At 37.5% G+C, this 72,089-nt stretch overlaps 3 protein-coding genes and 1 long non-coding RNA gene across 6 annotated transcripts; 3 read left to right on the top strand and 1 right to left on the bottom strand.

The window, feature by feature from the left end:
• The first annotated feature begins 33,757 nt into the window (after positions 1–33,757).
• LOC107780649 (uncharacterized) lies at positions 33,758–43,735 on the top strand. 2 transcript variants are annotated; one of them, XM_016601210.2, is made up of 3 exons: positions 33,758–34,798; positions 43,127–43,215; positions 43,316–43,735. In XM_016601210.2, the coding sequence occupies exons 1-3, from the start codon at positions 34,016–34,018 to the stop codon at positions 43,437–43,439; spliced, it is 996 nt and encodes a 331-aa protein (XP_016456696.1). In that variant the 5' UTR covers positions 33,758–34,015; the 3' UTR covers positions 43,440–43,735. The 2 variants fall into 2 exon arrangements, with proteins under 2 accessions (XP_016456696.1, XP_016456697.1); XM_016601211.2 differs by having other exon boundaries at positions 33,765–34,798; positions 43,130–43,215.
• A 693-nt stretch (positions 43,736–44,428) lies between these two features.
• LOC107780648 (transcription termination factor MTERF8, chloroplastic) lies at positions 44,429–46,761 on the top strand. The gene is made up of 2 exons (XM_016601208.2): positions 44,429–44,825; positions 44,923–46,761. Exons 1-2 carry the CDS (start codon positions 44,570–44,572, stop codon positions 46,230–46,232), a joined length of 1,566 nt encoding a protein of 521 aa, XP_016456694.1. The 5' UTR covers positions 44,429–44,569; the 3' UTR covers positions 46,233–46,761.
• A 17,514-nt stretch (positions 46,762–64,275) lies between these two features.
• LOC107780646 (two-component response regulator-like APRR5) lies at positions 64,276–69,484 on the top strand. Of its 2 annotated transcripts, XR_012708708.1 has the most exons (9): positions 64,369–64,757; positions 65,827–65,988; positions 66,080–66,210; positions 66,325–66,480; positions 66,669–66,837; positions 66,955–67,276; positions 67,762–68,099; positions 68,209–68,512; positions 68,878–69,484. XR_012708708.1 is itself a non-coding variant. In XM_016601205.2 (8 exons), the coding sequence occupies exons 1-8, from the start codon at positions 64,514–64,516 to the stop codon at positions 68,977–68,979; spliced, it is 2,037 nt and encodes a 678-aa protein (XP_016456691.1). In that variant the 5' UTR covers positions 64,276–64,513; the 3' UTR covers positions 68,980–69,484. The 2 variants fall into 2 exon arrangements, 1 of the variants encoding a protein (XP_016456691.1); XM_016601205.2 differs by having other exon boundaries at positions 64,276–64,757; positions 67,762–68,512.
• Positions 69,485–69,884: 400 nt separating this feature from the next.
• LOC107780647 (uncharacterized) lies at positions 69,885–70,490 on the bottom strand. The gene is made up of 3 exons (XR_012708709.1): positions 70,376–70,490; positions 70,173–70,297; positions 69,885–70,070 (listed from the first exon to the last, which is right to left on the bottom strand). It is a non-coding gene; the product is annotated as an uncharacterized LOC107780647 (long non-coding RNA).
• Between the last annotated feature and the right edge of the window lie 1,599 nt (positions 70,491–72,089).

Here is a 72,089-nt window from a genome sequence, read left to right as displayed (position 1 = left end):
AGAAAATTGGAGAGGTGGCTTATGAACTTGCCTTGCCACCCAGTCTATCAGGTGTTCATCCAGTATTCCATGTATCCATGCTCCGAAAATATGTCGGGGATCCTTCTCATATTCTGGATTTCATTACAGTGTAGCTGGACGGTAATTTGACTTATGATGTGGAGTCGATGGCTATTTTAGACCAGCAGGTTCGAAAGCTAAGGTCAAAGAGCATAACATCAGTGAAGGTGAAGTGGAGAGGCTAGCCAGTCGGAGAAGCTACTTGGGAGATTGAGCAGGAGATGCGGAGCAAATATCCACACTTATTTAAGACTCCAGGTATTATTCTAAACCCGTTCGAGGACGAACGTTTGTTTAAGAGGGGGGAGAATATAACGACCCGACAGGTTGTTTTGAGTATTATAACCCCGTTCCCCCATTTACTGCTCAATTTATACTTTATAGTTGTTTTATGTCTTACCAGGTTAGTTGCTTTGGGTCCGGAAGGAATTCGGAGTGAAATGAGTTACTTAGTCTTATAATTAAAAATTTTAAGTTACAAAAGTGACAGGATGTGGACTTATGTGTAAACGACCTCGGATTTAAATTTTGATGATTTCAATAGATCCGTATGGTGATTTTGGACTTAGGAGCGTGTCGAGAAAATTATTTGGAGGTCTGTGGTGGAATTAGGCTTGAAATGCCGAAAGTTAAAATTTTGGGAAGTTTGACCAGGGGGTTGACTTTTTGATATCGAGGTCGAAGTCCGATTCTGAAAATTGGAATACCTCTGTTATATCATTTATGACTTGTGTGCAAAGTTTGAGATCAATCAGACGAAATTTGATAGGTTCCGGAGTCGTTTTTAGAAACTTAAAATTTCAAAGTTCATTAGGCTTGAATTGGGGTGTAATTCATGGTTTTAACGTTGTTTGAGGTGATTTGAGGGTTCGATTAAGTTTGTATGATGTTGTAGGACTTGTTGGTATATTTGGTTGAGGTCCTGTGGGGCTCGAGTGATTTTTGGATTATTAACGGATCAAAAATTTGGACTTGAATAGCTGCTGGAATTTTCTGATATCTGATGTTGTTTTCCTTCTACGCGATCACGTGAATGTGTCTGTTATCGCGTAGGAATAGCTGGTCAGTGGAGGTTTTTGTTCTACGCGATCTCGTGGGGATATATGCAATCACGTAGGGTTAATTTGAGGCAGTGATACTTTGTGCTTCGCGATCGCGTGAAGCGTGACGCGATCGTGTAGCTATGTGAGTTTGTTATTTGCGAACGAGTGAAGAAGGTCACGTTCGCATAGAGGAAATGGGGCAGAAATGGAAATCACGCGTTTGTGTTTCGCGGTCGCGTGGTTAGGTCTGCGATCGCGTAGGTCTGTGATGTTGTGCATCGCGATCGCATAGAGTTAAATCTGGGTGATGGAAAATTATTCTTCGCGATCGCGTGGGAATGTTCGCGATCGCGTAGAGCAAATGTCTGGGCACGGAGTTTAAGTTCTGAAAATGGGACTTCGTCCCATTTTTCAGTTTTTGACGGATTGGAGCTTGGGAAGAGTCGGTTTTCGGGAGTTTTTCAAGGGAAAAGACGGGATAAGTGTTCTTAACTTAATATTGGTTAAATTACCCGAACCCACGGTTGTTTTTATCATTTAATTGGTGAATTAAGTTGGAAAAGTTTGAAAACCTTCTTGGTTTAAATTGAAGATCTGAGGGTCGAGTTGGGGTCGGATTTTAGTAATTTTGGTATGGTTAGGCTTGTGGTGGAATGGGGGTTCATATTTTGTAACTTTTGTCGAGTTCCAGGATGTGGGCTCCACGGGCGATTTTTGGAGTTAAAATTCGGATTTTTATGGAAAAATTATATTTTCATATGGAATTAATTCTAAAAAATTTTATTGACTGAAACGAATTATTTGTGACTAGATTCGAGGCATTCGGAGACCGATTTGCGAGGCAAAGGCATAGCAGAGTAAAGAATTTCACGTTTTGAGGTAAGTAACAGCTTTAAATCTGGTCCTAAGGGTATGAAACCCCGGATTTTGTGTCATGTGATTATTTTGGAGGTGACACACATCCTAGGTGATGGGCGTGTGGGCGTGCACCGAGGGCATTGCGACTTGGTCCGTCCCGTGAAAACTGTAAAGCTGAATAACTTGTTGATAGTTATGTGCTCTCAATGTGTTGTGGAAACTTGACTATAAGTCATGCTAGAAACCATGTTTAGGCTATATGTTGGTATTGTTGGGACCCACAGAGGTCGTGTACATGTTGAATTATCTGCTTAAATTGTTGTTTTGTACTCAGTCACAGCTTACTTGATTATTTTATCTCAGTCTCCATTGTTCATTATTGATGTATCATATAATTGTTGTTTGGGCTGATTTTATGATTGTTGAGAGCTTGAGAGACTGGAGAGCTTTATGACTGAGTGAGGCCGAGGTCCTGATTATGAGATATTATACCATAGCACGTGAGTTGTCCGTGCAGCACGTGAGTTATCCGTGCGGATCCTTATATTATACTATAGCACGTGAGTTGTCCGTGTAACACGTGAGTTGTCCGTGCGGATCCTTATATTATACTATAGCACGTAAGCTGGCCGTGCGGATCCAGATATTTATATTATGGCACGTGAGTTGTCCATTCAGCACGTGAGTTGTCCGTGCAGATTATAGCGCTTGGACTGTAGGAGCCCCTCCGGAGTCTGTACACCCCCAGTGAGCACGGGTACCTATTGAGTGTGAGTGTTGAGGGCTGGGAGCCCAGTGAGTAATTGTTGTCCTAAGAGGTTGTACCTGCTTTTCATTTGTTATTGCACTTAGTTGCTATCTGTCATTGTTGTGAATCTTTCTGAAGGATTTTATATCCGGAATACATGAACTTGAACTGTATAGAATTGTTTTGACTTAAACTACTGGATTTGAAAGCATGTCTATTCGTTGCTAGAATTACTGAAAATGAACTAGAACTGTGTAGCTCGTCACTATCTTTAGTTCCTTATTTATTATTGTTACTTGCTGAGTTGGTTGTACTCATACCACACTATGCACTTCGTGTGCAGATCCAGGTGTTCCCGGACATTGCAGGTGTTGATTCTCTCGCACAGTTGATTTTTTCGGAGATTCAGAGGTAGTTGTCGTGTTCCGCAAATCTTATCTCTCCTTCCCTATCTCCTTGATTACTATGTTTGGTCTTAGACTATTATAGACCGTATTTTCTGGACTTGTATTCATATTAGATGCTCAAGTACTCAGTGACACCAGGTTTTGGGGAGTGTTCATATCAGTATTTGTGGGATTTTGTATTGTATTTAAATATTATATTTTCAAACTTAAAAGAAATTGTGGTTTATTGAGATTATCGGCTTGCCTAGTATCGAGATAGGCGCCATCACGACAGGTTGGGATTTTGGGTCGTGACATATCTGGAGGGCATTATTCTACAAATCATACTCAAAAATGGTTATACTTTTTCCTACAAAATAATATGGAATCCTTGTGGCATGTAATGCTGAAGATAGGTAAGTTTACCTTTTATGAGAAGCCGATCTGAATTAAGTTGCAAGGTATTTCATGAAATTAAGTAATGTTTTAAACAGTTTTAACACGTTTAGGCAAAGAGCTTAAAAGCACAATATAAAAGCACAACTTATCTACAACTTTCATACATTATTTCTACATAGTTAAATACAACTACAATATCATACAACTAAAATATAATTTTTATACAAATTTTATACAATATGTCTTTTGTATATTTTATATCTAATTTATACATAGTAAAAATAAATTTATACAACTAATTATATATTATACAACTTATCTACAACTGTCATACGTTATTTCTACCCAGTTATATACAACTACAATATCATACAACTTAAATACAATTGTTATACAATATTGTTCAACTTTCATACAATATATATATATATATATATATATATATATATATATATATATAACAGAATACAATTTTTCTATAATTTTACTACAACTTTACTACAATTTCGTAAGTATAATGTATGCCATGTCTTCTTCTTCTTCTTCTTCTTCTTCTTCTTCGAGTTTCAATCTGAAATTCAGCCAAAATCAAGTCTAATCTTCACCAAAACACCCTAAAAAATGAGATATAAACTCCAAATAATATTCTCAATTGTTTGCAACAACACCCAATCCAAACAAATAATAGTTTTTGAAAACCCAAATTCGAATTCAAAGCTTCAAAGCTTTTTAATGGCTATCAATTGTGAAATTACTGCTCTCTTACTGGAATTAGGGCTGGTCTTCGAAAGTGTTTTCTTCTTCATTGAAAGTTAAGCAAGCAACAGATGTCAATGGAGGTGTGTGGTAGAGTATTTAGAGCTTGAATCTATAAAAATGGAGAGGGGATTTTGAAGAAGAGTAAAAAAATATAGACTGATTTTTGAAGAAGAGTGGAAATAGGTGTTAATGGAGGGATACTGAACTTTGTGGAGAGAGAAACGTGGGTAAGTGCAAGATACGTGGGGGGGGGGAGGGGGGGTTATGGAGAGAGAAATGTAGGGGGGAGTGGAAGATACGTTAGAGTAATTTTAGGACACTAATTATTATCATTAAATGCCTAAAACTGTACATAATCGGTAATTGGGTATATAATATGTAATAATATTAAAACTTGAGAAGGGAGAGTAGTAAAGATTGAAATAGTGTATAGAAATGTAAAATTGGACCAAACAAATCTGCCGTAAAATGAGCAGCCCGATTACAATTTACCCGGTCTAAAGTGTAAATGACAACGCATTAATGTCGAATAATAGTCTTGAACTGCAAACTATATTTATGTTTTTTAATTTCTTAGCCGCGACTGTAATGTACTTCTTTAATTAATTAGTTAGTTAGGAGTACTTATATTAGTTTCTTCCTAGATCCACGTTCCCCTAATTAAGACTTTCCATATGTGCTTTTACTATTTTATGACTTGCGGGGATGTTTGGTTTAGGTTTGGAAGGGTTCAGGTTGAAATTGGAACACTTAGTTCCTTAATAGTGGCTTATGATGGCCAAGTTTGACTTAAGTCAACGTTTTGAGTAAACGACCTCGGAACCAGAATTTAATGGTTCCAATAGGTTCGTATGATGATTTTGGACTTGGACGTGTGTTCGAATCGAGTTTCGGGTGATCCGGGAGCATTTCGGCGCTTAATGTTGAAAGTTGGTTCATTGAAGGCTTTCTAGTTCTTTAAATTTGGTTTGGAGTAGACTTTGGTGTTATCGAGGTCTGTTTGGGATTCCAAACCTGAGAATAGGTCCGTATGGTGATTTATGACTTGTACGCAAAATTTGGGATGATTCCGAGTAGCCTAAGTATGATTCGGCGCGTTCGGAGCTAGTTAAGAAGTTTGAAGTTCATAAGTTGATTCAATTTAGTTTTGGGGTGTGATTCTTAGTTTCGATGTTGTTTTATGTGTTTTGAAGTTTCGAGCAGGTCCATATTATTTCTATGGACTTGTTGGTGCATTTGGACTCGATTCCGGGGGGCTCGGGTGCGTTTCGGACCACCTAGAGCTAAGTATGAAAATGTTGGTGTACTAGTTCTGGTTTCCTTCTTCGCGAACGCGTAAGGACCCTTGCGTTCGCGTTGAAGGATTTGGGGACTTTTAATTGTTATTTTGATAAATGGTCAATTAATAATTGCCTCTTATTCCATCCTTGATGTTGTATTTCATGCCTATTAAATAATCTAGTACATTATGTATATTGCCCACTAGTAAGTGTCGAAGTCGACCTCTCGTCACTACTTAATCAAGGTTAGACTAGATACTTACTGGATACATATTGTTTATGTACTCACGCTACACTTCTGCACATATTGTGCAGGTTCTGAGGTAGGTGCATCTGGAGTTCGTCCGGGCGCGTACCCACATTATCCGGAGGCTTAGCGGTAAGATGGTTTCCCATGCTCCGTTCTGCAGCACCCGGAACCTTCTCTTGTTATGATTTATCGTTTCTGTCTATTTTGTTTCAGACAGTAGTTCCTAGAGAGTTTTGTATATTCTACTAGATGCTCGTTCACTTGTGACACCGGGTTTTGAATATTCTAGTAGACACTCATGGGTTTGATTATTTAATTCACTATCTTTCTTTCCCGTTAGTTTATGCTTTGTACTACTACGCTCACTTACTATTTGTTTTCGCATTAAATAAAAATCAAACACTTTAAAAGTATTAAAATGAGAAATTAAATGAGTAGTTCACTGTTGGCTTGCCTAGCGGCGACGTTGGGCGCCATCGTGACATATAGTGGAAATTGGGTCGTGGCAACTTGGTATCAGAGCTCTAGGTTCACATAGGTTTCACAAGTCATGAGCGGTCCTAATAGAGTCTTGCGGATCGGTGCGAAGACGTCCGTACTTATATTCGAGAGGCTATAGGGTGTTGGGAAACTTCTCTTTCTTCATCTCCTATTGTGCAATTAATGTTATGCTAAGTATCTTTCTCTTATTGTCTCATAGATGGTGAGAACGTGTGCGATAGATGTACCCGGCGGGTGGGGGAGCTGCTCCCCCTGTTGCTAGAGGCCGAGGCAGAGGCCAGGGGAGAGCTTCAGCTCCTACTAGAGGACGAGGGTGTCCTAGAGTTGCTCTCGTCGTGCCACCAACGGATCCAGTAGAGGATCCTGTAATTGTGGAGCAGGGTGAGATGCCTGCAACTGAGCCGGCCCTGACAAATTTCACGTCCGCGCCGGGATTTTAGGAGGTCATGGGCCTTATGCTCCGGTTCATGGATTCAATGATGCATGCTGGTTTATTTCCAGCGAACTCAGGAACATCTCAAGCGGGAAGGGGAGTACAGACCCATACCGCTCAGGCTCCAGGGCACGCTGCTGCCGTATATCAGACCCCAGTTGCATTACCTGTGGGTGGAGCCTAGCCAATTAGAGCGGTTGTACCAGAGCCCAGACCAGATGTGGCCGTCGAGCCGCATAAGGTGTTGGATAGATGGAACAGACTTCATCCTCCTGCCTTTGGCGGTGAGCGACATAAAGACCCCTAGGATTTTATTGACCGTTGCAGAGACAGGCTGGACAACATGAGAGTATTGGAGTCCAACGGGGTAGACTTCATGACATTTTAAATAGAGGGCAGGGCCCATAGATGGTGGCAGTCCTATCTTCTTAGTAGGCCAACGAGTTCTCCTCCCTTGACTTGGGATCAGTTCACACGTCTCTTTTCGGAGAGATATATTCCACCCTCTCATAGGGAAGAGCTACGGGGTTAGTTCAAGCAGCTCCAGTAGGGTCAGATGTCTGTGATCGATTATGAGGCTAGATTCTCTAAGTTGTCCTGCCATGCACTTATGATACTCCTCGCCGATGCAGAGAGAGTGCGGAGATTTATTGCGGTCTTGCATTATGGTATTCAGGTTATTATGGCCTGAAAGGTGGAGATGTGGACTCCTTACGAGTAGGTTGTGGAGATAGCTCGGCGAATTGAGGGTATCCTTACCAAGGGCCGATTGTATATGACGGGGAAGAAGAGGCCTCAACATTATGGAGGATTCAGCGGCACCCCGTCTGGGGGCAGAGGTCAGTTTGTAAGGGGTCAGTTCAGTAGACCTACTTATTCAGTACCACCGCCTTCTCGGGGTGCACCAGTGCAGCCCTATTTCAGTGTCATTCCAACCTTTCAACGGGTATTCAGGTCCCCAGGGTCAAACTCAGGGTCAGTCATCTTCTGCACCGAGAGGTTTCTATGAGTGCAGGGAGCTTGGTCACATGAGGAGATCTTGCCCCAAGTTTCGGGGCAAGGCGGTGCAGTAGGGCCACTAGGGCCATCAACCCATGATACCGCACCAGCTGCCGCACCGGCTGTCCGGCCTGCTAGAGGCGGAGGGCAGGTGGGTAGGGGTCGCCCTAGAGGTAGAGGCCAGGCAGGTGGCGCTCTAGCTAGGTTATATGTTTTTTCAGCCAGGCCAGATGCAGTAGCCTCAGATACCGTGATCACGTGTATTATTTCTATCTGCGGTAGGGATGCTTCAGTACTATTTGATCCAAGGTCTACATATTCATTTGTTTCTTCTCTATTTTCTCATTATCTGGATGTCCCTCGTGAGTTTTTGACCGCTCATGTATATGTGTCCACGCTTGTGGGCGATTCTGTTGTTGTGGATTAGGTCTACTAGTCCTTTATTGTGACTTTCTATGGTTTTGAAACTAGAGCGGATCTTCTGTTGCTAGACATGACCGACTTTGAGGTCATCCTGGGCATGGACTGGTTATCTTCGTATCATGCCATTCTTGATTGCCATGCCAAGATTGTTACCTTGGCGATGCCAGAGTAGCCTAGATTGGAGTGGATGGGTTCATCTATCAGTGCAGCTAGTCGGGTTATCTCTTTTCTGAAGGCTCGACACATGGTCGAGAAGGGTTGTTTGGCTTATTTAGCTTATGTTCGGGATACTACTGCAGAGACTCCCACGATTGATTCAGTGTTCGTGGTGCGGGAGTTCTCCGATGTGTTTCCTTCTGATCTACCAGGCATGCCACCAGATCGTGATATCAATTTCAGTATTGATTTGGCACCAGGTACCCAGCCTATCTATATTCCACCATACCGCATAGCTCCGAAAGACTTGAAAGAGTTGAAAGAGAAGCTTGAGGAGTTGCTAGCAAAGGGGTTCGTCAGGCCGAGTGTGTCGCCTTAGGGTGCATTAGTGTTATTTGTGAAGAAGAAGAATGGGAGGATGCAGATGTGCATTGATTATCGCCAGTTGAACAAAGTTACCATTAAGAACAAATGTTCTTATCGCCGGTTTGTGGAGGGCTTCTCATCTATTGCAACATCTTTGACTAGATTGACCCAGAAAGATATTCCGTTCTGATGGTCCGATGATTGCGAGGCGAGCTTCCAAAAGCTCAAGACAACTTTGACTATATCACCGATTTTAGTGTTACCTTTCGGTTCGGGGATGTATACTGTGTATTATGATGCTTCACGCATTGTCCCGGGTTGTGTATTGATGAAGGAAGGGTGAGTTATTGCATATGCCTCAGCTGAAGTCCACGAGAAGAATTACCCCGTACATGATTTGGAGTTGGCCACGATAGTTCGTGTTCTCAATATCTGGATGCATTATCTTTATGGGGTGTCCTGCGAAGTTTACACCGAACATCGTAGCTTGCAACATTTGTTTAAGCAGAGGGATCTTAATTTGAGGCAGTGCATGTGGCTTGAGTTACTGAAGGATTATGATATTACCATCCTTTACCATCCGGGCAAGGCGAATGTGGTTCATATGCCTTGAGCAGAATGACCGAGAATATGGGTACTTTAGAATTTATTTCAGCAGAGGAAAGGCCATTGACTTTGGATATTCAGTCCTTAGCTAACAAACTTGTGAGGTTGGATATTTTAGATACCAGTCGAGTTCTTGCATGTGTTGTGGCTCAGTCTTCATTATTTGAGAGGATCAAGGCTTATTAGTTCGATGATCCGCACCTTCTGGTTCTTAGAGAGACGGTCCTACGGGGTAGTGCCAAGAAGGTTAATATCAGCAAAGATGGTGTTCTACGACTCCAGGGTTACTTATGTATTTCTTATGTTGATGGATTAAGGGAGAAGATTCTAGGGGAGGCACACAGTTCTCGGTATTCTATTTACCCTGGTGCTATGAAGATGTATCGTGAACTGAGGCAGCATTATTGGTAGCGGCAGATGAATAAAGACATAGTTGAGTATGTAGCGAGGTGTATAAATTGCTAGCAAGTTAAGTATGAGCATCAGAGGCCAGGTGGCCTATTCCAGCAGATGGCTATACCAGAGTGAAAATGGAAGCGAATCACTATGGACTTTGTAGTTGGGTTGTCGCGGACGTTGAGGAAGTTTGATGTCGTTTGGGTCATTATCGATAGGCTGAACAAGTCGGCACACTTTATTCTAGTTGTGACTACGTACTCTTCAGAGAGATTGGCCCAGATTTAAATTCAGGAGATTGTCCGAATGCATGGTGTACCTGTTTCAATCATTTCAGATAGAGGCCCTCGGTTCACTTTGCATTTTTGGAGAGAAGTACAGAGTGAGTTGGGCACCCGGGTAGAGTTCAACGCAGCCTTTCATCCGCAGACCGACGGGCAGTCAGAGCGGACAATTTAGATTCTTGAGGATATGCTCAGAGCATGTGTGATTGATTTCGCAGGGCAGTTGGATTGATTCTTGCCTTTGGCCGAGTTTGCTTATAACAACAGTTATCGAGATGGCTCTATTTGAGGCTTTGTATGGTCGGCGATGTCGTTTGCCCATCGGATAGTTTGAGCCCGGTTAGGCTAGGTTATATGGCACTGATTTAGTGAAGGATGCCTTAGAGAAGGTACATTTGATTCAGGAGCAGCTTCGCACAGCACAGTCTAGATAGAAGAGTTACGTGGATCAAAAGGCGCATGATTTATCATTTGTGGTGGGTGGGAAGGTTCTCTTAAAAGTATCGCGGATGAAGGGTATCATGAGGTTCGGGAAGAAGGGCAAGCTGAGTCCAAGGTTTATTAGCCCATTTGAGGTGTTGAAACGAGTTGGGGAGGTTGCTTATGAGCTTGCTTTGCCTCCCAATCTATCGGGGGTTCATTCGGTCTTCCATGTGTCTATGCTCCGAAAGTACTATGCCGACAGGTCGCATGTGTTAGATTACAGCACGGTTCAACTAGATGAGAGCTTGGGTTACGAGGAGAAGCCAGTTGCTATTATTGACACGCATGTTCGCCAGTTGAGGTCCAAGAAGATTTCTACGGTAAAGGTCCAGTGGAGGAGTCAACCAGTCGAGGAGGCGACTTGGGAGACCAAGGAGGACATGCGGAGCAGATATCCACACCTATTCAGCACTCCATGTATGATTCTAGACCCGTTCGAGGACGAACATTTGTTTAAGAGGTGGAGAATGTAACAACCTGACCTGTCATTTTGCTTTTTAGATTCATGTTCCCCTAATTAAGACTCCTCGTATGTGCTTTTGCTGTTTTATGACTTGCGGGGATGATTGGTTCGTGTTTTGAAGTGTTCGGGTTGAAATCGGAACACTTAGTTCCTTAATAGTGGCACATCATGGTCAAGTTTGACTTGAGTCAATATTTTGAGTAAACGACCTCGGAACCAGGATTTGATAGTTCCAATAGGTTCGTATTACGTTTTTGGACTTGTCCGTATGTTCGGATCGGGTTTCGGGTGATCCGGGAGCATTTTGGCGCTTAGTGTTGAAAGTTGGCTCATTTAAAGTATTCTAGTTCTTTAAATTTGGTTTGGAGTAGACTTTGGTGTTATCGGGGTATATTTTGGATTCCAAACCTAGGAATAGGTCTGTATGGTGATTTATGACTTGTACACATAATTTGGGGTGATTCTGAGTAGCCTAAGTATGATTCGGCGCGTTCGAAGCTAGTTAAGAAGTTTGAAGTTCATAAGTTGATTCAATTTGGTTTTGGGGTGAGATTCTTAGTTTCAATGTTGTTTTATGTGTTCCGGGGTTTTAAGAAGGTCCGTATTATGGTTATGGACTTATTGGTGCATTTGGACGGGGTCCCGGGGGCTCGGATGAATTTCAGACCAACCGGAGCTAAGTCCAAAACTGCTGGTGTGTTGGTTCTGGTTTCATTCTTCGTGAACGCGGAAGGACCCTCACGTTTGTGATGAAGGATTTGGGGACTTCTAATTGTTATTTTGGTAAATGGTCATTTAATTATTGCCTTTTATTCCATCCTTGATGTTGTATTTTATGCCTATTAAATAATCTTGTACATTATGTATATTGCGCACTAGTAAGTATCGAAGTTGACCCCTCGTCACTACTTCTTTCGAGGTTAGACTAGATACTTATTGGGTACATGTTGTTTATGTACTCACGCTATACTTATGCACATATTGTGCAGGTTCTGAGGCAGGTGCATCTGGAATTCGTACGAGCGCGTACCCGCATTATCCGGAGGCTTAGTGGTGAGCTGCTTTTCCATGTTCCGTTCTGCAGCACCCGGAGCCTTCTCTTGTTATGATTTATCGTTTCTGTCTATTTTGTTTCAGACAGTAGTTCCTAGAGAGTTTGTATATTCTACTAGATGCTCGTGCACTTGTGACACCGGATTTTGAGAATTCTTGTAGACACTCATTGGTTTGATTATTTAATTCACTATCTTTCTTTTCCGTTAGTTTATGCTTTACATTACTATGCTCACTTACTATTTATTTTTCGCATTAAATAAAAATCAAAGAATTTTAAAATGTTAAAATGAAAAATTAAATGGGTAATTTGTTGTTGGCTTGTCTAGCGACAACGTTGGGCGATATTATGACCTGTAATGGAAATTGGGCCGAGACAGTTAGCACTTCCCTTCTAAAATTCAACAATAATATAAAATCCAATAGTAGTTTTTGTTCATGCTCAAAAGGAACAAGTTGCAATATCCCCAATTCATGAATTTAAGAAATACACTTACGGTTTAAATATTTAGCCATTAATTTGAGATAATGGTTAGTTTTTAGTTTGAGTAGTTCAAAATTTAAAGTGCCTAATATTGAAAAGGTACAACATTTAGTGAAAAGATGCATCCAACCTTCGTTGAAAGACACATTTTTATATTTAGAAATGAGCAATAGATAAATTTTTAACTCTATGTAAAAATACACATTCCATCACCAAAATGACACATTTTGAGTTTTCGTGACTTCATCTTTTCATTATTTACAAGAGTTCTGCTCATTCAATTTAATTCTTAAAAAGCAAATGAGAGATTTAAAAGTTGTCCAAAATTTCTACTTAAACACAATTTATTTTTTGAGTAATTAATTTGAGCTTACATTTGAACTTCTTGAATAAAGAAATTCCCAAGTAGAAAAATCTTACATTGGATTATAAGTGCTATAGTACTTATGGTTCCATGGTTATGTATGGGTCAAAATCTGTATTTGGAATATTTAAGCCAAGATAATACTAAGGGAAGAGTTCCCAAGTCGTTGCTTGTCGAGATGGCCCAAGAAGCAGCAAAGTCTGTGGTCGAAGAGTAACCAAGAGCCATAGTCGAGGTGTCAACAATGGTCGAGGTCGAGGTCGAGTACCGTTTATAGAGTTGTAACGACTAGTTTTCAAGATAGGATATTAAAGAGAATATTCTAGTGGATATTCTCTCCACTTGTACTATTAGGGTTTTTTAGAAACATATCCCATATAAAAAGGAAAAGAGACAATGATAAGATGAGATGATATTCATTTGTAAAGAACACATTTTGATTTAAAGATGCGGCTCATACCTGGTAGGAAACAAACATTACCTTTTCAATGAGATTCTTATTCATGCTTTTCCATCAGATCCGAGAATAACTCGAATATTCAAAGATCTATCTATCACTCATTGTGAGGAGGAAGATCCACTTATTCCATCATTTATTGGGTGAATTATTCCTCCTATTTACTTAAATGTCATTTATTGATGTACATTATTATTGAATATTACATTATTGCTCCTGATTCTCAGAACATTTATTATATGATATTATCACTGTCCGACCAGATCCACATGATATTTATCGCTTCTATAAAAAAAATCCCTTATAAGAATATTATGGTTAACTAAGATTAACCCTTGTTCACATAAATTTAATTATTTGAACCAAGATCTATATTTTTTGGTCAAATAATTTGGCGCCGTCTCTGGGGAGTTCTTAGTTAAATTTTTAGTTTCCTCTACATCTATAATTGACGCAAGTTACTAACGTCAAAAAATCCTAAGATCTCCCTTCTTTGTGTATGCAAAACCCTACATGGCAGGTAACCGAGAGGAAAGGACGAGGACAACAGATGGCATCCCAACCAACCTCTTGAACTTCATCAACGAAATATGTGAAATGGTAGGTGAGGACACGACGCCAAGTGCATCCCCAAGGCGAGAGCAGTCACCTCCCCCACACTGTAGCATAACAAAACCCAATGGGAAAGGAACCTCCACGTCTGCAGAGAAAGGGACACCCCAGTCGTGAAACAACTTCTCGAAGCATGGCTAACCGACTCTCTAACAAGCGTCCTCAATAAATCCGCTTTAGGCGCGTCTGCAGAAGCCGCGAGGACATGCGCGATACAACAAACAGATGAGCAGTTCGACCAACCCCCCTCCAACGACAAGTATAACTTACAATGTTATTAATAGTGTAGGTGATAACGCCCTCGCCGCCATTCTAAAAAGAATGAAATAAATGGAGAATAAAAACAAGGCACTTCGAGACCAGATAAAAGAACACCAAGAATGGGTTGATAAGATACCAGGCGCTCCTAAGCTGCTACCAAAAAGGGACACCGGTAGGTTCATAGAGCAGTCGTACAGTGATGATGCAGCCCTACATGCCATACCAAAAACCTTCAAAATGCTGCCTTACCTCAGGATATACGACGACACGACCGATTTTGAAGATCACGTGACTCACTATGTCACCGCCGTAAAAGACAACGACCTTGCCAAGGAACAAATATCCTCTATTTGGCTGACAAAGTTTGGTGAAACCCTCACGGGAGGAGCATTGATGTGGTATTCACATCTACCAGCCCGCTCCATAGAAACTTTCAAAGAAATGGCTGACAAATTTGTAACCACCCATGCCGGAGCCAAGAAGGCTGCGGCGAGGGACTTCCTTGCCCGGTTCAACCGAGTAAGGATGACTTTGCCAAACGTATCCGAAGGGATGGCGGTCGCAGCCTTTCAGAACGGGCTGAGTAGAGATGGTTCGAGAGCAACTAGAAATTTATTGAGTCAGTTGATGAAGTATCCCCCAACCACTTGGGACGAAATCCACAATGCTTATTGTGCCGAGGTCCGAGCAGATGAGGATGACCTCAACAGGACAACTCACTGACTAACCTCAGTATAAGCTGAATCTAGAAAAGATCGAAGAGACAGCGCCAAAAGAGATCATCCAATTCCGCGGCCTAACAAGGAACGACATCAACCATATATCAGGACGGCCACTGCGCTCCCCCCCTACGAAGAGGGCCCATCCAGACCAAGTACGGGAACTCATCGGAATGAAAGAGGTATGCCTCCCTTATTATCTACTCATAATTTTTGTGTGTAACCTACAGAGATAGTCTATGCCCTGGAGAAGCTTGGACCAAAAGTGAAATGGCCGCCAAAGATGAGATCAAACCCGAACACCAGGAAGTCTGACGCCCTCTGTGAGTTCCACCACGAACGCGGGCACAAAATCGAAGATTGTATCGCCCTCAGACAGGAAGTCGTAAACATGTTACGTCAAGGGCACCTCGAATAACTGTTAAGCGATAAGGGGAGGATAACCTTCACCAGAGGGGATGAACATCATATCCAGCCAAAACTGCCATCATCAGCCCGTATCATCAAATGATCATCAGCGTCGGTATCGATGCCTTTGTCAACGGAGTGAAATTCAGTACCACTCACAAACTCAAGCGGTCGATCACCCGTGAACGGTATGACGGACTCGAAGAGAGTATCATCTTCGATGAGTTAGATGCTGACGGTTTGACTTTCCTCATAATGATGCCCTTGTTATTACTTTATGCATTTTAGATACTAATGTCAAGCATATCGTGGTAGACGATGGAAGCGTTGCGTGCATTATCCATCCCCGTGTCCTTGCCCAAATGAGGCTCGAGGATACGATAGTGTTGCATTGCATCACACTAACTGGTTTTAACAATGCAGTTGAGCGAATATTCGGGAAGATTACACTCCCCATCCTGGTCGGCGGTGTAACTCTAGAGACAACACTCCACATCATGGATCAGGCCACCTCTTACAACCCCATAGTGGGTCGATCGTGGATACATCCCATGAGAGCCATCCCCTCCAGCTTATACCAAGTAACTAAATTCCTAACTCTGTGGGGAATATTCAGTATATGCGGAGAACAACGCACATCCCGGGAAGGCATAGCAATCAGCAGGGTCGAGGTCGGAGCACGACAATACCGGGGATGGCATAAAAGACCGCGACATGGTCGAAGCAGCAGGATCGACCATAGAAGACCTCGATCTCATTCAATTGGACCCCAACAATTATAGCAAGAAGGCCTATATCGGTTGCAAACTTCCGGATCAAGGTAAATTCAGTCAATTCTTAACAACTAATGCAGATTTGTTTGCCTGCAGTCATGCAGATATGTTGGGCATCCCAAAGGAAGTCGCCATGCATAAATTAAACATCAATCCATTCCACCCCCTAGTGAGACAGGTCAGGAATAAATTCAACTCCGCAATCAACGAATTAGTGCTCGAGGGTGGAAAAATTGTTAGAAAATGGTTCCATCAGGGAGTCAAGTACCCTAAGTGGGTCGCCAACGTGGTAATGGTCAAAAAGAAGAATGGGAAACGGTGGATGTGCGTGGATTTCACAGATTTGAACAAAGCATATCCAAAGGATTCGTTCCCGTTGCCTCATATCGACCAACTCATCGGCGCAACGACCGAGCATGAGCTACTAAGTTTCTTGGGCGCTTACTCAGGTTATAATCAGATACTCATGGAAGAAGAAGATCAGAAAAAAACACGTTCATCACCCACCAAGGAACGTATTGCTACAGGGTCATGCCTTTGGGACTAAAGAATACGGGAGCTACCTATCAAAGGTTGGTAAGAAAGATGTTCAAAGACCAGCTCGGCAAAACAATGGAGGTATATATAGACGACATACTGGTCAAGTACAAAAGGGAAGAAGATCACATCGATCATTTGAAAGAAACTTTCGACATATTCAGACGGTACGGAATGAAGTTGAACCCGGAGAAGTGATCATTCGGTGTAGCCTCGGGAACATTCTTGGGTTTTCTGGTGTCACAACGAGGGATCGAGGTCAACCCAGACCAAATAAAAGCCACTGAGGGGATACCGGAACCCTTGACCACCAAAAACCAAGTCCAAAGGTTGACTGGTTGCATCGCCTCCCTATCAAGGTTCATCTCGCGGTCGTCGAATAGGTGCCATAAATTCTTTGGCGTACTCAAGAAAAACAATGGTCTCGAATGGACTTCCGAGTGCTACCAGACTCTGTGAAACTTAAAGGCATATTTGTCATTGCCGCCCTTGCTTTCAAAACCCGAGCAGGGGGAGCGTCTCCTCGTCTATCTGGCCGTATCCGAGGTAGCTGTAAGCGCAGTCGTAATTCAAGTGAACAAAGATTGGCTCTGGCCTTAGTCGTAGCTTCACGAAATCTTAGACCATATTTTCAATGTCACCCTATCTCGGTTGTCACAACCTTCCCCCTGAGAAGCATTTTACATAAACCCGAACTATCAGGAAGGCTGGCCAAATGGGCCATCAAGCTGAGTGAGCACGATATCACGTATCAGCTGCGAACAACGATAAGTCACAAGTGCTCGCCGACTTCATCGCCGACTTCAGCACAAAAATAATGCCTGAAGTCGAAAGGGAAGCTGTCCAAACCTCCATCCGAACACAAGACCTCCGGGTCCTATACACCGATGGCGCATCCAACACATCGGGGTCTAGACTGGGACTCGTACTCGATGTCCCAACAGGCGAAGTGATTTGCCAGTCCATAAGGTGGCTGAGTATGAGACAATAGTTGCAGGTTTAAGACTAGCACTCAAATATGGATCAAAACGGTTGAACCAGCGCTGCGACTTGTAGTCAACCAAGTCACATGAACTTTCCAAATCAAGGAACAAAGATTGCAAAAATACTAGACCAAAATCTGCAAGTTACTGCCTAAGTTTGATGAATGTCAGCTCGACCAAATCCCACGAGCACAGAATGCCGAGGCAGATGGCCTTGCCAAACTAGCTGCAGCCACCAAAAGTATCACAACTGGAGACAAAAACGCGGTCCTTCTCCTCAACCCATCACTAGATCAAGTTGAGGTAAGAACCATAAACTTAACTTGGGACTGGCGCAATCGTATTATCGCGTACTTGAGACACACTCCTTGGCGACAAAAAAGAGGCCAAGAAACTAAGAATGCAAGTGGCCAGGTACAGTATCCTCCACAGCGATCTATACAAGAGGACCTACGGCGTCCCTCCGGCGAAGTGCTTGGGATCGAACCACGCGCGTCCTTGAAGAAGTCCCTGAGACCATTGCGGAGCTCACTCCAGCAATCGAGCACTAGTCAGATGCCTTATACGGTCAGGAAATTACTGGCCCAGTATGAAAAATTATGTCGCAGACTTCGTAAGGAAATGCGAGCAATGCCAAAAGCATGCCCCAATGATTCACCAAGCAGGATAACATCTCCACTCAGTCACATCCCATTGGCCGTTCATTAAATGGGGAATGGACATCGTGGGGCCCCTACCAGCAGGGCGAGGTAATGTACGACTCCTTTTGGTTTTAACTGACTATTTCTCTAAGTGGGTGGAAGCAGGAGCATTTGCGCAAATACGGGAATAGGAGGTAATCACCTTCCAAAGAAATCGGTTGTGACAACGAACCCCAGTTCAAGGAAAGAAAATCACTGAATTCTTCGAGAAATGGAATATGAAGAGGATACTCTTGACCCCATAGCACCCCGCTGGTAACGGACTAGCAGAGTCCTCCAACAAGTCAATACTAAACATCATGAATAAAAAGCTCGAAGACGCCAAGGGACGGTGGCCGGAAATACTACCAGAAGTATAATGGGTCTGCCGAACAACTCCGAAAGCGAGCACGGGAGAGATGCCCTACTCTTTGGTCTACGGGACCGAGGTCGGAGAACCCAACCTAAGGTACTCCCATGAGAGCGGCATGAGCAACGACAAGAGCAGAAGGCAGGAACTCGACGAAGTCGACGAACGAAGAGATATGGCCTACATAAGAATGGTCGCCCAAAAACAACAAGCAGAATGCTATTATAGCAAGAAAGTAAATGTCAGGCCGCTCAAAGTCGGGGACTACGTACTTAAAGCTAAAATTCAAGCAAGCAAAGATCCCAGGGAAGGCAAGCTGGGAAAAAATTGGGATGGTCCGTATAAAATCACGGCCGAAGCAAACAAGGGTTCGTTCCAATTAGAGACAATGGAAGGAAAGCTACTACCAAACAATTAGAATATCAGCCACCTCAAATACTTCAACTTATGAGAGAAAAAGCGCCCCCAAGCCGTACTTGTTTTCCCTCACTTGAGTTTTGTCCCATTTGGGTTTTCTCAATGAGGTTTTTTATGAAGCGGCGAAGGGAACGCTTCGAGTCGAAGTGAGCGAAGGTAGGGTCATGGTTACTATTTCATTGCTCGGCCTCTCAATACTCTCCATATCGACCAATGAAGGGACTAGAGAGACCGGGACTGGGACTGGAATGCCAGCCAACACCCAAAAATCTATAAATTTCTCCAAGTATATAACCAAAGCAACAGTGTCAAAGCAATAAACTTTACGCTTATCAACACATCTTCATCTTTCTCGCATTAAGGTTACGTTCGACCCCGCTCGAACAAACACCTATCGGTCCTCGGCCACACTTTAATAAGAGGTTATGTTCGATCTCGCTCGAACAAACACTTATCGGCCCTCGGCCGTAATACTAATGAAAGGTTACGTTTGACACCGCTTGAACAAACACCTATCGGCCCTCGGCCACACTTTAATAAAAGGTTATATTCGATCTCACTCGATCAAACGCCTATCGGCCCTCGGCTGCAATACTAATAAAAGGTTATTTTCGACCCCGCTCGAACAAACACCTATCGGCCCTCGGCCACACTTTAATAAAAGGTTATGTTCGACCTCGCTCGAACAAACACCTATCGGTCCTCGGCCGCAATTTAAGGAAAGGTTACGATTCGACCCCGCTCGAACAAACACCTACCGACCCTCGAATGCATCTTAACACAAAAAATAGAAAAAAGGAAAAACAACGCGTAATCGGCTCCAACACCATGGCCAGCTAAAAGACAACATCAACGAAGGAAAGAACGAAACACGCAAACAATAGAAAACACAACGAACAAGTACAGAAAGTAAACCACATGAAGGAAAGAAATCATAGTAGTATTCAATTTTTAATGGGTAAAAATTTAAAACCAAGACTTGTTTATGATATTCATAATTCTAAAACTTTGAAATCACTCCAGGAATTGAAATTCAATAGGAATATTATACTCATGCGGCTTGAAGAGGCTTTTAAAATTGGAGTTGAAGTTGGGGAAAGTTATGGAAGAAGAGGAAGAAGAAAGCAAAGGCTGCAATTTTGGGAGGAAGAAGAAAGCAAAGGCTGCTATTTCGAGTTTTTTACTGAGGGGTAATTTCGAGATTAAGAAAAATTACAAGGGATAAGAATATAATATCCTTGGTCAAAGCAATATGGCTTTTAAGCAAATTTCGAAAAAGTTGGGTTTACCCAACTTGTTGGTTTTGGCTTTTTAAAGCAGATTTTACCTTTTTTTAAGCACTTTTTTGGTTGACAAACACTTCAAGAAGTTAAAAAGTGTTTAAAAGTTGGTTTGACCAGATTTTAAGCCCATCCAAATAGGCTCTAGGTCCGTAATATCAATTATGACTTCTGTGCAAAATTTGAGGTCAATTGGACTTGATTTGATAGATTTCGGCGTCGAATGTAGAAGTTTGAAACTTTGAAGTTCATTAGGCTTGAGAATAACTTATATTTGTTTCTAAAATTGATACAAAAGATATGGAGAATACATTTTGGTATTTTAAAAGAAAATGTTAAGTAAGAAGTGAATAATGTATGTATGTGACTAAAAGTACAAAATTTAGAAAAAAATAATAAACAATAAATAAGACAAGCTCAAAGGATACATGAACACTATGCCGTGCGCTTTTAGTGAATAAAATATGAAAGTAGTTTTTTTAAAAATGAATGAACAAGTATAACAAGTTGCTAAAGAAATAGGAATATAAGCGGATAAGTTGTGTAACAAGAATGCGTTGAATTCTCAACTCAAAGAACCAACCTGACATTAAAGAAGTGATTTATTGCATAACACTACCGCTAACTAACAAAGAATTGATATATAAAGTAATCATCTCGAATGTAATAATAATCAAGAAAAACCTGTTATTTTCATGGCATTATATAAAATCTAACTAGGTTATTTTATGAGCACACATTTATATTTGAGATAAGTTAGCTAATAATAAAACATGTTAGTCACATTGTGATGCAGAGAACAACCTTGATATTTCATGCTTAAACATTTTATAAAGGCCCATAAAGACACCCGCAAAAATACATAAAATGCTACAAGGAAAAAATAAAACTACTAATCGCCACCATCATGATCTTCAGTCCCTTCACCACCTTGGCCATCGATGCCCTCGCCATCTCGATCGCCCTCACCTTCGCCCTCAGGATAAGCGGTATCGTACCAGGCATCCTCTTCAAGCCGATCTACGCCCTCATCGTCCCCATCACCGGCCTCAGGTGTAACGGGATCATACCCGCAAGCGACTCAAGCTTCACGAGCCTTAACACAAACATCTTCGAGGGCGACCTCAGAAACGGATCCTGTCTTATGCAAAACTCGAAACACATCTAATTGAGCCTCGGCATGAATCCACTCCTCATACAATTCCCGAGGAACGTTGGGAAATTCTGAAGTGCGAGAAGAATATGGAAGGGCAAGCAGTTGGGCATTTTCAACTTCCAAAGCCACAACCCGATCATGAAGGATGGAGTTATCCTTCTCCAGCTCTCTGATTCTCTCCTCTAGTCGTTAGCTTTCGCCGTGGACTGTTCATTCTCCCGCTCGGCCCGGAGGGTCCTATTCGCTAACTCAAGCATCTCCGATTTCCTTTGAGTCTCCAAAAGAGAAGATTTCGCCTTCTCAAGCTCACTCTTCTTCTCAGTGACTTCACCATAAAGGGCCGGCTGAAGCCGACATTCTTCTAACTGCCCCCGCAGCTCGACCACTTGCGCTTGAAGGTCATTGCATTGAGCCTCTATGCCCCTACTAACCTCAATAACGTCCCTTTAAGGACACTACACTTCTTGATGGCTTTCACCAGCTCATCATCCTTCTCCTTCATCTCATCGCGAAGGGCCTGCATATAGCCGCCTTCACAAAACCGCCTGCAAATCTCTCGGTACTTGCGCGATTCTCGAATTACTTATTTTTCAACCTCACAAATATTTCTCTATGCCTCTCCTCCTTCCGGACGCTCTCAATCTCCAAAATCACCATTTGCAATCACAAAAATAAAAGAAGTAAGTCAGAAACGAAAATGCCCCAAAAATAAAAACAAAGACAAAAAAGAAAAGAACGACAAAACACCAAACACTCACTCTAAGAGCAAGACCGGCAATGCTCCTCGACAAAGTGCCATCATCTAACTCTTTGAGGGTCTTACCCTTTATCTCAGAACAAAGAGGACCGAGGGCAGGGACTACGTCCTCGGTGTTCTTGAGCAAGTCATGATCTATAGAGATCGCAATGGTCCTCGTAGACCCCTCCAACCTTATCTCAAGTTAGGTAAACCCTTCCTCCATCATCTTCAGGTCGTCCGCATCAACGTCCGAACAAGACTCATCACCCTCCTCAGTGACGTCTTTGCCTCTCTCATTGTCCGGCAAGAAAGAATCATCATCCAGTCGGGAAGTTGATGCCTCCTCTTGCCTCGACGTATCAATAACATTAGCGGCCGGCCCTTCTGCCTTTGTCACCGTAGAAGAAAGTGGCATATCTACATCGGCTTTCGTTAACCTCGGAATCTCAAATCCCGGATTGATATCATCTCCGATGGTAATGGTAGTTGTCTCGCGCAGTGAAAAATAATCCTCTATTAAGTCAATGGCCCGGGCGACCCCGCTGCTAACATCTACAGACCTCCTCTTATGAGGCACCAAGTCTGATGATAGGCTATAAGCTCATGTTTTAGTCGATTATTACATTCCAATTTACTGTACTTTAGTTGAGTTTGAGCTTTAATCGCTAGTGGTTTGCACTAATTGTGTATTTTATTCCTTGTAGGAGTGATTCCAAACTATGTAGATGTTATGGAATGAATTAAAGTAATTTTGAGCTTTTAAATCTGAGTAAAACTCAAAGGATTAAGTCGGGATCGAGTTCGGGGATCAACGGATGATAGTGGAACGAAAAGAAGAATCGAGTAGGTATACTGCTCATTGTCCAGTAAAATGCACATAACTCTTTGCTCGAAACTCCGTTTGGACTTCACAATATATTGTTGGAAAGCTAATTCAAAGGGCTACAACTTTTATGTTTTACGATTTTTCAAATTCCTAGCATAACAGCGTGAACAGTGCGTGGATAATGCGCAGCCATGCACTGATCGCGCATATGGGCAGAACAGTGTGAAAAGTGCGCGGGCACACTTCCAGGTGCGCGGCCGCGCACGTCCAACTCCGGAAAAGTGTCCTTTTTCGCACAGGAGAAGGTGTATTTGTTTGGGCCCGACTTTACTTGGTATATATATACATAGAAAAATGGTATTTTGAGGACTTTTGACATAATATAGACCTAAGGAAATTAAGGAGAAGAGGGACAAGCAAGAGCACAAGGATTTCACCATTCATCCTCACTCAAGAAAAGGGTTTAAATGTTTTATATTTTTCTTTGACTTAAACTTTATTGTGATAAATTTCTCCATATCCATGGAGTAATTCTTCCTTAGGGATTGATGGATTTGGTATTTTGAGAATTGTTTGTGGATATTAACTCTAGTTTATGTATTGAAGCATTTTCGGTGTTTTTGTTGTTGCATATAAATATTCACTTGTTTATGTAAAAGAGGCATAATTTGTGATGTTTTGCATTATCTTATTGGTTGAATTCACTGATTCTTGTTAGTAATCTAAAGAGGCTAGTTGAATTAATGTTTAGACCTAGTTAGTAGGAAAATCGAAAGAGGTTCTCCTAAGAATCAATTCACTATGAATTCTTGCATATCTTCACCAAGCTTAACTTAGTTCATATCGTAAGGTTGAGACTTAATCGAGAGAGGAGTTTCTACTGAATGTTTTAACATAATAGAGTGAATTCGAGAGACTCACTTGAACCATAGAAGTGAAGTAACTAGAGTTAATTCCCAAACAAGTATCTTACACCTATCCAATCAATACCTATTTTCTCCCTTTGATATCTTCTTGCTTACTCTTGTTACGATTGTCATTAGCAAATAGTTTAGACTTTTAGTAAATTTTTGTTTTAAATCATACAACTTTAAATTGTTGATCATCTTGGATAGCAATTAAAACTAGAAGCTACGAAAACACTGTTTAAATCCAATCCCTGTGGATACGATATTTTCTATACTATATTCGACTAGCGAGCATAATTCTGTGTTGTATTTTTAGCTCGTCAAATTTTGGCGTCATTGCCAGGGATTGGCAATCAATGGTGTTTGAAGTAGTTTGTAGTGCTAATTCAGGAATTAGTTTTTAATTTTTTCTTTTATTTTTAGTTTTGTTTGGTTAACTTCTCTACAAGATTTCTTTTGTTAAAGAAACCTTGAAAAGCATATTCTTGAGATTGAAATCTAAATGATGTGAAGATGGCGTACAACCAGCCTGAGAAAACGGTTGAAGAGTTAGCAGTTGAACACTATCAGCGGTCTGCTCAGTGTTTTTAATGCGGTGGAAATCATCTATGGGTTGATTGTCAAGCAGGTAGGTATTCTTCTTATGATTCATCTTTTGAACACTCTCACTTTGTCTCTAGTCCGTACAGGTATGAGGATTCATATGGGTATAATTCTGACTCTGGTTGGGATGAATACCCTTATTATGACTGGAATAAAAGCGAAGTGAGACAACCACCTCAAGGTAACGTCGTGATGGCACCTAGTCTCTACGACTACGTAAGCCTAACAAATTGCAGAAATATAACAAAAACGAAAGTAAAACTTGGCAACTAACAGTAGTGGATAACTAAATAACTAATAACAATACCGTTCGGCATGTACAATAACCAATACTCTATAATACATAGTCTTCCCAAAACCCGGAATATCATAAGTCACAAGCTACAGAAGGAAACTAGTATCTCTATACACCGGAGTCTAACAAAAGAAGTACGGAAGGTAAATGACATAGGAGAGAATAGAGGAGGACTCCGAGGTCTGCGGATGCGGCAGATGTTCCTTGAAGTCTCCGTACAACAGCAAGCACCCTCAGCTAGTAGCGAGGCTGATAAGAAGCACCTGGATGTACACACAAAAACATGTGCAGAAGAGTAGCATGAGTACACCACAACAGTACCCAGTAAGTGCAAAGCCTAATCGCGGTAGAGTAGTGACGAGATCAGGTCAGGCCCACTGGTATATAATAAATAGAGCAGGAAAATATAATAGTATAATAAGAGACTGGAATTTAACAAAAAGAAGACACGGCGATATAACAATGCAACCCACAGGGATAAACAGCAGGGGATCTCCCGAGATACCGTCTCGTAGTCCCAAAATAAATATGCAGGGAGAACTCCCGAGGTACCGCCTCGTAGTCTCAAAAGTAAATGTACAGGGAGAACTCCCGAGGAACCGTCTCGTAGTCTCAAAAGTAAATGTGCAAGGAGAACTCCCGAGGTACTGCCTCGTAGTCTCAAAAGTAAATATATAGGGAGAACTCCCGAGGAACCGCCTCGTAGTCTCAAAAGTAAATGTGCAGGGAGAACTCCCGGAGAACCGCCTCGTAGTCTCAAAAGTAAACACACAGCTCAAACCGATAAATACTGCCTCATAGTCCCAAAAGTAAACATACAACTCAATTAATAAATACCATAGTTAACAACAAGAATTATACAGTTAAGATTGATAAAGAACAAGGAAAAAAAATAGAAAATCAACTAGGCATGCTTCACAGAGTTTAAATAAGCAGTTAAAGCACGTAGACATGCGATATTAGACTAAACAGGATAACTACGTATGTTGGAATAGCTCAATTAATAATGAAAACAAACTAATACTTATTTAAACGGTATAACTCAAATTAAAGGAAAAATATGTTACTACTCAGTTAAATAAATCATTTTTTTCCTCAAATAGCCTATGTACGTACTCGTCATCTCACGTACACGGCGCTCACATATCACAACAGTACCAAATCCTAAGGGGATTTTTCCCACACAAGGTTAGGCAAGCCACTTACCTCAAACCAAGTCAATCAATCGGTAACAATGCCTTTTTCACGAATATCCGACTCCGAATGGCCCAAATCTAGCCAAAAATAATTACATATCATAAATACAACTATAATAGATTAATCTAATTAATAAAATCAAGACTTTAACAAAAATTTCAAAATCCATCCTAAAACGTTAACCCGGGCCCACATATCGGAATCGGGAAAAAATCACAAAATCTAAAAGCACATTCACTCACGAGTTCAACCATACTAAATTTATCAAAATCCGACCTCAAATGACCACTCAAAACCCAAAATCTAACTCTTCAAATCCCTAGCCTCAAACTCCCAAATTCCACCTTAAATACACACTAACTAGGTGGGAAAATAAATGGGGAAGCAAGATTATTGATCAGAAATAAGCACAAGGGACTTACCTCAAGAAACCTCTCGAAAATTCAGGAAAATTCAGGGATTGGCAATCAATGGCGTTTGAAGTAGTTTGTAGTGCTAATTCAGGAACTAGCTTTTAATTTTTTCTTTTATTTTTAGTTTTGTTTGGTTAACTTCTCTTCCAGATTTCTTTTGTTGAAGAAACCTTGAAAAGCATATTCTTGAGATTGAACTCTAAATGATGTAAAGATAGCGTACAACCAGCGTGAGAAAACGGTTGAAGAGTTAGCAGCTGAACACTGTCAGCTGTCTGCTCTGTGTTTTAAATGCGGTGGAAGTCATCTATAGGTTGATTGTCAAGCAGGTAGTTATTCTTCCTATGATTCATATTTTGAACACCATCACTTAGTCTCTAGTCCGTACATGTATGAGGATTCATATGTGTATAATTCTGACTCTGGTTGGGATAAATACCCTTATTATCACTGGAATGAAAGCGAAGTGAGACAACCACCTCAAACTGAGAATGGTAGTTTAGAAGAACTTATGTACAAGTTCATAAATAAGGTGGAAGAGAGGTTTACACAAGATGATTAAGCCATTAACAACCTAACAATGCAAGTGAGTCAAATAATAAGTACACTTTCAGAAAGCTCATTGCATTGTGATGGTGAATATATGAAAGAGATACCGTGTGAAATTGAGCCTACCCGAGATGATGAACATCTATAGAGAGGGTTTTACATTCTGCAAGAGGACTCTTGTTCAACTGAGATGATTGAAGATGAGGCTTGGATTGATTAAGCATCAATAAAAGAAGAGTTCAAATCTCCACCCACCTATCCACAGCCACAATCTTTATTAGAAGAGAATGAAGAACAAATGGTCTTGGACATACTAGAGGAACACTCACATGACTCTTCTTCTTCATTATCTTATTCTAACCTTGATCATGTAGATTTTGTTTTTTGAATTTACAGGAATATGCAGGGATTGCTCTTGTAAATGAATGCAGAAACAAGTTAAGGATAATCCTACAAGAACAATCCTCCGCTCAAAATGAGGCCAAGAAAGAAAGAAAAGAGCGGGTCTTTCAAAAATCCCTAAAGGACTTTGGATTGATAAGCTCCATAAAGAATCCCGTGGAGCGAAATCGAAAAATGCATTCAAAATTAGGGGTGGAGTTCACAAGTTCTCCGAAAATGGAAAAAGTCCACGGGAGTTTTCTTTACCTCTTGCTTTTTATTTGTGTGTCATGGGGACATGCCACAATTTAAAGTGTGAGGTGGGGATGTAAATATGTAAATAAAATAACTATTTGTTTTTCATTTCTTGTTCTTGTGTGTGTTTTCGTTTCTTTTGATTGAAAATTTTAAAGTCGAAGAAAAAAAAATCTTTAGGTAGTATAATAATTTCCCCTTGGTTTTTCTTTGTGCCGCAGTTCTTTTTCAAGGGTTTTGTTTGAATCGGGTGTAGTTAGTTTTATTTTTTTAGGAGTAGGAGATCTTGTTCTGCGATTTGAAATGAAAGTAATATCTCTTAACTGTATTATGCCTTGAGAATAGTGAGTACTTTAGTGTGACGCTTAGGCTCCGTTTTTGACTCTTTTATGAGTACCTTAAATTGTATGATTTTAACTTTGCTTAACTACTTTGACTAGAGTGTCTTGATGAGTCCAATCCTGAGTGAGTTATGTGCCATGTGTGTGTGAGATTTTGTGTTATTTTGTGCATTGCATTTGATGTCTAGAACTTGCCCCGTGTGTTTGCAAAGAGAAATAGTAGTTTTGTTCAGTCTTGGAAGTGATATAGGCATTTCTTTGTTGAGCCAGTTATATTCTATTACCCACCTAATTGTTATGTATCGTAGTTAACCCCTTTGAGCCTGTAATCCTGTTTTCTTTGGCAAATACATTACAAGCCTTACCCAATTGTTTGAATAGATCATCTATTTGAACCAATTACCTCTCGTGAGCACTTAAAATTATTATGAACTTTGTAAAAGTTGAAGCGTGGGGTGGTTGGTTTGGCTTTTGAGTGGAACTATTGAAATAAGGAGAAAGTGCAATGAATTGAAAAAAATAAGAGCCACTTGAATTGAAAAATAAAAATAAAAAAATAGTTGTATTATTGTGAACGAGATTCATTGATAAGTGGTAACTCTTGATGTAATGGTGCTTAAATAAATTGCGGAGTTAATGCATGTAGATGTCAAGGTGGAGTATGGTTTGACATAAGTGTGGGTTTTTGAATGTTAAAGTGTATGTATTAAAGTGCTTAGGGAGGTATAGTCACTCTTATATCTAAATGTATTATACCCATCCTGTAGCCTACATTACAACCAGTTAAAAGTCCTACTTGATCCTTGATTGAATGAGCTCAATTAGTAGAGTAGTACACTACGGGCAAGCCTATGGTGCATCTTTCATTTCTGAGAGTGAGTGAATTCTTTTTCTTGAGTTCCTCATTGTTCTTGAATTTTATTGTTTGTGGAATTACTCTCTTTTGTTGTGTGAGGGCTTTTGATTCATGAAGGAAAGATAATTCTTGATCTCTATGTTAGAGTAAGTGAGTAAGTTGTGAATAATGCGTGGTGCTTGTGAGTCAAATCTTGAGGTAAATATATTACACTATTGTGCTTAGTCTATTTTAAATATTCTTGATGTGATAAGTTAGGAGAGTTACTTAGTAAGGTTGTGTCTATATAAAGTGTGGTTTAATTGCTCGAGGACGAGCAATGGTTTAAGTGTGGGGTATTGATGGTAGGCTATAATCTCATGTTTTAGTCGATTATTACATTCCAATTTACTACACTTTAGTTGAATTTGAGCTTTAATCGCTAGTATTTTGCACTAATTGTGTGTATTTTGTGCCTTTTAGGAGTGATTCCGAGCTATGTAGATGTTATGGAATGGATTAAAGTGATTTGGAGCTTTGAAGTCTGAGTAAAATCTCAAAGGATTAAGTCGGGATCGAGTTCGAGGATCAATGGATGATAGTGGAACGAAACGAAGAATTGAGCAGGCATACTGCGTAGTGTCCAGTAAAATGCACATAACTTTTCGCTCGAAACTCCGTTTGGGCTCCACAATATATTGTTGGAAAGCTAATTCAAAGGCTACAACTTTCATGTTCTACGGGTTTTCAAATTCCTAACAGAACAGGGTGAAAAGTGCGCGGCAAATGCTCAGCCGTTCACTGACCGCACATATGGGGCTGAACAGTGTGAAAAGTGGGCGGCCAAGTGCGCGGGCACACTTCCAGGTGCACGGCCGGGCACGTCCAACTCCGGAAAAGTGTCCTTTTTCGCGTAGGAGAAGGTGTATTTATTTGGGCCCGACCCTACTTGGTATATATACATAGAAAAATGGTATTTTGAGGACTTTTGACATAATATAGACCTAAGGAAGCTAAGGAGAAGAGGGAGAAGCAAGAGCACAAAGATTTCACCATTCATCCTCACTTAAGACAAGGGTTTGGATGTTTTATGTTTTCCTTTGACTTAAACTTAATCTTGATGAATTTCTCCATATCCATGGAGTAATTCTTCCTTAGGGATTGATGGATTTGGTGTTTTGAGAATTGTTTGTGGATATTAACTCTAGTTTATATATTGAAGCGTTTTTGGTATTTTTATTGTTGCATATATATTCACTTGTTTATGTAATCGAAAGAGTCATAATTTTGATGTTTTGCATTATCTTATTGGTTGAATTCATTGATTCTTGTTAGTAATCGAAAGAGGCTAGTTGAATTAATGTTTAGACCTAGTTAGGAGGATAATCAAAAGAGGTTCTCCTAAGAATCAATCCACTATGAATTCTTGCATATCTTCACCAAGCTTAACTTAGTTCATATCGTAAGGTTGAGACTTAATCGAGAGAGGAGTTTCTACTGAATGTTTGAACATAATAAAGTGAATTCGAGAGACTCACTTGAACCATAGATGTGGAGTAACTAGAGTTAATTCTCAAACAAATATCTTACACCTATCTAATCAACCCTTATTTTCTCCCTTTGATATCTTCTTGCTTACTATTGTTGTGATTGTCATTAGCCAATAGTTTAGACTTTTAGTAAATTTTAGTTTTAAATCATACAATTCTAAATTGTTGATCATCTTGGAAAACAATTAAAACTAGAAGCTACGAAAACACTGTTTAAATCCAATCCCTGTGGATACAATATTTTCTATACTATATTTGATTAACGAGCATAATTTTGTGTTGTGTTTTTAGCTATCCCATCACCATGCAAAGGCCCCTCGTCATCATCGATAAGACGGAATACCTGAGGAGCTGAGATTTCTGCGACTGAAGTCTCCGCGGTCGAAAGAAGGACAGATTCAGAAGCCGCAGTCGTCGAATAAGGGATCGGAGCCCGAATAAAAGCCATCGCAGTCAAAGCAGGGGCGGGAGCCGAGGACGTAGCGACTTTCCTCTTTCAGAACGCGGGGGCGGGAGCTTTCGACCTCCTCGAAGATCCCCTGTCCTAAGCTAGGAAAAACACAAAGAAAGGGGAAAGTCAGCAAAAGTAAACTAAAAAAAAAGAAGATCTAAGACACTCGTAATAAAGGGAACTTACCAGCCGAGGGAAGAGCAGGCCCAAACTTCTTGAAGAAACCGGACCACTCACGGATCCCTACGATGTGAGGGAGGAGCCGACTAACCCAGTCAGAAATGTCTTCGACCAAAGGAGGAGGCGAGGTCTTAGCTGCATGAGAAAAAGGCAAAATGTCAAAGACCACAACCAAGCAAAAAAAAAAGAGACACCTACATACGAGGAAATTAGGTACTTACGAGTACAATTCGACGTCTTAGGGAAACCGTCGACGTTGGCCACCACGTCCTCGGTTCTTATAAAGAAGTTGAACCATAATTGGTGGTTAGCTTTGTCATCCATCTTCACCACTAGGCACTTAACTCTTCGGTGGAGAAGGTTCAACATCGTCCCCCTATAAAAGCTGGGGGCAGCAAATGTATTAAATATCGAAGAGTCAGTTCGACCTCGGCTAGCTCGGAAAATTTGGTAAGTATTCATATAAGATTATAAACGTACGATGCAAGCTGAGCTGGGCAAACGTCGTAATAGCGATAGAATTCCTCCGCCAACGAAAAGAGAGGGAGAGAGTAGCCGACTTGGAAGGAATAGGAGTAGATGGCGCAGTACCTAGGGCAATGGACCTACACCATATCCCACCCAGTCGGGATTAATTCGACGTGATCGGTAAGGCCGAACTTGGCCTTAAGCTCTCCCATTTTTTTCTCCGTCATCACTCACCGAAAGGCCAGGGTCGGCATCAGGTGATTTGGAGGAGTCAGACCTAGTATCAGGTTTGCGAAGAACTATCTCTTCCACCAATGGGAAACTTCAATCATCGATGGCGACGGGAACATTCTCCTCGTGAGGGGGAAACACCATCGCCAAAGGGATCACATCACTCCCCTCACTAGACTGCGAAGGCATGTTAGACATGTTTCAATGGAAGGAAGAGAAGTATCGAACGATGAAGAACTGAGAACGAATGCAAGTCACTAGAACATAAAGAAGAGGTTTAGAGCAAGGGAAAAGCAAGAGAGTAATGTAGGGTTTCGAAATAGAAAGCTTGGAACTTCAAAACATACCCTAACATCCCTATTTATAAGGATCTTGGCTCCAGAACCAAAATCTGTTCATCATTACCCGGCACCAGAACTGAAGCGGCAGGTTCAATCAGGGGTCACTCGCGAAATAAAGCAACGCATCGGGAATATGCATCATAATGACGCATGATGTCATGACGTCACCCTAATTCGTGGACAACATAACTCCAACAAACCGACCGGGAAAATCGAAGCGTTTGAAATAAGCGGCTCATGTAGGGTCACGTTGCCAGTTTGCCGTAACCACCGCGACCTGCACAACTCGCTCGATTGTTTCGACCACAACGACTAAAATTCGCTCATCGAGCCCGCCTGAAGCCGGCCTCAATAAGCGGAGGGACTAACTGTATGAGTCAAAATCTGTCTTTGAAATATTTAAGCCAAGATAATACTAAGGGAAGAGTTCCCAAGTCATCGCTTGTCGAGATGGCCCAAGAAGCAGCAAAGTCTGTGGTCGAAGAGTTAACGAGAGCCATAGTCGAGGTGTCAACAATGGTCGAGGTCGAGGTTGAATACCATTGACAGAGTTGTAACGGCTAGTTTTCAAAATAGGATATTAAAAAGAATATTCTAGTGGGTATTCTCTACACTTCTACTATTAGGGTTTTTTTGAAACATGTCTCATATAAAATAGGAAAAGAGACAATGATAGGAGGGGAGATGATATTCATTTGTAAAGAACACATTTTGACTTAAAGATTCGGCTCATACCTGCTAGGAAACAAACATCACCTTTTCACTGAGATTCTTGTTCATGCTTTTCCATCAGCTTCGAGAATAACTCGAATATTCAAAGATCTGTCCATCACTCATTGTCACGAGGAAGATCCACGTATTCCATCCTTTATTGGGTGAATCATTCCTCCTATTTACTTAAATGTCATTTATTGTTGTTCATTATTATTGAATGTTACATTATTACTCATGATTCCCATAACATTCACTAATAGAAATTCGGCAAAAACCGACCAAGGTCGATCGACCAACTTTAATCGGTCAAAAAACCGACCAAAGTTGATCGGTTTTTCAATTTTTTTTACGAAATCGACCAACTTTGGTCGGTTTTCTTTGGCGCAAAAATGCAGAAAACTATTTTTGAGTCCCGCAAAATTTATTTTTCAAGAAACCGACCAACTTTGGTCGGGTTTTCAATTAAAATAAATAAAAATTAATATTAAAAAATCGACCAAAATTGGTCGGTTAATTCGGCCGGTCATTTAAGAAAACCGACCAACTTTGGTCGGTAATTTTACTTTTTAATAAAACCGACCAACTTTGGTCGGTTATTTTCGTGCGAAAATACAATTAAAGAGTATAAATCAAATAAAAGATAGTCTTAAAATAAAATGCACCAATGGTCTAGTGGTAGAATAGTATCCTGCCACAGTACAGACCCCGGTTCGATTCCCAGATGGTAAATATTTTGATTACATAATTAAAATACCGACCAACTTTGGTCGGGTTTTTTTTTCAATATTTATTTTTTAAATTTAATTGACCGACCAGATCCACACGATATTTTTCTCTTCTATAAAAAATTCTCTCTAAGTATATTATTTTTAATTAAAATTAACCCTTATTCACATAAATTTAATTATTTGAACCCACATCAATATTTGTTTTTTTGGCTAAAGTTAAGACGTTAGAGAGTTAGGAGCTGAAACGCCCTCATGCGCAACTAAATTGACGGCTGCTATTATCCAGAAAAATGGTCGCCGTTACTCAGATACAAAAAAATTATTACTCCTATTATTACTACTCTTTGGCTGTTCTTCCATGTTCCCTCAACCACTTACAAGCAACGTGTCAACTTCACGATATTTCAATTTTCATATCCTCCCTTCGCACATCCGATGGCGGCCTGTAATAGCTTTCGCTGTGCAATCATGGACTCTGTAAACCCTAAACCTGCTTTCCTACTCCAATCTACTCATTTCTGATAAAGCCCACCTCCGCCTCGTTTACCTTTCTCTCTTCGGCAATGCTCTGTTCAATTTCTACCCAGAAATCCGGCGCCAACTGGCTCGACCGGCTCCGATCATCAAAAGGTTTTTCCTTTGCCGACCACCACACTCCTAATGGATCCAATTCTAATTCTTCCCATGCCGAAACTCAACTAAGAGATAGTAGTAATAATAATGCCGGTTCAGAATCCAGCTCCGATCCAATTCGGTCCGGAAACGAACCGGTCCAAACTCCGACAGCACCAGGTAACAGGGGAGACGACGAACAACTGTGTAATGTAGTTACGAATGTTCTCTCCGAGCTCTTTTGTATGGGAGAATCAACTAGTTTCCCTAAATTCAATTTCAAAAAGGGCTCCCGCAAACAAACGAACCCTAGGTTTTGTGCTTCATCCGAAATCAACAATGCTGCGTCACCGATGAGCGATGAAAACAGTCGAGTGGAAATTAAGGATTCTAAGGTCAAGCTATTAGAGCAAGGGCATGATTTGAACTTAGTTGGAGAGGAGGACAAATCACAGGCCAATCTGTTGGGATTTTCGCGGACTGAAGTTATGGTGATAGATACGAGCTGTGCGCCGTGGAAATTTGAGAAATTGCTTTTTAGAAAGAAGAACGCGTGGAAGGTTCGCGATAAGAAGAGTAAGACGACAAGTGTGGGTAATAAGAAGAGGAAGAAAGCTGATGTGGTGAATGAGGATGTTAATGGCGAGAAGAAACAAAAGGTTGTAAGCGGGAAGGATGGTTGTGGTTCATCTAAGGATGAAAAAGGGGGAGTATGCAAGTTTCCGGTCAATGAAGTAAGTTCAATTAAACCAATTTTGCTGCTAATGATCATGTTTTGTTAAATGTTACTTGCGTTTTACTCATTAAGATGCTTTTTATGGAATGCAATTAAATACTGACATCTATATATGGCATGCATCGTGTTAGTGATGGGAGCCTTCTAATTATTCAGAATTCTTGTTATTCTGTGTTTTAGTATTGCAAGAATCAAGTTACATCTTGCATATCTTCTTGGTAGTTGATTGCAGTAAATGCACATGCAGAATGTATCTGCATATCAATTCAACTTATATTGCTTTGAGGTAATGGAACTGTACATGCCCAATTAAATGATGGCTATTGATATTCTCGTACAACCTTTGGCCTACATCATGAGCATAGAAAGGAATTTGCTCTCTTCCTGTGACATATTCGATCATGGTTTTCACTTGTCACGTGCACTTTGAATTTGAACGTAGATCACAATAGGAAAAAATGGCATTAATCATACTAAGCTAGCAAGCCCTGGGTTATTCTGCCGCTTAGTTATCAACCTAAGTATTGAAAAGGGTTGTCTCGCTGCCACAATGTTGTTTAATCTTGTGTTAAAGTTTAGCATATGCTGGTGCTACTTTCTGATGACTGAGGCACACCACATTTCTTTTAGAAGAAGCCTTGATTTGGGGTGCCTAACCTGCTATGGGTGTGTAACTGGATTAGCCTTTTCTAGTTCTCATATGGATTTCTGGCTCCGTTGCAAGTGAGAGCTGTGATCATGTATCTTGTACTACTTATTAGCCTTCAATTTCAAAATGATAATAGAGTTGCTATGCTGCTATTTCTAAGTCATATGTGTCATTCACCATACTTCATGTTTTTTTCAAAAAGTTCACAATAATAATGTGTTGGAGCTCTCTTCCTTCTCATAAAAAAAAATGCTGGAGCTCTCCTCTCTGATATTTATGGTAGCTTTTCTCGGTTTTCCTCTTGCCATATCGTGGGGTTGAAGATGTTCCTAGTCCCTAGATGTGCGGTCCACCGAATTCAAAATTGTTCTTTTTTTGTCAGAAGATGGCACTATGCACTTTTTTTTCGTTTTATGAACTATGTATAGTTATTTTTGACAATCTTTCTAATAATGACCATATTTGGTAATTACTGTCAAGTTTTTCCTTCTTGAACATGGAATTATTTCATTCTAGGCTGTAGTATGTTTCTTCAGCATCTGATTCATAGTTCAAGCTGTTTCATTCCGTTTGCAAGTCTATGCTTTCTGTGACCAAGCTCCATTATGTCGGAAGATCTGAATTTTGTTTTTTCGTGGTAGAAATTTGTGAGATTAGAGGTAAGATGCACTGAGATGAAAAACATTGCGTGATTTGGTAATCAACAATGTTTTGGCGGCATCGCTGGGACTTGAGTGCCAAAGAATTTTGCTGACATTGAGAAAGAACAACCTAGGTTGTTTTAGATATTTTTGTTCTTTGTTCACTTTTCTTTTCTTAATTCATTTTTTAACAGGTACTTTGAGTTAGTGAATTAATATCGACAAGATAACTAGATCTCATTAAATAATTGACAAACTAAAATGATGTGACATATAGTATTGTCCTTCAAATATTAGTGATAATGTGTACACTGCATTAGAATTTGGACTTTCTTGTTGATTATATATCCTATTATGCCATATCTTTAAATAGGTAAGTTCAGCACATGCGTTTATGATGAAATATTTTCATCCTATGTCTTTTTTTTCTTATTGATATGATTTTTGTTCTCTCATTTTTGCTTTAATAGAACTTCTTTTTCAAGTTTGTGAAGCTTTTTAAGTTTTGAAATTCCTTCCTTCTTTTGGTTGGTAAAAAAGTTATTTTTTGTCATAAAAAAAAGGAGACATTAGGTCTCCGGTATGTTGTTATTATTATTGAACTCAGGAAAGTGGTACTGGTTTCAGATATAATAAATATTTAATTTGCCAAATTACCATTAAGTACTACTAGAATATTTAACTTAATTTGTCATGGTGAGTCAAAAAAATTTGTTCGAAAGACTCTAAACCTATTAAGGCCTAATCCTAACTCGAAAAATCAACGTGATATTTCCATGTCCTGTTACAAGATTTTCATTCCTAAACCAAAATTTTATGGCATCAGAGTGCAGTTTTCAAATGGACATTCTTTTTTTCTTCTTTCTTGATAAGGAAATCAACATTCTTTTACTAATCATATATAAATAAGTGTGCAACTTGAGTCGAATAAGAAGAAGCATGATAAAACAATAATAAAAAAGAAACAAAGATTTAGATACTCTTGAAATATAGAAACGCCTGTCATATGCGAAGATGATATATTAAACATTTGGCTAAGTAAAATGAGGGCAGTACCATAAGGCTTCTATATCAATAAAATTCTAGAGGTTCATCTACCAAAAATATGTAATTGACACCCATAATATGCATTATCACACCCACTATTGTGACCTACTACCCTGTAACTATGTGTTAGGATATCTGCTATTTAATTTAAAAGTCCATGAAATAACTTCAGAATAATACCAACATCAGGACTTTAAGAATATATTGCACCATCAGGCAAAGCCATTTTCATAAAGTTTATGGAGGAATTTTCAGTATTTATTTAGCATATGATTAATTGGATTTACTCGATCCCACTTGTCCATACAAAATATTGCATATGCATCAGCTGCATGCTTGGAAAGTTAAGAGAAGCAAAAGACTTATCAAGTCAGTTGACATTAAGGTAATCGTGATGACGAGCTAAAATCCATTCAGTGTAAGGCTCATTGTAAATATTCCCTTACTTGCCAATACCATACAGTTGTGTCACATGAATTTAACTTTCTCCAAGATATCTTTAGAGAGTCGTTGAATCATTTGTGTCCTCTTCCTATAATCTTAAAGGTTGTATCGACTTTTCAATATCCCTTGTAGCAGCCTCACTAGGAACCACTGCATTTGGATAGAGAGTGAAAAACTCCGATAGGACTCTGCCAACCTACATGTGCTTTATGATCCAACAAACATTAGTGGAAAGCTGAAGCTTACATAATTAAGATATTCTTTCAAATATTAGTTAGTATTCTCATATGCAAAACTCCAAAATTTTACAGAACAAAGTAATTACACCAAATTTAAGACTCAAATAACTATATTACTCTCGTGCTTCTTTAGGAGTATCTGTTAGCTTCACTTCTCGTCAACAATCAACCCGAAGCATAGGAAAAATGGTGCACTAATAGTCCTTTAAGTTTTTAAAAATGGTGCACTTTTAGACCAAGCAAACTATTTTCTGTCTATTTTGAACGGAGTTACTCTGCCACTAAAAAAGATACAAATAAAAGAAGGGAAATCCCCTTGTGAAAACACATCGGAATCAAAAAACATAAATGAACCCGTGTGATCAAGAAAACTACGTATGAAGAAGCAGAAGCACCCTCAATAAGGTAAATCTAAGTTGGAGAAACGATCTTCAAGAGCAGGTGCGCATAGGGGCTGCACTAGTTCGGTCAAAAACAAGGGCCCAATTTAACCGGGGCCATTGGAAGTGTTCTAGTAAAAGTTCAGGTTACTTTTACTCTACTGCAATTGAGAAAATGGGCGTAATTCTAGAAAAGAAGTTATATCACCAACTTAGAAAAATATGAGCGTTGTAAAAAGCTTGTGAAAGTTCGACATGATTAGCTTAGAATTCTCATCTTATTTGTGCTTCGGGTTGCTTGTTGACAAGAAGTGAAATAACATATGCTCCTAAAGAACCACGAGAACAACATAGTTATTTGAGTCTTAAATTCGGTGTAATGATTTTGTTCTGTGAAGTCTTGGGGTTCATATGAGAATGCTAACTATTACTTCCTCTGTTCCAATTTATGTGAACTTATTTGACTGGGCACAAAGTTTAATAAAGGATGAAGAATTTTAAAATTTGTGGTCCAAAACAAGCCATAACATTTGTCTGGTTATAATTCTTTTGAAACTTGTGGTGTTAAACAAACTAGAATGGTTGTGTGGCTATAAAAGCTTCTCATTAAGGGTATAATTGGAAGTTTAAGTTAAATTATTTTCAAATTTTAGAAAGAGGTCATTCTTTTTGGAGTATACTAAAAAGGAAATAGGTTCACATAAACTGAAATAGAGGGAGTATTTGAAAGAATATTTGAGTTCTGGAAGCTTCAGCTTCCCCAAGATGTTTGTTGGATGTCGGTTCCTACTAACACTTGTGGAACACATGTAGTTTGGCATAGTCCTCCTGGAGTTTTTTACTTTCTGTCTAAATGCAGTGGTTGCTATAGAGGATATTGAAAAGCTGATACAACCTTTAAGATTATATAGGAAGATAGAAAAATTTAGCGACTCTTTTAGGAATACTTGGGAGAAAGTCAGACTCATGTGACAGAGCTACATAGTATTGACAAGTAATAGAACATGTGCAATGAGTTTTGCACTGAAACATACAATTAAATAAATTTTAGCTCATCATTGCAATTATTTTGAATGTCAGAGAAATTGACTTGATAAGTCTTTTGCTTCTATTAACTTTTTAAGTATGCAACTGATGCATATGCAATATTTTGTACGGATAAGTGGGATCGAGTAAATCCGGCTAATTATATGCTAAATAAATACTTGGGATTCCTCCATGAACTTTTATGGAAGTGGCTTTGCCCAAAGGTGCAATATGTTTACTCGAAGTTCTGAGATTGACATAATTCTGAAGTTATTTCATGAATTTTTAAGTTGACAGATAGCCTGACACATAATTACAAAGCAACAGATATTAATAGTGGGTGTGATTATGCATATTTTAGGGCCAATTACATATTTTTGGTGGATAAACCTTATGATTTTTTTTGGTAAAAAAGCCTTATGGTACTGCCCTCGTTTTACTTAGCCGATTATTTAATATATCATCTCTGCATATGACATGTGCTCCCTTTATTTTAAGAGTATCTAAATCCTTATTTCTTTTTAATTAACGTTGTTATGTCATGCTCTTTTTCTTATTCGACTCAAGTTGCACATTTATTTATACATCATTAATAAAAAAAAAAGGCAAAATACATAGATTGCCACCTGAACTATGGACCAAATCCTTGTTACACACTTTCTGACGCCGAAAATTATTTTACGTACTCAACCTTTTAAAAGTGTGCCTATGACACACTACTTTTGTAGTTAACCAGTCTCACAAAACATCTCTATACCACGCACCAATGAGGTTGCGACACGTGTCCTCGACTTAAAAAAATTAATACTTAGAATTGCAAATCTACCCTCGTCTTCTTCCTTCTTAGGTCTGTAACTTATTTTTGGATTCAGCTCTCTTTTAGTTACTTTTTTTTTAATTCAAAGCCACCCCTAATCAGTTTCAATTTTCCATTCATTCCAAACATCAGATTCAGCTTTGTGCAAGTGTTTCCATCAAGGACCTATAACACCCACTTGAATTTGAACATGAAATTTCATATTCAAATGTAATTTTTCGACTTCAACCTTTGAAGCTTTGCCGGCAATGGTGGCTTGAACATTACTCCACCCAAATCTTTCTTAAACAGTGATTGCAATTCAATTTTCGATCTCGACGACACCACACTTTCTTTAAAAAAAATTGATTTTAATGTAATAGACTTGAGGTTTGGGTTTCATTGTTCGAGCCACAGATAAAATTCAATTTCTAACTCGAATTTGTAGTTCACATCACTGGGTAACAATTGTTTGGTTGAATTTCGAATCAACTGCTGATTTCAAAGGCTTCACTGGTGAACATAATGTAAAAATAATTACTGGGTTCTGGGTTGATGCGAATTTGAGATCTAACGCTTTAAGTGGATTGTTTACTGCTTGGAGTTGATTAGGAACTAATTCCTTGAGCTTAAAAATATTTGAATGGACGGATTGAAGGAGGCATTCTGAACTTCCATTGTTGAGTTTTTATGAGTTCAAAACCCAGTTAAAGTTTTAAGTTTTTTTTTTTTCTTTCAATTTTAAGTAATTTTTTGAGCTCACTCGCCCTTTTTCTGTGTATAAGAAGCGAGTGCCAGCTAAGCAAAGTGGTGTGTCATAGATACACTTTTGAAAGGCTGAGTGTGTAAGGCGTCAGAAAGTGTGTAACAAGGATTTGGCTTATAGTTCAGGTGATAACTTATATATTTTGCCATAAAAAAATGTTGGTTTCCTTATCAGAAAAGAAAGGAATGCTGATTTGAAAACTGCACTCTGATGCAATAACTTTAGTTTAGGAATGAAAATTTTTTAACAGAACAAATAAACATTACATTGTGTTTTCGAGTTAGGCTTAGGTCTTAACAAGTTCAGATCAAGATAGATTGACATACCATGACACATTAAGTTAAATATTCTAGTTGTAATTAACAGTAATTTGGCAACTTAGGTATTTACTATATCTAGATTATATATGAAAGAACAACTTTCATATGTGCACAACTACCACCTTCTCCATTGTCAACATTGATAACAACATACTCGAACCGGAGGCCTCATAATCTCTCTTTTTATGACAAGAAACAACTTTTTACAAACAAAAGAGGAAAGAATTTATAAACTTAGAATAAAGAGAAGTTCTATTAAAGTAAAAAATGAGAGAACAAAAACCATACAAGTAGGAATATAAAGAAAACCATGAAGATGCCTCATCATAAGTCATGTGCTAAGCCTGAACATACCTATTTAGAGGTATGCCATGATAGAATATATAATATATAAAGAAGTCCAAATCTGATGCAATGAATACACTATCATTGATATTTGAAGGATAATACTATACAACACGTCATTTTAGTTTGTTGTTTATTTAACAAGATCTAGTTATCTCTTTAATTACAATTCACTAACCCAAAGTACATGTTGAAAGATCAAATAAGATAAAGAAAAGTCAACAAAGGAAAACAAAAATATCTAATACAACCTAGGTTGTTCTTTCTTAATGCCGCCAAAACATTATTGATTCCCAAAATACCATATTGATTTTGGAGTTTTTTTCTGATGACCAAACTCCACTGACAAAAATTGATGGAATCTGGTTTCTAAGATGCTCTGCTGGAAATTTGCGGGATCCTTTCTTTAATTCTCATTAAAATGGCTGGAGGTTGGTTTATAAGATCTTATTTCACAGTTACTCACATCCTTCCTACTTTTATGCAGATGCTAAGTTTAAAAAGAACACAGCGGGTCTCAAGTACTGATGTTGCTTTTTCCCGAGATATATTTGCTTAATAGTACTCCTACTAGTAGTATCTTCATTGGCAGATTCATCAATGCTATTTTCTTCAACTCAATCTTGTCACTGTTTACTTGCATAGTGGAAGTTATATACACACATAAAATACAACACAGACAAAAATTTGTTTGTGTGTCTATATAAAATAATAATAAGTAAATGTATATTTAATTTGTTAATAGAAGTTCATTATCTTGAACTTCTAATTTGTTAATAGAAGTCCATAATCTGGAATTTCACATGCATAAAGGAATCAGAAGCCAATAGATCTTTTGCATACATTTAAGTGGAGAAGGGTTGATTAACTGTAGACATTAGGCAATCTTGTTGGCCCTGGTACCCGGGGCCGGCTCCATAGTAATAAGGGGTAAGGCGTGTGCCTTAGGCCCCCAAAATTTGGGGGCCCCATTTTTTAAAAATAATAAGTTTATAAGTATTTAAAAAATAATATTTAGTATTTTTAATATAAAAGAAAGAAAACTTACTTAAAAATGGGTAGATGAATACTTTTCCCAATGTTTCAGTTTTCCACTTTTTACTCCGTCATTAGAATTTTTGCTTTCTCTTCCTTAATTTGTCCAAGTCAATCTTTATTTTTTCTAATCTCTTCATATCTCAGAAAATCGTATATATTTTTTGTCTTTTTCTTTGATATTCTTACTCACTTTCTTTCTCCAAGATTTCATTAGTCGCCTTTTTTCTCAAAGATTTCATTATTTCAAGTGTTCAACAATACTTTTAAGTTTTCAATAGTTCTATACTTCTATTGCTTTGTAAAATCTTATCTAAGATCAACAATATCTCAAGAAAGATTAAATGAGTTGGTTATATTGTCAATTGAACATGAACTATTAGAGAAAATCGATTGTAAAAAAAATTATTAACAATTTTGTATCTCAGAAAATTAGAAGAATAAACTTCAAATAAAAATATATCTTATAACTTTCTTAAAAAGATATAGGCCCCATATTAAACTACGGCTTTAGGCCCCGTATGTGCTTGAGCCGCACTTGCTGGTACCTAGTGCTTATCGGTAGCTGGTTTGGTTTTAACATAAGAATATTATTTCAATCATTTTTAGGTTGTCTTGACTTGTACTGTCTTATGCAGAAGATTTGGTTGAATGATGAATTGGAAGAAACTTGTAGAAGGACATCTGATACTGTTGGCCAGGCTTCCAAAAAGAAACAAGGGAACCTGTAAGAATTTTGAAGTTGTAATTTTTGTCTTCCTTCTTGTTTTTTTGGGTATGTGAGCCAAACTTCAAGGTCTGATAATTTTCTTTTCTGGGTCTCACAGAAAATTAAAGAAGGCATCTTCGTCAGTTGTTCTAATTAAGAGCATCCCAACAAGTAAGAAAAATGGAACAGGCGCTGCTAAGAATTGTCTGAAGCCATCTCATCGACAGTACCAGGCTCAATAATCAACTAAACACACTTGTGTCACTGCAAATTCATCTGTACCTTGCTTCTGGAGTAATGTAGCATGATTTCCAGAAACAAATACTCCACTATATAATGTGCAGAGAATTGAGCAGGAAGAATTATATGAGTACCAGTGCGCAGAGAAATTGAACAATTCTTTGCGGCAATTCTTTATTGATGTAACGCTTTGTTCTGCTTATTAGGATGCAAACGTTCTAGCTATCATGTAAATTGCCTCGTTGCTCAAGTCGAATTATTTCAGTATATTTTCTCAAAGATATCATTTTTTCCTGGAGATGTGAGGCTGCTGATAAGTGTTACTACTAAATATTTGCAATTCTGCCAGATGAATATGTTTGAGGACTAGTCCAGTTAAGTGCCAGCCGAAGCTTCCCATTTTTTGCAATGTACCAGGTTTCTTCTTCTACAATTTCTCCCTGCTTTAGAAAATATTCAATAATTAATAACCTATTTCGCGTCAAAGCTTGGGGATAAAATGGCGGAAAACCACACTTTGGTCCCTGGAGGTTGATTTTATAACGCAATTCCAATTCTTTTGATTATTATATGGCAATTTTCATAAAAGATCGGTAAAGAAAAAACACTGAATAACCGTAAATGAAACACAGGAGCTTTTATAGTGTCATTTTCTATTCAAATTATAATTTATCTTAGGAGATCATATCCTCCTTTGCTTTGTTCTTATTTTATTAAAATAAATTAAGTTAATTATATTACTACATATTTTTCCTTTTGTTTGTTGGTCCTCCTTATTTTGACTTTAGTAGATTAATAGTTAATATTTGGGTCATACTCTAGGAAATATTGTTCAATATTTACTTTCGGTGACATAACTCAGTATCTTATGGACAAACTTTTTTATGTCAATATATATATATATACTTTATCAGATGGAACGTGTAAAATTGTTTGAAATTAACGTACTTTGGCGCGCCGGTATATATACCCAATTATAAAATAACTTTTTTACCCCGTTTCTAGTTGGAGACTGACACTATAGGAGCCACAGCGTAATCCTCTTGCTTTGTAGGCTATAGCTTGAACTAACTTCATCTTCTACCTTATCGCTAAGCAACAGTTTCAGTGTTGCTTCCTCTGCGGCTCTGCCATGTCGACACCAACGAAATCGTTTCCTCTTTCGCCTTCTCCTTCCTGCTTCTCCCATGCTTTATCTCCCCCTATACGAACTCTCTTTCCTTCAGCTTTGCTCCCTTCTCAGAAGCTCACATTTGCCGCTAACACTTCACAGAAACCAGATAAACTACCTTTACACTTTCTGGGTCCTCAAGATTCCACGCTTTTACTGCTCAAATGCAACGCCCTCGCCATCAACGACAGCTCTACCAATTCTTTCGTGGATTCAGGTGAGTTTCGCTGTCTCTGAGTTCAATTTTCAAACACCTCATGTGCTTCTATGATTGTTCATTTCTTTAACTGCGGATGATACTCTATTTTTCTCAGGGCTGATGCTATATTCTCTCTTTCAAGAAATTGGGTTCAATGAGAGAGATACTGAAGCCCTTTTGGACGCCCACCCTGTAGTCAAACTCACGCCCTTCCAATCCATACGTACACGAATTCATTCTTTGCAGTCCCTTGGTGTCAGTGGACTTGCTCTTTCCCGATTGATCGTGAAAAGACCGGATGTTTTAACAGCTCAGGAAATCAATGCCTTCGTTTGTTTTCTTCTCAGTGATGAATTGGAATTGGCAGGAAAGATCAAACCTTCACAAATTGAACATCTTTTTAACTCAACAGAACCGAGGTTTCTTGCAGGATTTGAAGCAAAGGTTAGATTGTTACTCCAACTTGGGATGCCCCAAGAAAAGATTGCTCACGTTCTCAACAATGCCAACTTAACCAAGGCTTTTTGTCTCAAATCATTTGAAGATGTAGAAAGATTGCTCACTTTCTTGAACCGTTTTGGTGGTGTTGATTTGATTCTTCGCCGTCCAGCGCTTCTCAATTATGACCTTGACGCGCAGTTGATTCCCAGGATAGGGTTCCTATTCGAGCTGAGTGGAGGTGATGAGGCTGGAACTGCAACCGTGTTGCGTAAGTTGCCATTTGTTGTAGCATACAGTGTTGACCACTTAAAAGATCATGTAGAGTTCTTCAAATCATTCGCTGGATTAAGTGAGGAGGAGATTTTTCGAATTGTTCTAGTTTATCCCAATATGTTTAGCGCCAGCAGGAAAAGGAAATTGCATCCTCGAATTGATTTTCTTAAGCAATGTGGGTTGAGTTCACATGATATATTCAGGTTCTTAATAAAAGCCCCTTTGTTTCTAAGTCTGTCATTTGAGGGAAATCTTGCTTTCAAGCTGGTCTTTTTGGTGAAGATTGGATATAAGAATAATACCAAGGAATTGGCAATGGCAATGGGAGCTGTTACCAGGACTAGCTGCAAAAATATGCAAGAGCTTATTGGGGTATTTTTGAACTACGGCTTGACTTTTGATGACATTCTGGAGATGAGCGTGAAGCATCCGCAGGTATTACAGTACAATCATGAGTCATTGGAGGAGAAGCTGGACTACTTGGTTGAGGAGATGGGTCGTGAAGTTGGCGAACTATTGGCTTTTCCTGCATTTCTTGGGTACAAGCTTGACGGAAGGATTAAACACAGGTACGAGGAGAAGAAAAAAATCTTAGGTGAAGGCATGTCGCTCAATAAACTCCTGAGTGTATCTGCAGCAAGATTCTCAACAAAAAGCAAGAGGAAGCAACGAGTTCCTGCCATTAATCGCCTCAATGAGAGTGATGACTGATTGGAATGAGTTATGGTACATATTTGTTGTCCTAATCATGTGAAAACCTGTATTAAATGTTAAACCCAAGGGTTTGATGGTTCCGCTAGATCAGTTCAGTTTTGAGGATTCCCGGTTTTGCTTCCTTTGCCTGAGTGCGGAATGTGCGTGTGGACATATTTGCAGGGGAATGGAAGAACTTATGGACAACACCGTCTTTCAATTGCTGAGCACTGAATGATGGGGTAGTGGTGTTCTACATGGCTGAGTGAGGACATGATTTTAACTTTTAGGTTGTCTTTCTATAATAGATAGGTGACCGTCCTTGCGTTATTGGTAAACTCAGGGCTTTTTATGAACTAGTGATCATACATTAGTGCAAGTGTTCAATACAGCTTTGTATCACAAGTTCACAACTGAAAATTGACAGCAGACTGAAACTGCTGTTTCTGTTGAAGATGTACAACAGAGCTGCTGAAAAGCTAATGCACTTTGATATCGACACTCTTTAAATGTAAATCAGTAATATATATTGCAAATTTCTGAACTATCTGATGCCTATATTTCCTCTTATATATTGGTGCATATGTGCGTTTTAAATACAAATTATACAGTTATACTAGGAGACAAGAGTGGGTTGCTCTAGTGGTGAGCACCCTCCACTTCCAACCAAGAGGTTGTGAGTTCGAGTCACCCCAAGAGCAAGGTAGGGAGTTCTTGGAGGGAGGGAGCCGAGGGTCTATCGGAAACAGCCTCTCTACCCCAGGGTAGGGGTAAGGTATGCGTACAAACTACCCTCCCCAGACCCCACTAGTGGGATTATACTGGGTTGTTGTTGTACAGTTATACTAGGAAAATAATGACGTAATGGGAGTTGTTTTGAATTTTGTCTTCATTTTGGGTGTCTTTGTTTTCTGTGATTTGATCCATGAAAATTGAGTTGGTTCCCTGAGTCCTATTGTTCATTCGGATTTTGAACTGATGCACAAGATTCGATAATGCCTCGACTATATAGATCATATTCTCTAACTGGAGACACAATAACTTTGTGGATTTGTTGCAGAATTGCTGTGGCTATAAACCATGGATTCATATCTGATTCTCATCAAATGGGCTTATCTCAAGCTTGTCAGAAACATCATATTACTGTGGCCCTTAAGGTGGGTTTTCCTCTCTTTTTTGTTTGGGTCTACTTTAATGTTGGCACTTGTTTTTTCAGCGTTCATATAAAGTTCGAGACTCATTTCTCGTCAGTGAAGTCTTACCCTCTGGGCCTCTCCAGAGTCATATTTTGATGTCCGTATCTGAGATTTCATTGAAGATGTTCAGTAAATTCATTTCCATCAAAAGTTGCTTCTTTTTCAGAAGTCATTTACGAAGTTAACTTATATGTCATTTCAAATTTCTTTTGGGAGGGGTTTATGTTGAACATGTATTGACATCTGTGCTGTTCTTTGTTCAGTGTCTTCTTCATTAGCACCTTCTTGGATTGACTGGGATGACAGTTTCTCCTTCCGAGTCTGTATATATTAATCCGGTCAAAGAAAACCAGTTGTAAGAATTGTGGCAGTGCATGAAACCAGTTTTTTAACATTGTGTATGAAGACCTGACTAGTCTTGGTATTTCTTTTGTAGTAATTCAACACAGCTGATTTCTGTTTCTTCAACTTGATTAACATCCACATCACATAAAAACTTCGTCGCTCTATTTGGATGGCCCTCTATGCCTGAATTGAAAATGGTAAAACTATTAGCACATCCTAGATTGACAGCAACAGTTAGAGGAAACTGAAGTCTTGCTATTAACTTTTGTACGTACTAACTGATTGCCTCTGGAATACTCTTGGTTATGAGTTGCATCAACTAGTTAAACGAGTACTGTCAAGAGTGGTTTAGCAAAGAGCAAGTGTGAAAGGAATTATGCACTTCTTTTGTGTCTATGACCATCTATTCAGCAGTGAAATTGAGGATTCTGTCAGTCTGAAAATTTAGTTTATCTCTAATTTCTATTTAGTCCGTGTTGACTTCTAACTAACTATTATAAAGATTAAAGGAAACACTGCAGAAGTTTAATTTGTGATTTCTTTTACTCTCAAACAACCAATTTCTGGATGAACATGAAGTTGGGATATTTCCCTCTTTCTGGAAAGCCATCTTGCGCATCCTTCCTTTTTCCCTTGAATAAATGAGTCAGCACTTTAGCAGAAACTTTCATAAAATTAAAAATTATATAGAATTAGCTGCCGCTGGGACAACCTTTTTAGTTTTCATGACTAAGTAACTCAGTCTTGTTGGCCATACCAGTCTTTTAGATCTCTTTTTTTTTTTTTTGGATAACATTGGTGTCAGGGTCTCTTTACACACACTTCGACTATTCCACAGTATACTTGCATCCTTTTGTTTGTACATGTGCAGGATAGCTATATCCATTAAGGCTTAGAGAGACGAGAAGAGTCATGTAGTTCTTTTTTCTGGTCTCCCATGGTTCCAATGGCCACACCTTCAGTTAAATGGCTTTTAGATCCTTTACAAGGTTGAATTATAATAAGTTTCTGATTCTTGCCATAATTTGGTCTCACCCCTCCAGTAAGATGTGCAAAACTTCTGCTTTCTTAAACTTATAACTGTTCTTTATTTTCAGTTTCACATCTTTTCCTCCTCCATTCCTGATGTTTTATACTGCCTGGTTTTTTTTCAAAGACTGGCCCTTTCATCTGTTTTGGTCTTTTAATTGAATAGCATCTTTTTCATAACAAGGACTGTAGAATTTGTGACATAAATTCCCAAGGCTTAACCTTATGAGAATGATATTATTTGACTGTACGTAGGCATAGTCATATTACATACAGTTTTAGATGGCTCTGGACTGAAGGCTCCCATCCCATATACAGCTTTATAATGTGAATATGAAAGTGGTAGCTCCAGTGGCTTGTTCCCACTGAATCTTATGCAGCTATTGATACTCACAATTGATATGGTAAAAGGGTAGCAATGAAAATTAAAGTTCAACATTTTTACTGTTCTTGTGTGTGTATTCTGCAAAGCCCTTTCTCGCCACAGTATACTTGAGAGTGGATATACACACTTGTGTGTTTCCATTTTAGCTAGCTGCTTGAAGCTCCTGGTTTGCATGCCTCTTTTCTTAATATCCATATCATATAGTTTTAGAGTCAGTTTTGGGGTTATAGGTGTATAAATATGAAGCAAGACCTACTCCCTCCCATCCCAACAGTAATTGAAGAGAGGTATGTCCATCCGGTGGGTTGTTCCTTTGTTTGTCTTTTCAATCCCGTGCCCGCACTGCGTCAGAGAAGGACTGGATTGAATCTTCCGCTTTTTTATATCAGCGAGATCTCTCTTCGCAATGCATTTTAGGGGCTAAGACTTTTTCTCGACATCTTTTTTTTATTTTTTTATAAAGTCACTCTGCGTGGGCTTTATAAGGACAATCGTAGAACAAAACAAATTTCTTGTGTAGCCCAAGGAATTTGGAGTAGAACTCCATCTATCAGTCAGGTAAACTTTGTTACTAGTGCTTGTTCTGGTCCAAGATATATAACTGGAAATGTTGGTCAAGCAAAATTTTATGAAGTGTTTGCCCAATTAACTGGCTCAAGAGACGGAAATTGCATTTTACTGATATAGGTAATGAGTGTATATTGCTTTTTGTAGATACAAGTAATGAAAACAATCCAAAAATAATGAAAATAGTCCAAAGTAAAAACAGAGCAATCCAAGGTATGAGCGTGTACTACTTTCAATGGATGTAAATAATAGGAGTAATTGTCTGTTATAATACTACTTATGGACATAAGTAATACTATATAATAATAATAATAATAATTCATTATGAGAACAAACGGATTATGGGGGTTTAAGATTCGAAACAGCAGAGTGTTAGTGTGCTGGAAGAAGAAGAAGACTGAAGAAGGCGCTGACATACATTCATGGGATGTTTCACTTTCATTATCCGAATTCAGACGACTTCTAAGGTGTTAACGGACCCCGTTAATTTCGACAAAAGTTTCGAATATATATATGTGTGTATATATATATTGAAAATAGTTATATATTTTGTTTGGAACACTTACGATCAAAAGTCCGATTGGGGTACTGCACTCGCTCATGTGTCCCCGCCGCATTCAACTCCCGGGTCCGCCTCTGCATCTGCATGGTCTCATTGGTCCCCACCACCAGTTGCCATACCAAATTCCTGGCTCATGTCTATGGGCCTGGTGCAGAGCAGACGCACAAGATCCCCGTCCATGTTCCTTGAATAATACAGAATTGGTTACCATTTATTTTTAGAAAATAGAATAAAGTATGGTATGAATTGAGTTGAAGTCAGTAATTATCTTAAGAACAAATAATAACCTTCATTGATATGGTATGGATATGGAATCACTTTTCAAGTATTAATTGCGAAGAAGGTCACTCAATTCATAATATAATTGCCGTAAAATCGCTAAATTTATTTTTCTAACAATAAAATCACTCAATTTTTACTTTATTTCCTAAAATATCATTCTTGCTAGAATCCGCTGAAGTTGGTCGAAAATCACCCAATTTCATTTAAAGAAAATACAATTTTGACCTATCATCCTTTCTATGGGTATTTTCTGTATTTGCTATCCATACGCAGAGACTTCTCGGGTGTGTTTGGTATAACGGTGGCTAGTGGGCCGGTTAGGACCGGGACCGGCCCAGGACCGCAAGCCCACATGGGCGGTGGTCCTAAACGGTCCTAACCAGATAGGACCGGGACCGTGGGGTGGTGAGCCGGGTAGTGGGCCGGTCTCATAGGGGAGGCCCGCGAGACTGGGACCGTTTAGGACCGGGACCGGCTCAGAAGTGGGCCGGTTCAAGCGGTCATAAACGGGCCCAACGGATAATTTTTAAAAAAAATAAAATTGACCGTTTGGCCATTTAAAAACTAGCCGTTTGGTCTGCCAAAATAGCCATTTAACCCCCCAAATTTTGTTTTAACCCCAAACTTTTTATAATTACACTTTTTCCTTATTTTCAACTATAAATACCCCCTCATTCTTTCATTTTTCTCACAAAATCATCAATCTCTCTCTAATATTCTTCTATAATTGCTTACTTAATTGTTATAATTTGTGCAAAATTGTGAAGTTGGTGAATTGAAGTATTCAAGTGTTCAACGATAATTATTTTTCAACAAGTTGTTCGTCAATTCGGTAAACTCGTTCCAACTCTTAAGTTTTAATATTATAGTTTTGTTTGTTTTATTTACTTTGCTTGATTAATTAAGATGGCTTATTCCCTAAAAACAATGTTTAGTAAAAATAAGGAAAAATCCAAGAGTGGTGAATCTAGTGGCCAATCTGTTCCTCTTCTACTTCCCCGGCTCCCCGGCCGAAACCTGTTACCCGTCCTACACCTGCTATTCTTGATAGCGATAATAGTTTATTACAATTTACCGAGAGTCAATTTTGCCATAATATTGCCCCCGGTGAACAATTAAACCATGAATATATGAATGCTCTTTATGGTAATCCAACTATTGATGAAAATGATGATGAAGAAATAGATTTTGATGAAACGTAACCGGATAACGATACACCCACTAGTCCTGCTCCTGAAGTTAATCCAACTAATAATAATCCAAATGATCTCCCGTCTGACCCTCTTGTTACTGCCCCTACTTTTTCTAGACAACCTTCTAAACGGGCAGAAACATCTCTTGTTTGGCCATTTTTTACTCAACTAAGAGAAAAAAATAGGGCTAAGTGTAAAACTTGTGGCAAAGAGTTAGTTTTTAAATATGTTGGAAGTCGGGGGGGACGGGAAGTGGGGGGGGAAGTTTGACTAGACACATATTGCTACACCCTCAAGATAAAGCTAGATATTTTCGTATGAAAGCTTTGGCCGAGGGGACAAGTGCACCTAGTCAGGCTGACCTTAGTATCGGGTCAAATCAATTTCAACTAGGAATTAACACTGTTACCGGTAGTATTTTATATTATGATCCAAAAAAAGATCGGGAAGAATTGGCAAAAATAGTTACTGTTATGTGCTTACCCTATAGTTTTCCTTCTAACCCTCACTTTGTGCATTATATTAGAAAAGTTTATAATCCTACTTATAAAGGTTTTCCTCGCACAACCGTAAAGAATGATATTTATAAATATAAACATGAATATGAACAATATTTGCGCTATTTATTTACTCATATAAATTATTGTGTTGCTATTACAACTGATATTGGTAGAAGTGGTAATGACTGTGATTACCTTACTGTTACCAGTCATTGGATTGATGATGATTGGATAATGCAAAAGCGCATTATTGCTTATAGAATAATTAATTCACGTCACCCAGGACAGTTTATTTCTAGCACGATTACGGATATTTGTAGATATTTTTACATTAGTGATAAAATAATGTCAGTTTCAATGGATAATGCTACTAGTAACACAAATGTTGTAGTCTTGCTTACCACTACACTAAGTCCTGCATTTAGTAACATTTTTCATGTTAGATGTATTTGTCATATTTACCATTTAATTGTGGGTGATGGTATGCGAATTTTAAATGTTGAAATTGAAAAGGTTAAAATGGCTCTTAATTGGCTTTTTTATTCAAACCGTAGAAGTAGACTTAGAGAATATTTTAAAAGATGCGATGAATTTGGCCTAAGAGAAAGAAAGGTTCCTAAACCTTGTCCAACTAGATGGAACTACATGTATGAAAGTTTAGTTATTGCATATGAATATAGAAACCCCATAAACTCAACGTTTAATGCTCATGTAAGTGATGATGATGAGCACCTTACAAATGCGGATTGGGCTAATGTTAAAATGCTTGTAGATTTTTTAGAAAAATTTTATATTGCTACAAATAAATTTTCTGGACAATATTATCCTACTATTTTTAACTGTTTAGTTTATATTGCAGAACTTGCAAATTTGTTTGATCATTTTTCAGAGGGTGGGAAAATTTATCAACTTGCTATTGATTCCATGAGAAAAAAATTTAAAAAATATTTTTTCCCTATTCCCCCTATTTATGGTGCTGCTGCATTGTTAAATCCTACTATGAAATTAGGAGGTCCTCAATTTTGGTATGAAACTGTTTATAATGGTTTAGCACTTGAAGATGAGGAGTTGTCTACACTTGCGGACGCAATAGCCTCAATTAAAATAAATGTTCAAACTATTTATAATGCTTATCAAGTTGCATTAGATCATGCTAGACCAAATGTTCCAACTCCTTCTTCTTCTAGTTCTCAATCATCTAAAAGAATTGCGGGAGTAAGAGCACTTAGTGCTTGGGCATGATTCAGGGGTTCTCAAGGTTCTAGTACTAGTGATTTTTCACAACTAAATGAGCTTGAAGTTTATTTGTCACAGGGAATTGAGGAAGTGAATCCCGACGGCTCCTTTAATATTTTGGAATGGTGGAAGGACAAAGAAAAACACTTTCCGATTCTTTCAAGGATGGCCCAAGATATTTTAACTATTTAAGCTTCAACAGTGGAATCAGAGAGCGCTTTCAGTCAAGCAAGACTTCAACTCGATGATTATAGAGCGTTTATGAGGGAGAGCTTGGAAAAATCAGTACTTTTCAGAGATTGGATCCGTTCGGAAAGAAGAAATTTTGGACTTGCTGAATCACAACCAGAGGTAGACGAAACTTATGAAGAAATGCTAGCTGAACTAGCGGAGGATGATGCTTCGCCTGGAAGCGGTGATGACCAAGCTTCATTTCCGCTACCACCAACGAAAATTCCTCCGGACCTTGAAGGATTTATGAAATTTGTAAGAGATACCATGTAAATTAATATGTAACTTGTATTTTGGCACATCTTGATTAGTTTCTTTTTCTTCTCAATGGTGGTATTAGCACCTTGTTGTGCTCATTCCATAGGTGGGAGGAAGACTAAGAAAGATATTGCCATAATTTTTTAATGCTATAATAAAAATATAACGCATTGCTTTGAATATCTCTTTACAATATTTTTGTCTTTTTATATACCTTAAGCTATACATATAGTATAATATAGTATATACTATACTCTATACATATATATATATAATACTATACTATATATATATATATATATATATATATATATATACATCTTACTATATATAAGCTATATTCGATTTATATACTATATATACATCTTAAGATATATACTATCAAATATGGCTTATATACTATGTATATAGTAAGATGTGTATATATATATATATATATATATATATATATATATATATATATATATTATCATCTTGTTGTGCTCATTCCATAGGGGGGAGGAAGACTAAGAAAGATATTGCCATATTTTTTTAATGCTATAATAAAATTATAACGCATTACTTTGAATATCTCTTTACAATATTTTTGTCTTTAAATTTGAATTAAAAAATTTAGGTGACAATTCTATAATATAATTTACTAGGAATTGCCTTAAATATTTTTATTACCATTTTTTTTCTCTAACTTGTATAAAAATAATTTAAAAAATAGAAAGTTTTCGTTGGGCCCACTTGGACCCGCTTAGGACCGTTTGGGCCCGCTTTGGCTCGGGACCGGCCCACTTAACATGGGACCGCTAGTTCGTGGTCCTGGTCCCGGACCGGTTCCAACGAGAAGTCCGCGAAGTCCAGAACCGCTTAGAACCGGCCCACTTAGGATCGGGGCCGCGAAGCCCACTTAGGACCGGGCCCGGCCCACATGCCACCCCTAGTTTGGTACGAAGAAAAATATTTTTCTAGAATATATTTTCCTGGAAAATGAGTAATTTTATCGCTTATTTTTCCTTATTTGTTCTAGCGTTTGGTTAGAGAGTATAAAATAATTTTAGAAAAATAATTTTTTATGCTACTCTCCTCAACCCAGCTTCCCTACAATCCCCATGTTTCTGTACTCCCCTACCCCCCACCCCCCACCCCGAATCTATTTTCTTCAAAAATTTAATTATTCTTTTCAAAATTCACACAAACCCAAAGGAACTAATGTGCTACTTTGTTGAATGAAAGAAAATATTTTTTCTACAAACATCATGAAAAGAAAATACTCAGTTTGTTGAAATGAAAGAAAATACTTTTTCTCATCATGAAAAAAAAGTTCGTTTTGTTGAATTTTTTTTTCTATTTCATGAAAAGAAAATATTTAGTTTGTTGAAATGAAAGAAAATACTTTTTCTACATCATGAAAAGAAAGTACTCGTTTTGTTGAAATGAAAGAAAATACTTTTTCTATATCATGAAAAGAAAGTACTCGTTTTTTTGAAAAAATAAATACTTTTTCTATTGCAGAAAAAGAAAATACTTAGTTTGTTGAAATGAAAGAAAATAGTTTTTCTACATCATGAAAAAAAAATTACTTGTTTTGTTGAAAGAAAAAAAAAGTACTCTATCTACAACATGAAAAGAAAGTATTTTTAATAATAGTTCTATTTAGGATGGGTGGGGGTAGGGGTTGGGGTGGGTGGGTAGGGGTGATTTGGGGGAGGGGTGGCTAAGGATGGATTGATGGGGATGGGGAATAGGGTGGAGAAGGTTGAAAATAAGTTTTGGAAAATATTTTTTCTTTTTGACAGCATCTAAGCTATACCTGTTAATCGGGCTGAGCTGACTCGTTTACAACCCGGTTTAGCCCCGGGTCAACCCGGTACTGTAGCGTGGGGGCGGGCTGGGACAGGTTGGGCGGGGAGCGGGTTTCAAACGAATAATTTTTTGATACCGGTGCACCGGAATCCGCTAAGCCCATTAACCTGTTAACGGGCTTTTAATGGGCTACAGTCCGGTTCAACCCGGTATCCGTTATAATTTTTTTTCTAGTAATGGTAATGATTATTTGACTGTTACATGCCATTGGATAGATGATAATTTTTGTATGCAAAAACGTATTATTGCTTTTAAATATGATGAAGATCAAAGTCATACTGGTGCATTTATAAGTAATACTATCCATGAAATTGCTATATTTTATAATCTTGCAGAAAAAATTTTGTGTGTGTTATTTGATAATGCTTCTAACAATAATGCTGCTATTACAATATTAAAATTGCATCTACATCCACCACTTACTGAAATATTTCATGTTAGATGTGCATGTCATATTTATAATTTGATTGTGAAAAGTGGCCTTGAATTATTTAGAGATGATATCACTTTAGTTAGAAGAGCAGTTGGTGTAATTCAAGAAAATAATAGAAGTGCTAGATTAAATGCATTTAAAGAAAAATGTGTACACTATGGACTAAAACCAAGACTCATGCCTAAAGAAATAGTTACTAGGTGGAATTATACTTATTTATTCTTAAAATGTTGTTATAAATATACAATGCCTATAACTGAAGTTGCTAATTCTCATTGTACCGATCCTAACCGTTTGTTAACATCTAGAACTTGAGATGTCATTGAAGATGTTGTAAAGTTTTTACAAAAATTTTATGTGGCTACACTTGAGTTTTCTGGAGCTTATTATCCTACTATTGCAAATGGTTTAGTTCATATTGCTGAAATTTCTCTTTTACTACATAATTTGAAGAAGAAAGAAGGATATACTTATGTTGTTGAATCTATGCTAGATAAGTTTAAAAAGTATTTCTACCCAATTCCCTCTATTTACCTAATTTGTGCTATTTTAAACTCTTCTATCAAAATGGTCATTTGTCGCCAATTAATCAGTGCTTTATATTCTTATATGGATATTGGACCAACTGAAACTCCTGATATTGACACTTGTATTTCTGATCTACACAAACATTTAGAAACATTATATAATTATTATGCTAACATTGTTGATGCTTCTTCTGCTGTAGATGCAAATATTCCTTCAAGTTCAGTTTCAACATCTGGGACCAGTGCTTTGGATGATAATGATGGTGTTGAAGATTATTTGATCTGGGACCAGTAGCGGAAATATTGATGAACTTCAATTCTACTTGCAAAAGTCAGCAGAGCCCCGAACAAAGGAATTTCTACCACTGAGTTGGTGGAGGAGCAACTCAAATCAATTTTCTGTTCTTTCGGCCATGGCTCGAGACGTGTTAAATGTGCCGATTTCAACAGTCGCATCAGAGAGCGCATTTAGCCAAGCAAGACAGCAACTAGGAGATACCCATCATTCATTGGGCAGCAACGCTTTAGAAATTCTAGTGTGCTTCAGAGATTGGATAAGATCAGAACGACGAAATCAAGGGCGTGACGAGATAGATGAAGCGGATGGCTAAGAAATTGGAGATATAATGGTTTATGGTTTTGATTCAACCAATGCCGGAAACCAAGAACCACATATTGACATGGATGAACTTACAAAAATGATGCAAAGCATATGATGTACTATTTCTTTTCTTTTCTTTTTTTATAATTGTTGTAAACTTTTAATTTGCAAGTTCAAAAATAACAAAATAAAAAAAAAACTTGCAACTTAATTTGAAGTATTATATATTATTCAATAAAAATATCAAATGAAAGTATTCGGAGCTTGATCCTTACATATTGCCTATTGGTCTTATTAAATAATTTTTTGTAGCCACTTACTTTTAAATTTTAATTTTAAAATTATAAAATTTAAATTTCAAATTTAAAACTTTAAACTTCAAAGTTTAATTCTAAGCCTTAAAAATTTGCAAACACTTAAGTATCAATAACATTGAATAAGAAAAATAAAATTTACATAAAAAAAATAAAAAAAATTACACGGCCCGGTCCAGCCCACTAAGCCTGAACTCGGACGGAAAAAAAAAACCCCGAAGAGTACAGCCCGCTAACAGCACGGAACGTTAAACGGACGGGCTGGTTGTTTTTGTGTACAACCCATCCCAGCCCGCCAGTTAAACACCCATAATCTAAGCCAACCAAACATGAAAAAACTGAAAAATATTTTACGGCAAATGCTTTTCTTCATACCAAACATTCTCGAAAGTTTACTTGCACAAGTAATATGTCAAACTTCAGGTAAAACTTCGAACACAAATTTTTCCTATATCGGAAGTTATTTTTGAAGTGACTAAAACTTATAAAAATTTATAAACTTAGGCTATGGCTTAAGTGATGGTCCCAAATTGATTAGAAGAATTAACTCCCATTGTGATCTATCCAATCATTTAAGCTAAATAGTAGCCGCTGAATGTATAATTAATTTATACCAACTAGAAAAAGTAAATCATGACAAATAAACAGTGAATCCGACCGGTTATATGTGTAAAGATTCCCGATTGACTATATCTACACGAATTTCTTGTATAAATATTTTTTCCTGAATGGGTGTGAAGAAAGGAGGTTATGGTGTTTGTAGGTTTTGTTCTAAAACTTAATGTTGGTAGTGGTAGTTTCTACGAGCCTACGATAGTGGTGGTGATAATGATAAGTGGTGGCAATGATGATTTTAGTGGCCGAAAAAACTTTAATGGAGAAGATGACTAAAAGGTGGGAGTTGGGGAAGATAAGAGATGGGTCGGAGAGGGGATCCTTTTATTTTCTTTATTTTTTTAAAGAAAGAATTATTAATTAGGGTGTAAATTAAGTATCTTTTTTTTTCTTGAGTTGAGACATGTGTTACAACCTTATTGGTGTGTGACATGACACATATGTTAGAAAAACTTGTCAACAAAAAAGTGACTGCGTGTTAGACACATTTTGAAAAGATTGAATATGTAAGGTGATTTTTGCCGCAAAAATTATGTAACATGAATTTGATCTATAGTTCAGGGGTAACTTATATATTTTTATTTTATTTTTATTTTTTTCCGCAAACAAGGTAATGGCATCTGAGAATAGTGTTTGGGTTCTACAACAACAGTAATGGGCAATAAATCTCATCAACTTGTAGTAGAAAGAACCCTCAATATTAATGGACACATGCTAGATATTTAAATTATCACACTTCACTGTATAAACACAAATAACTCAAGCACTTCAAGATTGAAATCATGTTCAAAATCAACTTGACACACTTGACGATTGTTGATGCTGTTGGGAATAATGAGATAAAACTTAGTAAAAATACGTATTTTATAAAATTGATTTAACTATATATGAATATAATATAGTCTATTGGAAGCAGCCTCTCTGTCTTCACAAGGTAGGGGTAAGGTCTGTGTACACACTACCCTCCCTATACCTCACGGTGTGGGATAATACTGGATATATATACGGCAAATGGCCAAATATATCCCTGTACTTTCGAAAATGATCTAAGAATACCTCTCGTTATACTATTGGGCTATATATACCCTTCCCGTCATACTTTGGAACAAATATACCCTTATTTTGGATGGAGTGCCACGTGGCAGCACCAGATGAAAACGACCTATTTTTTTACCCGATCCGTTTTAAAAAACCCACCACCCGACCCGTTTTAAAATTCAGTTTTTTCAGTTTTTTTAAAGCATATATTTTGTAAAAACTGGATTTTTTTTTTGTAAAAACTGAAAAAAGGAATTTGCAAAATATATATTTTTAAGTCTTTTCAGTTTTTTTAAAGTAATTTTTTGTAAAAATTGAAATTTTTTTTATAAAAACTGAAAACAAAAAAACTCTCCTAAAGGCTAAAGCAGTGGACTACATATGCAATAGTTTTAAAAAAATAAAAATATTTTGCAAAGTTTTTTTTTTTTCCAGTTTTTACAAAAAATTACTTTAAAAAAACTGAAAAAACTAAAAAATATATATTTTGAAAATTCTTTTTTTTTTCCAGTTTTACAAAAAAATATTTTTTTAAAAAATTCTTTAAAAACTGAAAAATATATATTTTGTAAAAACTAAAAAAAAAGAATTTGTAAAATATATATTTTTTTATTTTTTAAGTTTTTAAAGTATTTTTTTTGTAAAAACTGAAAAAAACGATTTTATAAAATATTTTTATTTTTTTAAAACTAATGCATATGTAGTTCACTACTTTAGGAAAGTTTTTTTTTTCCAGTTTTTACAAAAAAATATTTTTATTTTTAATTTTTATAAAAAAATACTTTAAAAAAACTAAAAAGACTTAAAAATATATAATTTGCAATTTTTTTTTCCAGTTTTTACAAAAAAAAATGCAGTTTTTACAAAATATATGCTTTTAAAAAACCGAAAAAACTGAATTTTAAAATGGGTGATGTGGTGGGTTTTTAAAAACGGATCGGGTAAAAACAAAAGGGTCGTTTTCATTTGGTGCTGCCACGTGGCACTCCATCCAAAATAAGAGTATATTTGTTCTAAAGTATGACGGGAAGAGTATATATAATCTAAAAGTATAACGATGGATATTTTTAGACAATTTTCGAAAACACAAAGATATATTTGGCCGAGCCCCTCACCTACGCATGTTAAGTGAAAAGTGAATCGTTTGAAAGCTCCAACTTTGGAAGTTAAGAACTAGGAAACAATGAGAAAAACTAGAGACAACGGATGAAGAAGGTTATTTTCTATTCTTTGTTGGTTTGGATGGAACCAAGAGGTTGTGAGTTCGAGTCACCCCAAGAGGAAGGTGGGGAGTTCTTGGAGGGAGGGAGCCGAGGGTCTATCGGAAACAGCCTCTCTATTCCAGGGTAGGGGTAAGGTCTGCGTACACACTATCCTCCCCTGACCCCACTAGTAAAATTATACTGGGTTGTTGTTGTTGGTTTGGATGGAAATTGAAGGACTTTTTTTATTTTCTTTCTGGTCTAAGAGGAGCGTTGTTTATTTTCCTTATTTTCTCTCCTAATTTTCTACTCAAACCAAGCAAAGGGAGGCTTTAAAGCTGTCTCCTGATCTTAATCTATCACTTTCTCTAATTTCCACCAAGTAAAGAAAATAAGAAAAAAGTACGAGTAATGGAGGAATAGAAGAAAAGATACTTGGCTCTAAACGAAATATCTATCTTTTTCCTTTTTTCTTTTTCCTTTCTTAGACCAGGCAAGCAAACAGATATTTTTGTACGTTCCCTTCTCTAGTCCCAAATCAAATCCTACAACAATTCCCCTTAACTTTTCAATTATCAATTTATGCAAAAAAGTTGAATTTCTTTCTAGTTCGGCTCATAAACTTTTCCAAGAAAACACATTCATATTCTCATACCAAAAATTTCCTCTGAAAACAGCTTCTTGTGCTAGTTCTCCAAACAAATAGTCCAACATAATATTCTTTCCTTATGTGCCCCAACTAATGAAGAATAATACATTAATGATTTCAGTAGAATCCTTAATTAATTCTCTAATTGGACATTTATGTCATTTTAACTAACTTAAAGAAAAGAAGGAATTCAGTGGGAGCAAGAGAAGAAGAAAATTGGTGACAGTTTAGTCTCCCATTACAATATAGAATTAAGTGAATGGGATTATTGCCTCACGAAGGATTTCAAGTAAATCAAGACAAACAGAAAAAAATTATGAATTATATCAATACAGTCAAACCTTTCTATAACAACACTTATATATAACAACCATTCACTATAAAAGCCAAGTTTTTCTCATAACCGATTTTTAAAATTATATTTTACCTCTCTATAACAACGTTTTACCTATAACAACAACAATCATATTTATAACAGAACGCGTTTTATAAAATTACCCCTCCATAACAGCCACATAAAATCTGTATGATTACTAATAATAATTCTAAAAATATACACAGAGTCTTTTCTATTAAATAAAGTTTCTATCTTGCATAACATATAAGATTTGAAGATTTGCATATGATATCTTTTTCATTGGACAAATCCCAAAAAATATTTAGATAGAAAATTTAACTGTTAAGCTCTTAAATTGTCTTCGAGAGAAAGTTTTTGGATACCTTTTTGCAAAAAATTTGGACATGAATTTTCGTCAATTCAAACGTTATATCGCTAGTAAGAGAATGAGATTTACGAAACAAGCTACAATTACAAATTTCTTTCATCAATCTTGAAAAATATTTATTTTTTTAGGTAGTTTTTAAATTTCTGCCTTAACGCTTGGATAATTTTTATCTATAACAACCAAAAAAATTTAAATGTCAAATGTTGTTATAGGTGTATAACAATCATTCACTATAAAAACCAAAAAATATCGGAACAAATGGGGTTATTATAGAGAGGGTTAGACTATATTAGATAAGGGATGATATATTTTGGCAAAAAACATTTATCCGCACCCAGTATTTTACATAAATGTAATACCAAAGACACCAAATATTTTAGTCTTCCCTTTTTTTAATGGTAAAGTTTTCAATGGTGATGATGAAAGAAGCTTGTCCTTAATTTCTGGCACAGATTAATCCACATTATTTTGGGTTAATTGAGGGTACCACAATCCCTAGCCAACATTAGAATAATGGTGACCCAATTCTTAAAGGAAAGGCTAAGCTTCTCTGATTGGATAAGGTTGTTTGGTGGCCAGGGCGTGCACTTTTTTAAAATGTAGTACTGTAACATATGAAAACTGATGAAAAAGAAAAAGAGAGAAAGAAATGTAGTTGCAATGTCCACCACTAAATTAAAAATCTTGAAAGATATTTATACTATTCTGTGTCCCAAAAGAAGACAAAAATCTATGCCCATTAAGATATTTAAAATTCATTTCTTTCTAAATAATAATGGCATGATATAAAAATCGGGACTGTAATTCTGTAAACAAAATATACACATACTTGGTATTTTTACCAAACTACATTACTTTATTATGATTAAGACATAAAATAAGTTGAGTATATATTAGTTAACTACTATAATTTAGTGATAAGAAAGTATGTAAAAACATATATCATGTATTCCTTGAGTTATTATAAACACCAAAAAGTAAGTAAATTTTAACCGTAATATTATGTGAGTTGCCCCTAAATGCACTTTCTTAAGTGTACAACCATCTAGAAAGAAATGGAGTTACGATCTAAGGACCCGTTTGACTATAGATTTTTTTTTCTTTAAAAAATGTGTTTGTCCGCAAGTTTTTGAAAATTTTTCGAAAATGAATTTTTTAAAATTTTCAGAAATTTTTGTTTCCCAACTCACAAAACTGCAATATTTTTTTCCAAATGTATGTCCAAACATAATTTCAAATTTCAAAAATATTATTTTTCAACTTAACTTCAAATACTACTTTTTTTTCAAAAATTATACTCCCTCCGTTTCAATTTATGTGAACCCATTTGACTGGGTACGGTGTTTAAGTAAAGAGAAAAGACTTTTGAACTTGTGGTGTAAAATGATGCACATATATTTTGTGTGACCATAAATCATTGCATAAAGGTAAATTATTTTCAAATGAGTAAAAATGTTATTCTTTTTGACACGAACTAAAAAGAAAATAAGTTCACATAAATTAAAACGGACAGAGTAATTTTTATGTCCAAACGCCCGCTAAATATTGTAGTTTGATCTTATGTGAGTTGGGGTTGACCGTTGAAATCTAACCAAAGATATTTTTGTTCTTTTTTCCCCCTTAAGAATGAATAAGCATATTTCCTCAAAAAAATTTTAAAAAAAAAGAGAAAAGAAAAAGAAAAAAGTGCCACAAATATCTGCTGCCACGTATGTAGCCATAAGGACATTCTCGTAATTAATGGGTGAATTGAAATCTACCAATAACCACGAATCCAAGAACCTTTTCTTAGATTATGCGATTCCCCAACTAATTAGTAATTACATCGCCATTCGCCAATAGCCCCAGTAGTCAGTAGACTTTTAATTAATATTCCCAAACACTCTTTCTTCTCCACTCGTTACAAAATGAAGAAAAAAGAAAGTATTTAATTTTTATCGAATAAAAAGATAGCATTTGACAACTTCGAAACCACAAATGAAAAGATCTAAAAGTGGACTATCCACGTGTCGAGTTCATATCCATGAGATCCTAATTTCTCCACCCAAAAAATGAAAATATCTTCTTTATTGGGACCCACTTAAAAAATATCAAAGAAAATCTATTTCTTTAAGCAATAGTATAGAGTAAAATAAGGGGCACCAACCAAAATTCAATTTCATCCAAAGAGAAAAAAAGCAAAGCCAATGGCCAATGGGTCCTTACGTTTTGATCTCTGAGGCAAGTTGCAACGTGGCCAATTCGGGCCATACACATGACTCTTCTAGATATTTTATGACCCACTATTATAATTTCAATCAATTTGGACCATTAGATATTAGGCGGTTAAACATATGTACTTTAATTCACCACCTTTAGATCAAACTCTCCCACTAATTTTTCAGATATTTTTTCAAGATTGTTTTAGTAGTGGTAAAGAGTCTGAGAAATGTGACATAACTTTTTTTCTTTTCTAGCTTCACCACCAATATTAGTGCTTCTTTACTATTATTTTGTTTTTCCCCCACTTTCAAGAAGTACGAGGATTTTGTAATAAGTAAAGTGAGAACTGAAGAAAATGGGTGAAGTTGTTGTCAGCAGCGAAAATGATATGGAAGTTATAGGGACAGATGAAATGGAACTGCAGACAGAAACAGAGGCGGGTGAAAACAATAAGGAAACAGGGGTTGCAGCAGCATCTTCTTCAATTGTGAGGTGGGAAAGATTTTTGCCTAAAATGGTTTTTAGAATTTTGTTAGTGGAAGCAGATGATTCTACGCGACAGATTATTACTGCCCTTCTTAGGAAATGCAGTTATAAAGGTTGGTGTTCCCTTTCCGTCTTTCTGAATTTGCAATAGTTTCTTTCAATTCTCTTTTGTTAGGCTGTCGGTTGAGTTAGTTAGTTAGTTATAGCTAATAGTGGCTCCTTCCTAACAGAGAATTGAGGAAAAAAGATTGAAAATTTAAAGTGGATTTGAGTAATCTAAGCTCATAAACGTGTTTATTCGAATAATCTTCGAATTGGATGACAATTTTCTTGCTAAATTGCAATGAAGATCTGTTTTTGTGAATTCAATTGAGTTTTTTTCCCCAGATTCCTGGGGAATTGGGATTAAAAGGCTTTGCTTGTAATTTTCCCCCATTTTCGACAAAGTTAGGCAGAGTATTATAGAATTATGTTGAATCTGGAAATTCGTGAAGATTCCCTAAATCCAGATTAGATTTTAAGAATCATAAGTTGTGATCTTTCCTTTTGAGGATTGAGATAACTTCAGATTGATAATCTGTTTAATATCTTTGGGTTTGAACTCGGTTTGCTTAAGGATTTTCTTTTATGTAGAACTTCCTTATTGTGGTAAAAGACAGATTTGGATTCTTGGATAGAGCGGATATAGAGGATTCCTAGAGCTGATCCGAACAAATTTGGGATTGAGGGGTAGTTGATTGGTTGCATAACCTGGAAATTACATCTTTTATCTGTTAATAACAACCATTGGCAGAGTAGTTCCGTCTTCTTATTAAAAGTGATAAAGTACTTATTTGTAGATGAATGACTCTTTTTAGCCCCAAGAATGAAATGGAGAAGTGTCAAATGTCCTTGAGCTAACAGTAGTGTATGGTAGATTTTTCAGTTTAAGGTTTTTGTTACATTTTAGTATATGTTGTTGAACTTTATGCGAACAAGTTTATATCTGCGTTCTTGTCTTCCCCTATGGAAAACAATAAAAAGAATAAAGGAAGGAAGAAAGAGAGAGCGCCTCTGATCACCTTTGAATTTTTTTCTGACTTGTTAAAAAGAGAAAAAAGAATAATAAAAAGATGATGATGCCTTATGAACCTTTGTTTATGATGGTCAGCAATTTATACGTTAAACTTTATGTTTGTGCAGTCGCTGCAGTTGCTGATGGTCTAAAGGCGTGGGAGTTGTTGAAAGGTAGACCTCATAACATAGACCTTATCCTGACAGAAATTGATCTGCCATCAATCTCTGGATATGCTCTTCTTTCCTTGATTATGGAGCACGATACTTGCAAGAACATCCCTGTAATAAGTATGTTGCTTCCTCCATTCAGCTATTGTTGCAGAAAAAGTTGTCAGCATGTCAAATTTACTCATACTCAAAACTCTTTCCTTATCTGCAGTGATGTCCTCAAACGACTCAGTTAGTACGGTTTATAGATGCATGCTTAGAGGTGCAGCAGACTTTCTTGTCAAGCCTGTTAGGAAGAATGAATTAAAGAACTTGTGGCAACACGTCTGGAGGAGAAGAGCTGTAAGCATAATCCTAACTTGTCGTGTTTCTTTTCTCAGTTATCTCTTTTGCTATCTGAATTATTGTGCCAATCATCTACATATTATAACTTGATTTACTATGTTGTCCTTTCAGGCAAGTGTTGGTTCCCAGGGGCCTCTTGATGAAAGTGTTGCACAACAAAAAATTGAGGCCACAGCTGAAAACAATGCTTGCAGCAGCCATTCAAGTGGTTATAATGCTTGCGTTCAGATAAACCGGGAATGCATTGAGAAAGGAAGTGATGCTCAGGTAATATGCATTGTCCATCATGGAATTTGTTTTGTCAACAATCACAAATACAACTTATCATGAAACTTTTTTTGGACATTTATTTCTGTGGAAATGTTAGTTTAGTTCCCAATGGATGATTTGTTTTTGAGATGTCTGCTGCATAATTTGTAGTGAATGAAATTTTTAACTGTGTTTCCTTTATGTAGAGCTCCTGCACAAAGCCAGAGTTGGAGAATGAAGGAGAGAACACTGAAGACTTACTGGAGTCTACTCAACCAAATAGGAATGTATCTCTCCCAAATGGTGCAGATTTGGGGAAAGAACTATGTCTTGAATCTAGTAATAGATTGAGAATGTCCGAGAATGATGCTGGAGGTAAAATTCTTCTAACCATCTCATGATCTGAAAGCAAGTTTGCTCTTTTGAATCAGTTCGGAGTAGGTTTACGTGTTCTAAACTTTTAACATTTTGCCATCATACAAATTGGTGCAGCTCCTTTAAAAGATGCGAATACAATGACCAGAGGAGAGGATATAAATTGTGATGATAATTGGGGTCATGTTCGTACAATTGATCAAACTTCTGATGAGAATCCTGTTCCTCTAACTAAACAAGCCATTGACTTGATCGGAGCGTTCGATAATTACCTAAAATGTAATTTCAAAAGTTCTTGTTCCAACGTTAGGACAAATAAGGCTGATTCTTCTACACAACTGGATCTTTCACTGACAAGACCCCATCCAAGTGGATCTGTAAATCAATTTACAAATGAGAAGCACAGATTGAACCATTCTGATGCTTCAGCCTTCACGCGGTAAGTCTTAATTTCATAATCTCTTCTTTTATATGCTTTGATGCGGAATTATTCTCAGATTAAAGTAATAATAAAATAAAAGATAAAGTATACCTTATCGCCTGAAAAGGAAGTCTCTCCATTGTTGTATTTTGAATTGTTGAAAGCCTCATTATAAGCTCATGAAACTTTGAGAGATTAAACAACTTGAAGGATAATAAGTTATTTTTCATTTGTCTGCCTGTAAGATGCGATGATCTATTAAGATAATACAACTGCAAATATGAATTCTGGGATAACTTGGTTGTCAGACCTTGAGTTACTTAAGGCATCGTATCCTTGAGTTTGAGCCGCTAAACTTGTGAAACTCTATTTCACTCTAGTCTCTAAGATTATTTGAGTGAAAGCATCATTCTGAATTCTCTAATATGAGTTGTGTTATTCTGATGTAATCTCTCCAATCCAATGAAGATTGTCAACTAACGATTAGGAAAATGCTCCTGCAGGTATGTGAACAGGGCAATGCAGTCTGGACAGTCAATGTCGTCTAGGACTTATTATCAACAGGACTATGAAACTGATTCTGATAAGCAGTATCCTGGTCATGCCATTGATTACAACTCAGACGCCCGTGCTGCAATGACTAGAACTCACAGTTTTGCCCCTCCTAGCAGCGGAGAACCAGGACCAGCTGAAATTGGACATCCTTCTCCGCAGCAGAGAATGACGCCTCTCCCTATTCCAGTGAGAGGTATCAGGTTTGAGGGACCAAGCAATGCCTACAATTCCATGATAGCTCCAATACTTCGCATGCCATCAGGCATTTCGCCGCTGCAAAGTCCAGGTTTGGCTACCCCTCGGGAATCTTCCTATCAAGCGAATCCATTCCTTACGTTAAATTGTGAAAGTAGGAGCTCTCAGAAAGTGCACTCACAGAGTGATCAAAACAACAGTGCTTCCACAACTAACAATGAGGGCAAAAGAGGGCACAAGTCTGAACCTACAACTGATTGTCGATATTTCCCCTCTGCAACCGATCAAAGTACAAATAGCAGTTGCTGCAATGGTGCTTTAAACCAGGTTCATTTGAGTTATGGAAGCAATGGAAACATCTCACTTCCAATAGTCAAAACACCGGCAGAGTGTTGGAAAGAAGAAAGCTCTCACACTCCTGATGGGAACTCCAATCGATCTCAAAGAGAAGCAGCTCTTACAAAATTTCGCCAGAAGCGGAAAGACAGATGCTTTGAAAAGAAGGTACGTCAGGTCCAACATCTTTTTAACAAATGTTTTGTCTTGTATTTGATTTATCATAATCTTCATCTTAAGATGAACTGGTCACAGAATCATCTAGAAAATTATCCCAACTAAACAACAAAAGACTATCAGCACAATTCTCATCATAATTAACCAATGGAAAAGGGAGCAGATATCAACAAGATTTATTGGCACACAGTTAATCCAGATAAATAGAACAATCTTTTGTTAGCAGTTAAAGACCACTGGCCATTTGATGAATGATCACAGAGGCACTTTACTTTCATGTGTGAAGGATGTAAAATTTGGTGGCATATGGTTCTATCATTGCTTATCCATCATTTTTCCTTTGTGTCTGGTCGCAGGTAAGATATGAAAGCAGGAAAAAACTTGCAGAGCAGCGTCCCAGAGTGAAAGGGCAGTTTGTTCGTCAAGTTCCTAGTGAGCCTCAAATGGGTAACTTATAGGCTGTTTGGCAATATAGGAACACGACTTCATCCAGCTAGAGGAGGAAACAGAACAAATATAAGTGTTGTCAAACGACTTGAAAGTCCGGACTTCCACAAACAAGAGGATGACCAAGTTTAATGATGCTAAGGTCACTCGCTTATGCATCCCACAGCGATAGTCTGATTTATTGTTACAACCTGATGAGGAATTCTCTACATTTTTGTGAAGCGGACACCCCTGCCTTCTGTTTGTGATGATATATAGGATAGTACATCTCAATTAACATATAGGTTAGTAATGTCAAAGTATCGATTCTTATATTCATGACTAGGATCAATTTTCCAATTTTGTTATAGTTGGTTAGTTGATAAGATCCTTTTTCCAGTGCTAATATTGGAGTCCCTTAGTGTACTTCTCGATCATGTGATGTAGCATACCACGACTAGCTCTAGATCTATGTACAGAAAATTAGCAGTGATTTTCTGGCGTGAGACCAGCTATGGATTGTTACGTTTCCGTTTATTTGCAGAAATTTATTCTTGCAATACCAGTACATATATTTGAAAAAATATTATATGAGCATTTATGTCGAAGCGTTGGTCTCTTTCTCAAGACCAATGTGATACATATAGTCATCCAACGAGATTCATTTTTGAAGAATGTTTTGCCAGTCTTGTACTAACTCAGGCTCTGGAGTCTCTTTCCATTTCCGTATTTGGCATATTTTATGGTACCAGTGTTTGTAATGACAATTATCAATGTGCATAGTGCCTATTGAATGGCACACATGTATAAATGGTAATCGGTGGCCTATGCTTTTATCGTTTATGTGTGTGTTTTCGTCTCTTTTGGAATTGCTTGAATACTTTGAGAAGAGAATGGGGTTATGACTTATTCAGATTAATTGCATAATCTCAGAGCATTTGGCAAATCTTAATCTGATATAAATTGCTTCAGATAAAAAAGAGAATGCGACACTTTAAAGGATATTTTCACTTTGATTCGTGAACAACTTCAGGAAAGCATTGTGAAAGGAAAGTGATCGTTCTATGTGAGAAAGGGAACCCCCAGAATCCAAGGCAAAAAGTAAGAGCAAATGCGCGCCTGACTGAATAAACAAGTATTAGGAGCTTATTAAAGCAAGAATAAAATGAAAATTTTAACAAAGTAAAGAAAAGAGGGGGGTAACTCAGAGCTTGAGTGGCATTACGTTATTGTGACATGGGCCATGTATGTTGCTCCCTGATAACCAAATTACAACAGCTCGACGACAACTAGATTCGCGCTTGTACATCCTGCCATTTGCGTGCGGCCTAAGACCACGTACTTTATTGGCTGCAAAAAAGTTGATATCATTGTTGTCTATGAGTGTGTTGATGTTTAATATAAATACTTTATGTTTCTCTAATTTACCATTTTTCTTTTACTTGAAAGGGAGAAATTACAGGAGGAAAAAGGAAATTGCGTGAAATGAGAGAAGGACAAAGAAAAAGAAAAAGGAAGAAAGAATTAGAGGTAAACGCTAAACTCTGCGCTATTTATCATAATGAAGAAGCTACTCAAAAAGCAAAAGATCTTTTTATAAAATTCAGGGCAATATCACACATAGTGGTCCATCGCCTGTCTTAGTCAAAGTAAAATCAGAAAGCTCCATTCACAAAGAGAAAGTTCGTAGGAGAATCACTTATTGAAATAATAACGATGGGGGGCACCCGGACTCAACTTTCTCCTCATTGATTGTTTGAAAGGCCATTGTAACTGAACTCAAAAAAAGTTAAAAAAAAGCAATCAATTAGTTACCCGCTGTTTTCAAACTGGTTTTGCTTTTACAATTTGTAATACTTTTCTCGTGTATATCCTACGCCTTTCCTCCTTCCCTAACCAAAGATGGCGTACATATTAGTCTTTTAGCTATAAATAACATTGTTTTGCTTCAGCTTCTTGACACGTGTGGGTAATAACTACCGGTAGGTTACATAATCGAAACTCTATGGTCTTCTAATTGACACTACAAGAAAAGGAAAAAAAAGGGAGGTTGGAGGCGAATGCGAATTTATGATTTAAATTTTATAGGTTTAATCTTTAAAGTTGTTAGTATGGGCCCTTATATACTACTATTTGTTGTAATTTTAATAAATTTTTATACTGTTATGAATACATTGAATTTGTGAATGTCCAACAACTCATTCATGAACCATTTTGGATATACATGAATATGTTTATTACATTAATTTAATATCTTGTAACTCTCAAGTAAATTGTACACTATATATACGGTGTTTCTAATTCTACAAAAGACATCAATAAGATAGACTTGAATACAACTTGATAGAAGAAAAGTTTTATCTATATTTCTTGGCGCTATAAATTTATAATACGTTATCAGCACGTACGAAATTCTAACCAACTGATGTTATCTGCTTCATTCGAATTTTATCTTCTTCCAAAAAGAGAGAGTTAATTTCTTTTCCAATTCAGGTATACATTTTTATGTTTATAATGTTTCTACTAGGATCTTCTTTAACCTGCAATTTAATTACTATATGCATAACTTGTTTTGAATATGATTATAATAATTGCCTTGGTATGAAAACAATAAGTTTCGGTTAAATTATTTTTTTTTTTATATAATCTACGAAGAAGTTTAAACATACACATAAATAGATAAGTATTAAATTGAATTACCATGATTAGACTAATTAATCCGTCTAGCAAAATTTCAAAAGGTTTAAACGTATCTTCAATGAATTTATCACCTAAGTGTACAAACTAATTAATGACTTAACTATTAGATGAATCATATTCAATATTGAAACTTGGCAGAATTGATATCAACTGGTTTTATGCCTACTTAACTTATTGAAACGTCTTCTAAATAGAACAAAATATACTAGTACCTATTAATGAGAATACTTCAACTTATTTATTCTCTGAAAATATACTTACATGTCTAAAGTTTTTGTGTGTAATATTAAGTACTAATTCATCATCGCACTACACATAATTGTTTGTTCTAACAATTATATAGAGAATGTTAATACACGATTATATTCTGCATTGATTTTTTTTCATTGATAATAATTCTTATCATTCTAATTCACTTATTTTCTATGATAGTTTTCACTAT

This window comes from Nicotiana tabacum, chromosome 4 (assembly GCF_000715075.1).
Source record: "Nicotiana tabacum cultivar K326 chromosome 4, ASM71507v2, whole genome shotgun sequence".
NCBI lineage: Eukaryota > Viridiplantae > Streptophyta > Magnoliopsida > Solanales > Solanaceae > Nicotiana > Nicotiana tabacum.
Note: the sequence above shows the minus strand (reverse complement) of the source record. Positions and strands in the feature narration are given on the sequence as shown.

Excerpts from the sequence above, each read along its gene's own strand:
- LOC107780649 (XM_016601210.2), top strand. The coding sequence starts at position 34,016 with ATGCTCTGTTCAATTTCTACCCAGAAATCCGGCGCCAACTGGCTCGAC. Across the intron at positions 34,799-43,126 it reads GCAAGTTTCCGGTCAATGAA|AAGATTTGGTTGAATGATGA; the intron begins GTAAGTTCAATT and ends TGTCTTATGCAG. Across the intron at positions 43,216-43,315 it reads AAAAAGAAACAAGGGAACCT|AAAATTAAAGAAGGCATCTT; the intron begins GTAAGAATTTTG and ends TGGGTCTCACAG.
- LOC107780648 (XM_016601208.2), top strand. The coding sequence starts at position 44,570 with ATGTCGACACCAACGAAATCGTTTCCTCTTTCGCCTTCTCCTTCCTGC. Across the intron at positions 44,826-44,922 it reads CAATTCTTTCGTGGATTCAG|GGCTGATGCTATATTCTCTC; the intron begins GTGAGTTTCGCT and ends TATTTTTCTCAG.
- LOC107780646 (XM_016601205.2), top strand. The coding sequence starts at position 64,514 with ATGGGTGAAGTTGTTGTCAGCAGCGAAAATGATATGGAAGTTATAGGG. Across the intron at positions 66,481-66,668 it reads AGAAAGGAAGTGATGCTCAG|AGCTCCTGCACAAAGCCAGA; the intron begins GTAATATGCATT and ends TCCTTTATGTAG. Across the intron at positions 66,838-66,954 it reads GTCCGAGAATGATGCTGGAG|CTCCTTTAAAAGATGCGAAT; the intron begins GTAAAATTCTTC and ends AAATTGGTGCAG.